The 65,892-nt window shown below is 42.4% G+C and overlaps 2 protein-coding genes across 2 annotated transcripts in view; both read right to left on the reverse strand.

The window, feature by feature from the left end:
• Nucleotides 1-12,716, reverse strand: part of LOC135522468 (R-spondin-2-like) — an 81,577-nt gene extending 68,861 nt beyond the window's left edge. Inside the window, exon 1 of the mRNA XM_064948761.1 lies at nucleotides 12,514-12,716. Coding sequence (XP_064804833.1) covers nucleotides 12,514-12,613 — 100 coding nt within the window. The 5' untranslated portion in view covers nucleotides 12,614-12,716. The remainder of the gene's footprint in view (nucleotides 1-12,513) is intronic.
• Nucleotides 12,717-16,149: 3,433 nt separating this feature from the next.
• Nucleotides 16,150-59,314, reverse strand: LOC135522470 (eukaryotic translation initiation factor 3 subunit E). Its single transcript, XM_064948762.1, has 13 exons — nucleotides 59,194-59,314; nucleotides 54,733-54,850; nucleotides 54,325-54,442; nucleotides 45,821-45,863; nucleotides 44,347-44,451; nucleotides 38,038-38,163; nucleotides 37,545-37,669; nucleotides 30,264-30,390; nucleotides 29,435-29,536; nucleotides 23,467-23,576; nucleotides 18,114-18,216; nucleotides 17,445-17,579; nucleotides 16,150-16,351 (listed from the first exon to the last, which is right to left on the reverse strand). The coding sequence occupies exons 1-13, from the start codon at nucleotides 59,281-59,283 to the stop codon at nucleotides 16,316-16,318; spliced, it is 1,338 nt and encodes a 445-aa protein (XP_064804834.1). The 5' UTR covers nucleotides 59,284-59,314; the 3' UTR covers nucleotides 16,150-16,315.
• Between the last annotated feature and the right edge of the window lie 6,578 nt (nucleotides 59,315-65,892).

Below are 65,892 nucleotides of genomic sequence, written 5' to 3' on the forward strand. Positions count from 1 at the left end.
CGAATACTTTCGCAAGGCACTGTATGGACACAGATATAATAAATAAATGTTGTATATGAATACATTTTTATAAATTACCAAAATTACTCAAAGATTGCCATACATTTTCTGTTAATTACTCAAGTTTCCTTTATCTTACCAGTAGGTTTGCAACCCTAACCTGGAACCAAAAAGGGTTCTGCAAAGGGTTCTCCTTTGGGGACAGCCAAAGAACCCTTTTAGGTTCCAGATACAGAAAAAAGGTGCTATCTTCTCTACATACTTTCTCTACATCCTTAAAAGCTGATGGGTTTTAGGAATAATCCTTCCCCTGGCTCTTACATTTAAATTGTGTTAGTTGTTTTCAACCAGACACTGCTTACTAAAACCATACACATGCTGTACAGTGTGTGCGCATGTACAAGCGACTGTGCTGTAATGATGATATCCAGCCCTAAATTGTCCATTACACTTTGCTACTGTCCCTTACCCCATCATGGCCATGCCATCTTGAAACCCATTAGTATGTAAACTACATGTGACCCCTGCCTACTTACACCTATTAGTTAGGGCTCCTGTCTGTGAAAGTTGTTTACAGTGTGCTCATGAGACCTGGCTGCCGTTCCAAAAAAATCTGATTGAGTTAAGGAGAAGTCAGCCAAGATGTAATACAAATAGCTGTAAGAAAAAGACAGGAATTTGAAAAATGTGAAATCAGTTTTTTTATTTTTTTTCCTCCTTTCACATTTTCTTCACCAATCTTCCCTACCGCAGTTTTGCTCCACTGTCTGGTCCCTAAACCAAGTTAGCAAAAAAAAAAAAAAACTGAATGGAGTCGAGAATGCATAAAAGTACCACAACAAAGCATACTCAGAAACCAAACAAGCTGGAAATGTGAGGTAGCCACACGCAACATTAAAATCTTAACGCGGCTTGTAAATTTCCCTAGATTACACTTAACATGGTTTATTTCTCTTTCTATCTCTCCCCATCTCTGTCTGTTCTGTGTGTCCTGGCTGTGTGGCATAAAGCCAGAGCAAAGCACACAAATGAACATGGACTTTGAGTCAACACAGACAACAACAATGACCACAACCACACACTGACCAAAACCCAACCATGCAGTAAGCTATATTACAGACAGTCTTATGTCTAGGCCCATGTGGAATGACTCGGGATGCATTCCATCTCTGACAAGGTCTGAGGGAGAGGAGAACGGTTGTTCGGATGCCTTCCACCCAGCAGAATGCATCAGACACCCCAAGTACACAGGATTAGGAACCATGGTTTTAACTAGCTCTGCCTTCACTGTATTTGGGTCTTGCCAGGATAATCATCCAGAGAAAGTAACTTAGTGCATCTAAATGGGACATATCATATTCAGCACTTGGTGAGAATATATCACTGTTCACTCTCTATCTACAACTTTAACTACATACTGTATATACTGCCAGTGTCACCCATGTGGTTTGTGCATGGCATGGCTAAAGTGCTCTGTTCACTTCTGTTAGAGCAGAATGATGGTGCTGTGTTGACAGTCCTTTTCAGTATGGGACTGTCAACTGTCAACATTGTTAATAGAAGCAACATAGTGAGCCTAATTAGATGATTGATGAGGCATCTCATTGGTTCGTCTCGACAATCTCTCTCTCTAAACTCTGCATCAGGGCCCTGTAATGACTACCAGCACTTGGCCCCAGCCCGAGACCTAATCCTAGATCCAACCTAGTGCACAGATCCTTAATAAATACAAATACAGCCCCGGTTCCAGCCCCAGCTGAGTAGTCCCATCCCCAAACAGCACAAGTCCAATATCCCAGCCTAAGCTTCAACCCAAGTCATGCCCCTGTCCATGTCCTATAGCTCTAGCTTCAGATCCAAGCCCTGCCCTACCCCCAGCCTCAGTCAAGCCACAGGTCCAGCCCTATCCCCAGCCAAGCCACAGGTCTGTCCCCAGCCCAGCCTCAGTCAAGACGCAGGTCCAGCCCCAGCCCAGCCTCAGTCAAGACGCAGGTCCAGCCCCAGCCCTACCCCCAGCCCAGCCTCAGTCAAGACGCAGGTCCAGCCCCAGCCCAGCCTCAGTCAAGACGCAGGTCCAGCCCCAGCCCTACCCCCAGCCCAGCCTCAGTCAAGACGCAGGTCCAGCCCCAGCCCAGCCTCAGTCAAGACGCAGGTCCAGCCCCAGCCTTACCCCCAGCCCAGCCTCAGTCAAGCCGCAGGTCCAGCCCCAGCCCAGCCTCAGTCAAGCCGCAGGTCCAGCCCCAGCCCAGCCTCAGTCAAGACGCAGGTCCAGCCCCAGCCCAGCCTCAGTCAAGACGCAGGTCCAGCCCCAGCCCAGCCTCAGTCAAGACGCAGGTCCAGCCCCAGCCTTACCCCCAGCCCAGCCTCAGTCAAGACGCAGGTCCAGCCCCAGCCCAGCCTCAGTCAAGACGCAGGTCCAGCCCCAGCCCTACCCCCAGCCCAGCCTCAATCAAGACGCAGGTCCAGCCCCAGCCCTACCCCCAGCCCAGCCTCAGTCAAGCCGCAGGTCCAGCCCCAGCCCAGCCTCAGTCAAGCCGCAGGTCCAGCCCCAGCCTTACCCCCAGCTGCATTCATCAATCCAGCAGCCTCACGCAGTGGGTGGGTTTGGGAGCACCACCACCACCATCACCTCCAGTACAGTACATCCATGTCCGGCGGATTCCTAAATTACAGGCAAGTTCCAAGCAGTGAGACGGTTTATTGCATCTGACCGGCTCACTTCCTCCCCATACCAAAGGCATTGCATGCTGGGCCTTATTTTGATGTGGTGTGTAAGCATAATTAGGAGGTCCAATAAAAGCAGAGAGGAGGGAAAAAGGAGGCATGTCCATCTGTCGTGTCTTAATAAAGGGTGGGTAGGGGGTAGAGAGAGCCCTGCTCTGCTCTCCGGATCACACAGCTCCACCATGCCTCCCTGTCTGTTGTTGTAGCAGCCATTAGAGCAGGCGTGGATGTAAATACTCTGCAGAGCCAAAGACCAACCCCACACGCTTGTCTGCCTGCCTCTGTATTTGTCAGGGGGAGGGGGGCTCCTGATCTCAAGTTACCAGGGCCTTGCAGAGATCGATCCAAAGTAGGTACTAGTCTGCAGGCACACGGAGACAAACACACACAGACATGGCAAACAAGAGTCAGATATGTGGCTCACTGCAGTAGTACAACACTGGACCATCCCTATTCCCTCCCTGCCTTTGTGTCTCTGGCTATGTCCCTAGGAGTGGTGATGTTAATCACCTGCAGCCCAACGGCTGCTAAACTGCTGGCCAATCAAGTTCCAGCTTTCAACCTCTTAACATATGCCCTCATTTTTTATAGTGATCACCATACTTCAAACATTAAATCAAAATGTTAGTCACATGTGCCGAATACAACAGTGAAATGCTTACTTACGAGCCCCTGACCAACAATGCAGTTTAAAAAAAATAAGCGATTAGAAACGTAACAAGTAATTAAAGCGCAGCAGTAAAATAACAACAGTAAGTCTATATACAGGGGGTACTGGCACAGAGTCAATGTGTGGGGGCACCGGTTTGTTGAGGTAATATTTACATGTAGGTAGAGTTGTTAAAGTGACTGTGCAAAGATGATAACAACACAGAGAGTAGCAGCGGCGTAAAAGAGGAGGGCAAAGCAAATAGTCTGGGTATCCATTTTATTAGATGTTCAGGAGTGTGGGATCTAAGCTGTTTAGAATCCTCTTGGACTTAGACTTGGCGATTCGGTACCGCTTGCCGTGCGGTAGCAGAGTGAATAGTCTATGACTGGGGTGGCTGGAGTCTATGACAATTATAAAATACTTATAGTATTACTTAAGAATCACACCAATTATGACCACATTATCAATACACTGTTCTGAGTAAATGCTGAGTGTTGTTCTTCACATGAGTATAGTGAGAGGTTAGTTGACGAGGGCCTCCCTCTGTCTCTGGTCCTCTCACCTACCTCCAAAGCCCTCGCATGACTCACGTTTGTGTTTAAATGCTTATTTTTTGCTGTTTTATTCGCACCACTTAGAAACGATCCCCACATGATGACTTTTATGGCCCAATAAACTCAAGCGTATCGAACCAAACTGGCTGGCCATATTTAGTAGCTTTATAGGAAAACATATTAAGGTGTAATTGCTGTAGGCAGGCGTGCTATTGTGAGAATAACATAGGTGAGGGTTGCAAAATTTCCCTCGCACTCGAAAGGGACACTGGACCTTTTGTCTCCAGCTCTGGAGTTTCCAATCACCATTGGGAAATATGGACGGTATTATAAGATTCATATTACAAGTTCATTTTACTTCACATTTCCGAAAATGAACTTTCACAGTGTGGTAAAATGTAGCCTGAAAGAAAAACATCTGTTTGGTATTTAGTGTTGCCAACATATGGGATCCTCTGATGACAATGATTGAGGGTGGAAGAGAAGATCTTGTGTATTTCCCAGAGAGAAGAAAAAAAGGGACCAAATCTACACACAATGACTGTTTCTCTGCAGTGACCTGATAAATGGAAACGTGTAGAAGTGTATAAAACCAGCCTTTTCCTCTGTGTGAAATGGATCTTCCTCGGTCTTCGCTCAGACACGAAACAGTGCACAAAAAAAGTAGAGAGAAAGTGGAAAAACCTAAGCCCTCTCGTTCGCAAACTTACTACACCGCCATCGAAATCAGAAAGCTACGTGTCGGTGCCCATTTAAATGAATTAGGGCTACTTGAGTTTATAGGGTGAAGGGGGCTAGGCAGAGGGTGAATAGACAATGTTTTTTTTTGTGGTGAGAGAAAATGAAGACAAAACAGAAACAGATAACCCACAGCTTGTCACGTGGGTCCTGAGGAATCTCTCTGAGCCTGACTACAAGTTCATGACACCTGTGTTGTTTTTTTCCTCTGGGGGATTTCCACCAGTGTAGCATGGCATCGGTGCACTGAGGACTGAGGACCCTTTCACCAACTTCATTTGATACGGCTGTGAATGAGACCTAGTAGGTCTGCTACACTACAGACAGGATGGACATGCTTGGGTTAGTGGGTCCCACAAGACTGACCTCGCCGCAAAAGTTACTGAATTTATTTGTCAAAGCTGAAAACTTGAATTACCTGCCATGATTTTCCACAAAATTGGCACTGTCCAAACACAAAAACACACCTGCATAAACACTTGCATGCATGCACACACACACCCACATTAACTGCTTGGCTGATGGGTCCTGGGAAGAGAAAGGGAACACGGTTCCTCTTAGACGCTGCAGCCCGGGGCTCAGGTCAAGACTTGGCGAGCAGTAATCCCTCTCAGGTGATGCTGCTCACATTCAGCCACATCCAGCTGATCTGCTTAAATATGTTCTCTCCCATCCCTCCACCCCCTCTCATCTTTAAAACCCCCTCGGCAAGGAGCAGCATTTAGGAAGATGGGGGTTACCGCTATTCCACACCACGAACCCCGGATTGCTTTTCAGCGTTTCTGTAAAGTGATCGTTCCATGTGCCACTTTGCGCGGAGACACGCCGGTGCACAACGTAGAGGGCTCCTTCATAACCAGCCAGGAGAAACGCACTGCTGCTGTGGAATAAAAAGTCACACAGTGCTCCTGGCTTAGGAGAGAGCGTGCACACAAACAGGATACAGGGCGCCCATCCCGTGGATTAGAGTGGCATTATGTGAAAAGGCCTTGTTAAAAGACATGCCGTCTGCGGGCCCCCTTTTCACTTTTTCCAAAGACAGAGTGGCAAAGCTGCTTTAAGAGTGGCCTTATGGAGTCGGTTTAAAATGGCTTCATGTCCACCAAACATTAAGAGGGACAATATGCTATTTAATAGACAGTCATACTATTAATATATAATAAGACATTTAGCAGATGCTTTCATCCAAAGGGACTTACAGTCATGCTATTTGTATCCATTTCTCTCACAGAAAATACAGAGAATTAGCAAGTGCGGTCTGAGTGCTTTCAGGGCGGCAGGTAGTCTAGCGGTTAAGAGTGTTGGGCCAGTACCCGGCTAGGTGAAAAATCAGCTGATGTGCCCTTGACCAAGGCACTTAGCCCTAATTGCTCCTTTATGTAGCTTTGAATGAGTGTCTGCTAAATTACTCAAATGTAAATGTAAGGCATATCCTAAGTAGGGTTGCACATTTTGGGGAATTTTCAGAGGTGGAAACTTTCCGTGGGAATTAACGGGAATATGGGAATTAACAGAAATATATGCAAATTAATGTAGAGGTTTTTTGCATTGGATATATTTACCATATCATATGGAGACAGAAACATAAACCTTTTACCTTATCATAAGTAGACATAATTGCAAATGATTAAATCTTTCCAATAGAAATGTAAAAAACAATTTAGTTACAAATTGAACTTTAATTAAATGAGTTGACTCTTCACACGGGATGATTTCACTGAACAACAAAAGAAAGGGTATATCGAATGATCCCCAATGATCCATTGCATCTCCCAAAACCATTTCCAACATGTCATCAGACTCTGAGGCCTTATCCTCACTGTCACTTTCCAAGCTTGTTGAGGATGTCTCGTTGTCAGGCTCAAAAGCCTAAAATTTTCCCGGGTGGCCACCAATTTTTCAACTGTTATATTGGTCAGCCTGTTGCGTGTGTGTTCCCAAACAAGGACCAGTTGCGCTCTGAGGTGGCTGACGTTGGTGGGATTTGGAGGATGATGGAGGTAACATGGGAAAGAGCCTCAGATCCATAAAGTCAATTCCACCAGGTGGCTGATGAGAATTTCAGGAACATTTTCCATGGGAAGTTAATCCCTGGAATTTGGGGAATTTTGCTTAAATTCCATCAAAAAAAGTTAGCATATAATAGTGAACCTTTAATGTGGGATACACAAGAAAATTATAGGTCTTGTGGCATATTTTGGTTAAACTATCCGCAATTTAATGGAATTGCAACCCTCTGCTGATTCTCAAGATCTTGCACACCAATGAGATGCTATTGAGCCCACACAACTACACTGTCTGAGCAACGGACTACCTGCTTTCTGGTAAGTTTTGACTACAATAATGGGTGGGGTGAATATATTTTATGACATACATAATTTTTTTGTTAAATAGTAAATAGTAGCCTACAGCAAAGCGTGTTTTAAATCATTTATAATTTAACAATTTCGGCTAGTTAGCTATCATATGGGTTTTAGCTTGCTTGAGCCTGCTAACTGAGGAGTGTTAATTCACCTGTTTCCATACATGTTTCATTTTAAAACATTTATCTTACAAAGGAGTTGTTTAATCTAACTTCTTAACTATGCATATGTACATGGAATTGTATTATTATTTTATTTTTTCTCATTTAATCTTTACAGGAAAATGCCACGGGCACTATCTGATGTGTGGAGATGGCTGCAGTGAACTAACGTAGAAGGAAAAGCTGTGTACATTTGCAAATACTATGCCAAATCATGTGACGAATGCAACATCATCTGGCCAAGTGCTTAAACTTCCCTCAGCGCTCACAACAAGCAACCTCTGACGAAAGTCCCTCTACTTCTATTCGAGATGAAAATTATGTATCAGACACCTTCTTGATAGCAACAGCTCATGGTCCTCCTGTAATCAGATGAGTAAAAAAAAACAATGGAGGAACGTAGTCAAAGAAATGCTGATGACTGTCTTGCTCAAGCTGTGTATGCAACTGGTTCACATCTGATGCTCACAGGCAATGTGTATTGGAAGAGTTTTCTGAATGTTCTTTGCCCAGCATACACCCCTCCAACCAGACATGCTTTATCTACTCATTTACTGGATACAGAGTTCAAGTGAAGGTCAAGCAAATCATAGAGAAAGCAGACTGTAAGCAGACTGTATTGCAATCATCTCGGATGGGTGGTCGAATGTTCGTGGACAAGGAATAATTAACTACATCATTTCCAACCCTCAACCAGTATTCTACAAGAGCACAGACACAAGTGCTCTTGTGTCTGAGACATACCAGTCTCTACATTGCAGATGAGCTGCAGGCAGTCATCAATGACCTTGGACACACATAAGCTATTTCCACTGATGACAGACAATGCTGCGAACATGAAGGCTGCTTGGTCTAAAGTGGAGGAGTCCGACCTTCACATCACACTCATTGGCGGTGCTGCTCATGCATTGAATCTGCTCCTCATGGACAGCATGGCACTGAAAACAATGGATACACTACAAGAGAGCCAAGGAAATGGTTAGGTATGTGAATGGTCATCAAGTTACAGCAGCAATCTACCTCACCAAGCAAAGTGAGAAGAATAAGAGCACCACATTGAAGCTGCCCAGCATCACCCGTTGGGGTGGTGTTGTCATCATGTTTGACAGTCTCCTGGAAATGGCCATATCACAGTCAAGAGGATCTCATATCAAGAGGATCCTACTGGATTATATATTTTGGGAGAGAGTGGTAAGTAGCCTGAATCTCCTGAAACCTATAGCAGTAGCTATTGCACGGATTTGAGGGAGACAATGCCATCCTGTCTGATGTTCAGACGCCGCTTGCAGATGTAAGAGAAGAAATCCATACTGCCCTGCCCAATTCACTGTTGCTCCAAGCAGAGGAAACTGCAGTTATGAAATACATCAAAAAGCGTGAAGACTTCTGCCTGAAGCCCATACACACTACAGCGTACACGTTGGACCCCAAGTATGTTGGCAAGAGCATCCTGTCTTGTGCAGAGATCAACAAGGCCTATAATGTGATATAATTGCCGTGTCTTGCCATCTTGGCCTGGATGAGGGCAAGGTTCTTGGCAGTCTGGCGAAGTACACCTCCAAGCAAGGGCTTTGGGATGGAGATGCAATATGGCAGTAGTGCCAGCATATCTCATCAGACACCTGGTGGAAGGGACTTTGTGGCTCTGAGGCTCTTTCCCCTGTTGCCTCGATCATCCTCCAAATCCCACCAATATCAGCCACCTCAGAGCGCAACTGGTCCTTGTTTGGGAAAAGACACACACCAATGCACGCAACAGGCTGACCAATACAACAGTTGAAAAATTGGTGGCAATCCGGAAAAATGTTAGGCTTTTTAAGCCTAACAATGAGCCATCCTCAACAAGGTTGAAAAGTGACAGTGTAGATGAGGCCTCAGAGTCTGATGTTCAAGAGGTGGACATTGAGGAGGTCCAGGGAGAAGACATGGAAGCCTGAGAGGAAGACAACCAAAGCTTTAGTTTCTAGACTATCATTTTACAGATGCATGTTGAAAATGTTTTTGGGAGATGCGATGGATCATTGGGGATCATTCAATATTCCCTTTCTTTTGTTGTTCAGTGAAATCATCCCATGTGAAGAGTCAACTCATTTAATTCAAGTTCAATTTGTAACTAAATTGTTTTTTTTACATTTCTATTGGAAAAATTTAATCATTTGCAATTATGTCAATTTATGATAAGTAGAAAAGTTCATGTTTCTGTCTCCATATGATATGGTAAATATATCCAAATGCAAAAAACATCTACATTAATTTGCATATATTTCCGTTAATTCCCATATTCCCGTTAATTCCCACGGAAAGTTTCCAACTCTGAATATTCCCCAAAATGTGCAACCCTAGTGCTGTACAGTATTTCACTACTATAGCCATTTCCTAGTAGTGGGTTTACAAACTCCCCTGACCCATGGTGCATCTCTTCCTCCAGGCAACATTGGTACTTGAGTCTGTTTTATGTAGTCAGCAGGTGGCATCATTAGCCAGAGAATAAAAATGAAAACCAATATCCTTGAGTGTAGCAATGATATCATAGGAGGCTTCATTGGCATGCGTTCCCCTTTTTTAGTGGGCGGGGTGGGGGAGTAAGGAGGTGTAAATCATTGGTTTAATATGAAGAGAAAAAACAATAACTACAGTGGAACAGGGGATTGAGTCATGTAGTAGAGTATAGGAGCTGCTTGCAAGACATGATCAAACCATTTACACCACAGATTCCCTTAATTTAGCTTTAGCCTGACTCTTACAGTTTGCCTTTGAACACAGACTATTGCTGACGAGAACTGCCCTACTTTTCACTCTTGCATTCCCATACACTTCCCTAGCTAATCCAATCATATACTCTATGTCAACGGCAAAGGCTCTTCTACTTATTTCAGCCAACTTATTTGAATTTATTTCAGCCTGAAAGGTAAAGACATTTGTTCCTCTACACACAGGATATTTTTCTTTACCCATAAAATATATATATGCCTGGGGAGCTTAACGTGACCAATTCCATATTCAGTTTTTAAAATGTGTCTGGGACAGAACATTCCAGACTGATTTGGAAACCTCACTATGTTACTGCTGCTTGCCAGACATACTGTATGTAGAGCTGTCATAGTGAACCTCGAGGGCAAGGCACAAATATTCAGCCCTCTCGGAGCACATTGAACAGTGATCTCTCTCTCACATGCTTCTCTCAATAACCATAATAAATAAAGGAAGGAAGTGAAAACCTAAAGCTTTGCTGCCTGCCAGTGTGTGCTAAATGTCGCTTTTGGCCTCAGTTGGGCCATTCCATTCCAAAACAACAGGAACCAATCCTCCACCTCCCCCGCCAAAGAACTATCTGTACAAAACCCATACATTGCTGAGGGCTGGAGCATCCAGTTTGAGATGTTCAGAGAGTTTACGGTAATGTGTGTACAGCTCAGCCTAATCCCACCCTCAGGGTCAAATGTATAAATTAACCTTTTGCTCTCACCTCCAGCCACCACCCCCTCCCCCCTCTCTTACACACACACAAAGGGTTATACCTCTCTAGCCTGCTAGCCAAAAGCATTTCAACCACTTCTATCAATAACAAACACAGAAACACAAACACACACACCTATGCCATTATCAATTTGTCTCTCTCCCTATAAGCATCTCAAACTTAACCAGTTCCACTCCGTGCCAAAAAGTTTGATCCCATTAAGAACATTATATTATGGAGCATCTGAGATCACCAATCCTAGGAGAAAAATAGAGGAGCAGAGAAAAGTGTGTGCCAGTACCCCACAGTGATTGCTTGATTATTTGCAGATGGGCAGTGGAAGGCTTGCAGCCAGGAGTGGAGGTTCCCCCTGGCATGCCTTGCATATGATTAAATGTGTGATTGCCTTACAATTTACAACCCCCCAAAAAACATGCATTGAGAAGAGGATCATCCTACTGTACTCCACACCACACCGTATAGACCTAACATGTTCAGTTTAGGGAATTTGTGCTATAACCAGAGGTCAGTAAGAAACAGCACACACACTTCAGATTAAGCAGTGTTCCCACTCTCCCCTGCCACCACTGGAGTAAGGACCTTGTTTATGCCACAGATCCAGGAGGGGGGGGCTGCTAACAGCAGGCACACTGATGTCACGGTCTGCTCATTCATTCCACCTTGCTGTTTTTACCAATGGGCTAAATCCCCAGAGGCGATTGTTATGCGTGTACCAACTGTTCAAAGATAACTCTGCGGTTATGAGATCAATTAAATCCAGCTTAGGAGGTTGGAGAGGACGAATTCATGACAGGGGAAGGGGGTTCCGCATCTATTCATTAAAACTCCCACAATACGCCCCCCTAAGCCGCTGCGCTCGACAATAGATAGACAGAGCCGGACTGCCATCTTTTCACCGTCTAGTCGCTGTAGCCGACTAAGCAGTACCACATTTAATTAAAGACACAGACCTCTCTTTGTTGGCACGGACAGTCGGACAGGTAAAAGCACAGAGAGCCTGAAGCAATGTGGGGTAGCCTAGGCTATTTGACCAAACGACTCACCAACCGCAACTATGTAAGAAACGCGAAGCAGATAACAATATCACAAATCTTATCAGGCATACTTGGGTTGGCAGCAAACAATGACCGTTATGTGTCCAAAACGCACATTTTGCGCATTTGCCAAAATGTCCCCAAAACATAACTTCAAGAATTACCTGTAATCTAGTAATACAACTAACTATGTCTTTGAGTGGTGAAGTCTTGCCAATTTGTTACAATTTAGTAAAATATTTTCCACGTTGAACAGTTGCCTTGTAAAATATACCCACAGTCTGGGCAGACTCGGCTACTGGTTTACACCGCTGTGGCACTATTCGTTTTGGCGGGATGGATATATTCGGTGGCTCGAATCAATTTTTTCACTGCGCTTTTAATCTTATAGTGGCAGTTGGTTGATAATATCAGAGTGCATAAAATTCATCCAGGAACTCACGAACGCACTTACCAGAAATGCATCACCTCAATCAAATACCCTAGCCCTAGTCTACAGGATGTTGGACGGTCACTGTATCCTGATCAATACACTGCGCTCAGGACGATGATAGTGTCAACGTGTAGGCGACGTGTTATGTCTGAATAAATTGGCAAGGTAATTATCTAATCAATAAGCAGAACCGGATATACAATGGCAACAAATGTTGATTCAACTCTTGGTCTCAAAATGTTTCATATTAGCTGTTCGACCATGTCTATTTTTATTTTTATAATGTTGCTGGCTCAGAAACTATCCAAAACTTCTCGCTCTCAACTGTCACATTGGCAAGGATGATATATGCATATATAGACGATTTTTCACTTACCTCTTTTGTTCCTCCTCCAGCGATTTGACTGCGTTTGACAGTTGCTGTACTCCATACAGTGCAACACGATTAAAGCCAATGAGAAAAGTGGAAACTGCATCTGGACGGCTGGTGTTCCGACTCGAATAAGAAGTGCCAGTGGTGTTTGGGATGAATTATCTGGTTCGTGTCCTCCAGTTTCTTGAATGATTCCAATTTGTCACACATTAAACGAGCAGCGACAACATAATATCTCACCACTGAATAATATCATTTTATGAAGTTTATGAAGTTCATCCTTCATTCACAAGTGTCCCTTTGAGTGCTGTAAAAATAAAGATATGGGTTATTGTGATAACAAATGTGACAATATCAACATCTATCCAAACACGGGAAGAATACTTGATCTATGGAGTTTAGGAGGCTAAGCCTATTGTATTTAAATACACTGCAATAATGAAACATTTTTTTCTGCCCCACGTGTTAATTTATTCTCCATTCTCGACAAAAGAGCTTGGTATGAAATTAATGCATAACGCTTCTCAAACAAGCAATAACCTTCCAATATAATGAGCGCAAGAAGCTGCGTTTAACAATGAACACAACATGAAACATACCTGCATATGTGACAGTCTAAATCCACTTCAGAAAGCCACAGTGGATTTGGAGCATACAGCATCACCTCTTGTATGAAAAGTTATTCTGAAGAGAACAGAGGTCCGAGTGATTTCCCTTCTCCCTGAGATGCACGCGAGTTTTATTCCGATAATACCTGCTTCCCCGGTGAAAGCGTGTCCTTCTTCACTTCAACAAACTTGTCTACACCATTCAGACGTCTCGTTTTACATTGGGGTTTAAAGCAAAGGATATAAAGCCAGTAGATTCTCCTCTAGATTGTCTGCATCTGCGCTTCGAGCGGAGGTGAAGTGGTAGGTTACGACTGGTCCTGATGCTTGGGTTGCTTTCTCATATAGCTGCTCCTGTCACGTGGAGATCTCTAGATCTGTGGGGCTGCACAGAATTAGAAGCCCCTTGACCAGAGTGAAGTATTTTTTCTTATTATTTTAGATAATGAAGATGACACATGCTATTTAGCTGCCTCGGTCCTCTCACACAACACCGAGGCTCCCTCCGGGTCCTAGTGCAGGAAACAAATAAACGCAGCCGTTTTGATTCTCGTGTGAAATGAGGCACAACACGTGACGTTTGAGTGGGGTATTGTTGTAAACTATCATCACCCCCAGTTTGGAAGTTGAATGACCTATAGGCACTCTCTCTCAAATTCCAAATGAAACGTTACGTTTTTTTCTATGTGGTTTGGAAACGGAGTTTGTTTGGTCGTTCAATTATGAACAATTGACCAATGAAAAGTGGTCTTGCTCAAAATGGGCCTATCATCGACATGTGTGCACCCTTTCTATCACATTTAACACCAACAGGAAACGTCTTCTCAACGATATATCTTGTCGGGAGTAGTACCTGCATGGTTAAACTGTTATTTCCACCATATGACAAATATGTCTATTCATGTCTCAAAAAGCTAGTGAATTGCAGTGCAAGTTATCAGAAGGTGAATTCACCAATTTGTATGTCGCTCTGGATAAGAGCGTCTGCTAAATGACTTAAATGTAATGTAATGTAATGTAAATGTTATTCTCATTTTAGGATTTCAAAGAAAACATATAGCTGTATGGCTTTGACTCGGATGTATTTAAACGTCTAATTTGAATGGATAAATTGGGAAGACAATGATCATCAATGTTTTACCTTCATCGTCGTTGCCGTCATTGTCATTTGCTCCCAAGAAACAAGAATGCATAAACTTCAAAAGCGGCAAAGGCCTTACTCTGGGAGAATGTCATGTGATTGGACAACTATTTGCTCCACTAATGAATGTGATATAAAGTTGGTCACTTTAACGGTTTAACAATCTACCTGATCAATTGACACAAAACTAAAAACAATTAACCATTAGCATCACCTCAAAATACCTGAGGATAGGATAGGCCTACTACCTGTCCTGAAAAAAAAGACTAAAGATCTCAGGTTAGGCCTTACTTCAGATTTCCTGATACCCACAAGGTCCAGTGTTCACCTCCTGTTCTGGTAGAAATTGAAAGTAAATGCTGTACCCCCTTTGGACCACTAGGTGTGGCACTTAATCTTTTATTTATTCTAGGAAATTAGTTTGTCAGGTGCTTATCAGGACAACTGTCTGCCACCAGATGGGAAGCAATATCCTACTCAAAATAAAGTGTTTTAGGAAATGACTGAGGCCCAGGGGTTACAGATTGGTGTAAAGCATTTGCTATGCTCCATACGTAGTCCTTGTATAGAAAGCACACGTTTAAACCTTGGATGTTTTCTTCTGAAAAGCCAGAGGTCAATTCAGTCTGACCAGTCAACAAGAAAATTAACAGTAATGACTGTTATCACTACCAAAGGCTTTGTAGTGAAAACCATTAACGATTTGTATTTACCAATACCCTGCTCGAGTTATATAACATTCAAACAGCACGATTAAAAATGATTTATTGTAGACAATGGAGGGAGGAGCTGTGTCATATAGGAATATTAACCCAGACAAAACCAGACCTTCCATGACATTTACCATTTTTTTACACATTGTCACGCTGGTTTTATACAAGACACAGGAGAAAGGGGGAGAGTGTTCTAACCTCAAGCAATAACACAATGCACGTTTTCCATTTCAGAGGATCCGCTTGCAAACCTTTTGTGGGATGAAAACCTCAAACAATATGTAAAAACAAAATCGTGGAAGTTTCCCAGCCAAAACCAATAGTGAACTTCTGCCTGTTTATTACTTATTCTCGTGCAGTGACAGACATTGTGGTCAAAGGGTTGTTTGCGGCAAGTCTGGTATTGGTCTGGACATCCGACTAAAACAACACAGGAGAGTGCACTGGTAAGGTGAACAATAATTAAGGGCTAGGATAACTTATTTTCATGATGCGTCATGGCGAAGGACCGGTAAACCAATCACTTTATCCTCCCCGCTGGCCTGGTCCAAGGTGACGTCAGTGTTTGAATCGTCTGGCTCCGAGCCCTGAGTGCCATGGAAGCAGGAAGCACCTCTTCCTTTCTCTCCAGAGATGCAGCAGCCTATGGAAGTTTCATTCTACCAAAGGACCACCAGTCACCTACCTGAAACCATCTCCCCGTCAAAAACAAGGTAAAGTTGAGGTGAAGGGAAAGAAAGTTACATGAGAACACAGAAGCTGAAGGAAGAGTTGGTGAGAGCAGGAGGTGAGGAGCGCTAGAGGCACATTAAACTGATTCGTCTGGCTAATGGAGGTTTACGAGTCCCTCATGTCCTCGGAGGGAAAGATGACTGGCAGAGAATATGACCACTATTAACTGTACATCACCTCGGTCTGCCCCCTCCTCCCACTTCCCCTGCTGTGTGACTGCCATGGTGAACTGGGCCACTAAAACACCATAAAACCCAATAGACTAAACAGTCATTCATCATTACAGCGCATACATGAGCCGTATCACCCAAAACCGTATTAACTGTCCCACTCAGTGACTTAATGCGCACATTAAAACTTCCAAGTATTACCAATGCAAAGTCAGACCACTTAGGCCTCAACCGCCATCTGTAATGTCCAGAAATAAAGCAATCATTGGTGGAAATGGTTTTTGCACGTCTGTTTTATTGAATCACTGATGACTTGAACCAAGAAGAAAAAAATCCTCTGCTCCTTGAGGGACAAGCAGAAAAAGAAAAAAAACAGGATGTTGTTGCTGGATGGGAATGCTGTGTAGAAACAGGAATAAAAACATTCTCGGTGGTGTCTTGCTAAAAGCCAGTCTCTTGACCTGCCCAGTTGGGTGTCTAGGGGGGAAAAAAAAGTTAGAGAAAAGGGAGGAGAGGTTAGACTACCAGTTGACAGACATACATTATTTTATTTGAGATTTAATGAATTCTGTGTCCACATTACAAATAAATTATGTGACGAATTAGAAACATAGAAATCCCCATGAGTGTATGTAGTTGTACACTTGAAGTGGACTTAAAATGGAATGCGTGCCGAACCCCCAAACAGACGGCAGGCAGTAAATGTATTAGAAGTGATTTGTAGCCCTGAGGATGTAATGACACTTGTTTGCAGTCTCTTGTCTAATTACAGAAATCCCTTAATGAGGGCCTCTGCTTTTACTGAATAGAATTATAGCAGCTCTCTTACTGCAGATATTCAAACAATAGGGAGGTGGTAACTAAACACATCAAAAGATACCTACTCAGAACTGGACATTTAAAAGGGGGGACATTTAAAGCACACTAGTTGACCCCGTCGTGATTATAAATATAATCTGAGAGGGTCGGGGAGGCGGTGGACTGACTCATTTAAAAAAGGTTAAGAATCTGTTTGACTGTGGTTTTACAGACATGTCCTTCTCTCCCCAACTTCAAGGAGCACTGCTGGTGTGGGGAGAGGGTTGGGCTCAGGGATGTGCGCGATCAATGAAGATTGCCTTCGTGGAATAGTCTTACATACCATTCATACACAGTCAAGATCAAAACAGACCGAAATTTGGACCCCAAGCCAAACATCTGTGGGGACCTGTACTAAGTGGAGGGAACTCCGTAGTCTGAGTAATGTTCAGTGAGACTAGTGAAGGAATCAACCTTATTTGCACAGAGGTATCTGAGTCACAGCCCTGTTTTACAGCGGTGTTGACATCTACCTTGTCATTAGGCCTATGAAGATCAAAGGGATGATGAAAGTGCCCGCTAGCTCCGTTAAAAACTGCTCTTACTGGCTGATTCCGTGTCAAGTGGAACGTTTTGTTGAAGCTGGTTTGTAGACATTCTTCTAGCCCCGTTCTCTGAACTGATCATTTCAAGAGGGCTTTGAACTCTGTCACCCACGTAAGAGACACAGTCAGCTGGAAAAGGGAATAGGTAGTGGTGACAACTCGCTTACCTCGTTCCTGCTGGCATGGGCCATCTTCTTCTCGATGTTCATGGCCAGCATCTGGCTCCTGAAGGACAGGCTCTTCGTCTTCTCAATCACCTGCTGGTACGGCGACACAGCGTTGTTTCCCATCACCACGTGACCCTGGATAAGAACAAGACAGAGCGAGGGGCGCACAGTTAGGCCTAAACACACAGCGGGGAGAGCCAATCACATCTGGTCTCATAGACACCGTACCACCAACCGCCAGCCTCTCGGAACACATTTATGTAAATCTCAGTACACATCAAGGTAATTCTGTCATTCCAGACTGAGTGGCTAGGGTATGATTTGATGATTACAGAGAACTCTGCGCCATGACAGGTATGCCAAAACATGCAAAACCCAATGTGGAGGAAAACAAGGACATAAAAAGGTTAAGGTATTGTGGTTGCTTACTTCATACTGTGTTGATTTCCCTCCTATTATGATAATGGCAGACAAATCCCATGCCTTGGTATTCTCGTCTAAAATCATTCTACAGTTATGCACTTATACTGCATCTTGAGGTACACCGCAGAATAAGCTCCCCGATTAGGAAGTAGTTTCAAAAAAAATAAATAAAATAAACGTAACTAATCAATTGCGTGGGAGCCGAGGTGATTGATTGACGAGGAAGAGGCAGGGTGTCAGTCTTACCAGTTTGGAGTCTATCTTGGCATCCAGCCTGGCATTGCGGATAAGGTTGACAATCCATCTCTCCGCCTCCTCGGGGGTCATGTTCAGCTTGTCTGCCAGCATGCTAAGGAAGAGCAGAGGAGAAACCGGGTTTTAGAAGCCGAGTGGAACAATACACGTGTTCGCCGATTAAATAGGTAGTACAGACGTTTAGTTGCTAATTGTTTAAAGAAAAGTTCATATACACACATACGACGTCACATTAATCAATTGGGGCGTGGAAAGGTGTACCCCTCTGTCCAATGAGGCCATTTCTGGACAATATTTGTCCCTTTAGGGGAACCTTTTTGTGCCCAGGGGCAAAAGTTCAGTACAGCCTATAATGTACTGAAGCAGGCCGTAGAAAAGACCACTCATCCACTCTCTTTCCATGAGAGACTGATCAGGTAAATCCAGGTGAGCGCTATGATCTATAATTGAAGTCACTTGTTAAATCCACTTCAAATCAGTGTAGATTAAGGGGAGGCGGCATGTTTGGAGTCAACATGGGCCAGAATCCCTGTGGAACACTTGCCACCTTGTAGAGTCCATGCCCCGGTGAATTGAGGCTGTTCTGGGGGTAAAAAGGGGGTGCAACTGTATATTAGGAAGGTGTTCCTAATGTTTTGTACACTCTGTGTATATGACAATCCTTTTCAGTGGATGTCTGATGCCATACCTCCACATTTGCTACACTACTAAATATGATGAATGGGCTGCATTAGGACCGTAACAAAGCTAACAGGACAACGCTAATACAATACTAAGTCATACACATTCTTAGGCGAAAAGGCATATAAAGTAAAATACAATGACATGTCAAAGCAACGGGATCAGGGGAACATAGCAAATGGTCTTACGTGAACTAGAAAAGGGGATGTAATGACTCCCTAGGCTAACTCAATTAGGAGTCCGTTGGAATCCCGGGTTTCTCTCCCCCAGTCACTTTACTCTTTGATGTTCTCTCCTGGACACACACACTTACATTCTCCCCACCTGGCCCAGAGCCTGCCATGACAGAGCGGGACCTGCTACTGTCCCCCAAATGAAAGCCAGGTTGCTGCCGGGGTGTTCTTTGATAAGAGCGGTGGGACATGGATGTGTCACCGAGAGAGAGGGGTAGGGGGGGCGCCTGGCGCTCTTTGAACCAAAGCCTCTTCCAGTGCAGCTGGCCTCCCTTGCGGCTTTGAAAATAACTCAACCCCCTTGATACTACCACCACCACCACCACCTAGACCCACTCTTTCCCGCCCTCCACGTTTCCTGCTGGTCCCCCATTTCATATTAGGGTCCTATAAATATACCCCTTTCTTCCACCACCACAAGTAGTACAGCTAGTTCATTCTCATCCCACAACCCAGTCACCTAACACACAAATGGAACACACTCCGCTTTGAATGAACCTCATCAATACGCTCGTTTAACAACAGATACTAGTGTGCGAGAGACCGTGAGTACTGTATGAAAAGTGCACCCCACTAAATATAATTTCATGCTCCATTCATCAAGTTTCTTCTCCCCAACGGAGGAGATCGGAGAGACAGACCTGTGAGTAAGCCAGATCCTCGCTGCCCCAAACCACCTCTCACGCTATGGGTTCAGACCCAGTCCACAATAGTCGCCAATACCAGCAGGCCCGTTTCAACTGTCACTTCCCAAATGCTGACTTCTTTAAGACTTTCTCCCTCGTAAATTCCCATTTGGAAATAACCTCATTTGGGATAATGTTTGCCTTACCTCAAGGCCCGACAGCAAAAACACATTCGCCACTGACCCAGCTTGGCATCTTTTTTGAAAAACGTAGCAAAACCACATACAGAGGGGGATGAAATTACATCAATGTCTGAAAGGGGCATAAAAAAACCACAACAAATAATAAACAGCATTACCTCAGCATAAAGAGGCACTGCCTCGGGGCATTCCAAGTAACAAGAGTGTGATGATCCATCACCACTTTCACCACAGCAGTGTTGAAGGAGGTGGGATACCAGAAGAGAAAAACACCAGTTAAGCATTGATTAACGTTGAATCCCCACGGGCTGGAGGGGCACGACCAACCTGTCACTCACACCCAAATAACTAAATCTGCCCCGCCCCCCCGAATGCCGGACAGCCGATTAAGGCAAAATGCTGTGGAAAATGAAATTGCACTTACGGCTCATTATGAAGGACCTAGCAAGCAGGAACCTTGTCAGTTGTCCACTCACATGAGTTTAGGTTGTGATGGCTAACATGTGTCTGCCATTCAGGAGTGACAAACACTAAGGAGAGACAGGCCGCACCAGTCGAGGCAAAAAGACTGGTGTAGGTCAATAACAAATGTTCATGAAGTGTAAACTCGGCATTGATTGATAATTACAGCAATTTTCACAGCAAAAGCAAATTCATTTAACAGACAATCTGTGTTTAACAAAGTCTAACAGTAGTAGGCGTTATCCAACTTTTAATTCCCTTGAAGACTGTACAAAACAGTCAGTCAAGAAACAGGGTAGGTGGACAAACTGCATCTACACCCTAGTCCTGACACTCGCCACAATTTAATTAAATGATCTGCTTCAAAATGTAACCCCAGAGATTTGCAATTGCCGCAGAGGGGTACGAATAGTGTTTGTTTGGCAATTCCATCAAGTGGAGGGCACATGTCAGTCAAACCAGACTCAGATCCGAGATCAAGACAAACATGATCCTGTTTCCTCACAGGGAGTTCACCTCGGCCCTAACTCCCTGCAGAATGTGATCTCCCCAGCATACCACAGTAACACGCAGTGCCCCGGGTCTTAACTTTTATCTTAACCTGGAGCTCCAGAAGATGGGGAAGGGGATATGAATGGAAGAAGGGGGGGGGGGGGGCAGACCTACAAACTCAACTATAGGCATATCCCTTGGCCCTTAAGCCAACAAGACAGCCTACTTGACTGGTTTTGTTTTACACAGCCATAGCCCTGTTCCTTGGGGGTGGGGGGGGGGGGGTCTCGCTTTCATTTCAACCTCTTACTGACTCTGGCTTCTCAGCGTTCAATTTCAGGCTGGGGCTGGGGAGACGGAAATACTCCTGTGAGTCTCTCAACCACCCTCACACTCGGGGAGAGGTGAGGCATGGGGGGGGGGGGGATAACTGTGTTAGAGAGGGAAAACTCCCATAGAAGTGCCCCCCTTCTTAAAGTGGCTGGGCTCAGACGAATGCATTGTTAAACACTACCATATGATAGCATTAAGTAAATCCGAGCCATTTGGAACGACCCCCGCTTTCAGCTAGTTGGGGTAAAATACATTTTTCGGGAAAACGGAAAATGACCGTGTGGTCTTTCTAATGACTCAATTGTGAAGTGGAAAGATCTTCCATTTTACATCCAAGTACACAACAATACTACTCCAACTATCAGAGAACTTAAGTGTTAGGAAAACAGGTGATGGGTGATGGGAAAAGACATCCACTACCTTTCCATGTGCCACATTTTAATGTCAGCTGACAGACTGTCTTATGTACGTACTGACAAAGTCACTGGACAGTGTACCAATTGGGGTCAATGAAATACGACTGGCTATCAACATTCAAAGGAAGTCAAATATGGTAATATTACGTTTGTGACTTCAAAAATTGAAAACCAAATTGTAAAAACATACCCAAGTCTAGACAAAAGGATATGTGGATGCAATTACAGAGCATAAGATCAAATCGTGGGGTCACATTTTCACTGCCTCCTTTTTTACATGAGCCTTTCTGCATAAACTAACTAAATTACCCGCACTTCTGGTCTACTTTTGTCCCATGCCATGGGCAGAAAAAGCAAGCTAAATATCTGTGAAACCTTCATAGCCAACAGCTGTAAAAATGTCTCATTAAAAACAGGCATCAGATTCACTTGAGTCCATGCTTGGATGCAGAGAGCTTCTGGGTAGCCGACTAATGACATGGAATTTGAGCGTTTGTCAAAAATAAACTACGTGTTCTGTCCATCGTCATCGCAATGATTTTAAATGAACACGGAAATCCCTGACACTGCCGATCGCCGCTGTGTTTGCACCTCAACTCAGCTTGTTACCCCAGCTAACAAAGACCTACAAACACAGGAGAAAAAAATTGGAAAAGTCACAATTCAACTTCCTACTGTTACCACTAACCTTTGTGGTCTTTAACAAGTAAATATATCCAATTGCAGCAAGTCTGCCAAAAAAAAAAAAAAAAAAGAGCCGGGACTCCTAATCAATTCCAGACAATCTGGAGATTGACAGAGCCCTATCATGTTCCATGGTTCAACCTTGACTACAGACCCCCACAGCTCCATATAACAGGCAGTGCAATAATTTCTGTCAAAACTTACAATTCATTCACCCTTTCCATTCAATGTCCATTACAGCAAATTCCAAATATTCCATTCAAAGTTTGAGTCTAACCATTTTTGCCTTAGTACAGTTACTATATCTTTCTAAACGCATTTCCATAAGCACAAATGTCCAGTGTAGACTAAAAGCATTGAAGTAAAAAAATAAAAAAGTATATCAGATTAGAGTGCACCTAATCTGCATTCGTTATTTTCTAGAATTGATGCACAAGAGGTAGCCAAATCCTTAATTGTGGACCATTATCTTTTCCCCCTAATGCTCACCATAATTAGCATTGACTAAATGTATTGTTTTGAGGACTATCCAAGGCAAATTTATTATACTGGATGTGACAAGGCTTAGGAAGCGAGTGAAAACTTCAGAACCCTCTGAACACCAGCCGCCCTGACCCAGCAAGACTCAGAAGTGGAGCTACGCGGTTCCTCACCATCAGCAGCTGGCAAAATCTGAAGCCATCAAGAACCTGACCTCTCCCTGAGAGAAACTTGTCCCTGGTTTGGTCTCTCACTCAGGTGGTCTTTAAAGTTAAGTGAGCAGAACAACCAGGAAGCAGTTAACGCTCCATTGCCTAATCCATAAAATGTATATGTGGAGATGAGTATTTGACTAGGGAAGGGGGCAATAAACACTTGTGGGGGGCATTCCTGTAATCAGGTCGCAATTGTAAATGAGAACTTGTTCTCAACTTCCCTACCTGGTTAAATAAAGGTGAAATAAAATAAATAAAATCACTCCACATATCCACCCTCTTCCTGCAGTTGGTCTGCTTAGCAAGCTCATTGGCTGGTGATGACCTTCCTGTGCAAGTCTTTAGCTAGTCTAAGCTGACCACTGCAGTGCATGGTGCACATCTTAGCATTTGGACAGTGATGGCGAATAACGGTCAAGCAAAGACTGATCTCTTGCAATGTTCACCATACTTAAGTCCTGCAGCACCTTTCCTTTCTGTCAGTTCCCCAACGGGTGCTTTACGTCACTCCCTTGGTCTCACCTGATGCTGATGCACTGGTGGATCCTGCAGAAAGTCTCAAAGATGAATAGACGGGCATTCTCAATGAAGTCCTCCAGGCAAGCCACCAGGAAGAAGTCATTCACAAGCACCTGGAAGAGATGGAGGGAAATAAAAGTTAACAGTAACACAAATATTAGTGAGTATTTGTCTGTGTATGCATTTCTATGAAATACCACTGCAGGGTTTCAGGAAAGTAAAGCAGTTAAAATGAGGACAGAGTTAAATGACAGGTAAGCTAATTTGTAAACTCATTACTGCAATCAAGACTGGGTTCTGACTGAGTGGCCCTGGAGAGCCATAAAAGTGCAGGAGCAACAGGTTTCCCCCGTGCAGTCCATATTTGGGATTGAAGCCTCGATTTAAATTGTGGGAAAACCCAAGTCCCCGTCAAATTAAAAAATGGAGCAGAAGAAAGCTTTTTTTCCCTCCATACATGCAGGGGGGGGGGGGGGGGTCTTGCTCTAGCCACATTTAAGTAACCAAGCGATTTACTTTGGCAAAAGTCTTAAGGAGAAACCCCCATCTGTTTAAAAAAAAAAAAATCCTAGGCCACTCGGGGTGCTCCAAAAATCAACCACAAATCTTTTAAATCAGCTGCCTCCACATGAAAACGGGAAACAAGAATTATTTTTTATTTTTTTTACCTTTATTTAACCAGGCAAGTCAGTTAAGAACAAATTCTTATTTTCAATGACAGCCTAGGAACAGTGGGTTAACTGCCTGTTCAGGAGCAGAACGACAGATTTGTACCTTGTCAGCTCAGGGGTTTGAACTTGCAGCCTTCCGGTTACTAGTCCAACGCTCTAACCACTCGACTACCCTGCCGAATGAGCCAGCCACGTGACTTATCACCGTTCATCTGTTCCCAGGGGTGCAGGGTCAATTGTGCAGTGCGGGAGAAACCAAATTATACACCAAACTCTCAGGGGTTCTACAGCCACCATAGGGGCAAGAACACCCTCTGCTCAACATTAGAACACATGGGCTAGGGGCACTTCCAGGTCTAGCTACACTGACAGACGGGCTACAGAAAAATTGCAAAGTTTACACCGCCATAAAATAGCAGTCAGACAGAGCTACTTTAAGTGTTCATGAACCCATTGTGCATTCAAACATTGAATCAAAAGGCATGCATTCCTTTGTGGTCATTACTGCATTCCTACTGTCTTTGAGTACTAGTTCACATCACAGACCTCAGTCTTCATAAGTTCTCAAAACTCTGTTTGCTTAAAGCTTAGAGCTGTTTTCACCCTCCATTTCTGCTTGAAGAAAACGCAATTACACAGCACTATCAGGCAACACCACATTTCAGCTATAACAATGCTTATCTAAGCATGATAAACTTTGAACAGCTAAGTGTCCTAATCACTGTCATCTGGGATTTCGGCCCAAGATCCTCAAACAAGTTTTGAAAGGGCTAGAAGTGGCCTTTTATGCCCAATCTGATGAGCTCAACGTGGAGGTAGGTTCCCCCGCCGCTTTCTTCAACATGCAAAAGTCGCCAACATCTGACAGCGATTCCAGTCGGGGAGGGGGGGGCTGCTAGGAGAAAAAACACCAGGCACTTACTTACATGACAGGGGGCGGATTCAAATAAGACTAGTCTCTCCACTTCACAAATCAATTGCCACTCACTGTTGAAGGTTGCAGTGAAGACAGGGAAGTTGGGAAACAGTACCGGTATCTGACTATTACAGCAATCAGTATCACCCAGAGTAATGTAGCCCTTTTGTTTTCCTCAATGACACCAAACTGATGCATTACACATGCAGACAGACACACGCACGAAAAAGAACATCCAGTCAAATTTGTGGAGTGATGGTTGCAAAATCCCCCTGCCTTTATTGCTTTCAAATGAGGCCAGTTCGTGGAGGTGGACTGCCAAGCCGTACTGCTTTTTGATAAACTGCTAGCTTAGCCAGGAAGCCAGACACACCAATGTGTAAGAGGAAACACTGTCCCGCTGGCAACAGCGTAATCTTGCAACCACCTTGACAGCCACAAGAAGTCACTAGAGCGCGACGGGACACGAAAATCCCGGCCGGCCAAACCCTAGCCTAACCCGGACAAAACTGGGCCAATTGTGTCCCGGCTTATGGGTCTCCCAGTCAAGGACAGCTGTGACAGCATGGGATCGAACCCGGGTCTGTATTGACTCCTCAAGAGCCGCAGTGCCTTAGACCACTGCACTACTCGGGAGGCCGTGCAAGGCCTGTTCTCACTAGAGATGCTCAATGTCTTCATACTTGATCTGGGGAAACACTGGGGAAGTGCTTGGGCACTATCTGACTCAGTAAAGCCTCAAATTGTGTGCAACAGTGAAATGGGCTACTTCATGTGTGAATTCATTTACACACTAACTCAAACTTCTAGAAAATTATTTGCAATTGACAAGTTCAACCATAGCCTATAGATAATTAGCGGGCAGCATGCCTTGGTTTGAAGGCAGCGGGGGTTAACTGTCCTGCTGCATAACAAATCAGTACATTGACAAAAAAACTCGCGATGGGGCGACTTTTACAGATATTTTGAACTCATGTGTGAAAAAGATGAAGGCTTGTGTGTGTGCTGGGCCTGCTCTGAGAAGACTGACAGGACACTACTCCCAAGGCAATGCTGCTGAAGCACCTTAAGGAGAACTGGTCTCCAACCTGCGGAGTAACAGGGAGCAGCATCTGCTCCAACCACATGAAGTCTCTAAACAAGACCCCAAGCAGGGAAGTCGAGACCAACCTAGAGGGCTCTTTAAAAGTGTGCGAGTGTTCAACGAGCTTGGTGATTGAGGGCATGTGTAAAGTCTTCGCTGAAATGGGATACAGTTCCAATATTGTTGGTTCTTTGTCATCTAGCGATTGCTGCCGCCCCCACCCACCGAGGCATTTGCACAGGAAAGATCAAATTTTGAGGCAGTGCTTTGGATACTCTGTCAGAGCACAAATTTGTCAGAGAAAAACTATCAAATAAAAAAATATATCTATTCAAGTTAGTTTAGGTATGGGTTCCTCATTCGTTAAGAATCAGACTGGGGGAGCTAGAGGCTCTTTATATTAGCTTAAAAATAGAGAAGATGAAATGGGACCTTCAGTAAAGCCTAGACAATTTACTTATGTGAAAGAGCCATTCTCCAGAACATGTCCAGCCCCTCTTCAGCAAATGAGCAATCTCCTGGGAATATTAAATCAAAGCACCACATAATTTACCCTAAATGATTGACAAATTCACACAATTATGAACTTCTGACCTATGTAGGAGTGGATGAAACAAACCACAAGTTGTAAATATGTTCACAGGGACATTATCAACACTCACACCTAGGAAATCTTAATACCAATGGTGTATTACTAGTTCATAGTGTTATTCCACAGCATTTCAATCTGAGTGGTTTAGTCTTCGAACCTACACTCGAATATTCTGAACTGAGTGATACGTTGGACAGAACTACTCCCAGAAAATCCTTAAATGGGCAGCTAGCATCTGATTAAAATAAAACAAACCCTAACATTTTGACATTACCTTGGATGCTTTTTCCTTGTTTGGCCACAGTTGTCTAACTCCTCATGCTATGAACAATTATGCCTAAATGTAATATCTTCAAGTGTTAGCATGAACACTTATTTGAGTTTTGCTACAAAAGGAGACACTTCATTCTCATGCATACAGCTTATTGTCTACAAACCGCAACCTTTCTAAAATTGCTTTCGCAACAGAAGCCTTCTGTAGATGCAAGGATCCATCCTTCTGCTGGTGCGCCACAACGTACTTCAAATAAAACGTGAAACATTTTGAGCCGAAGGGCTTTAAAAAAAAAAAATCAGCCATGGTGGGAACAGATTAAGTAGATAATTTTTCTTGCCATCCACATGTACTAGAGAAGTAATTCCTCTTGCCGAAGGGTCTTCCCTTGTACCTCACATTATTTTGTAGTACTAATCTACTCTTAATGAGGGGCTTCAATTCAAATCAAGTCTCTGGCTAGTCCGCACAAACGAAACAGCCTTCCTGTAAAATGTCTGTCTTGTTTCATAAACTGGAATAAAAGGATTCCAGAAATGTTCCATACACACAAGGCTTCTCAAATTATGAGCACAAATGTGTTTACGTCACTGTCAGTGAACATCTTTTGCCAAGATAATCCATCCAACTGACAGGTATGGCATATCAAGAAGATGATTAAACAGCATGATCATTACATAGGTGCACTTTGTCCCGGGGACAATAAAACGCCACTAAGATGTGCAGTTTTGTCACAACACCACAGATGTCTCAAGTTGAGGGAGTGTGCACTTGGCATAGTGATTGCAGCAATGTCCCCCAAAGCTGTAATGTTAATTTCTGTACTATAAGCCCCCTCCAACGACATCTTATAGAATTTGGCAGTACGTCCAACCAGCCTCACAACCGCAGACCACGTGAAACCACACAAGCCCAGGACCTCCACTTGTAGTTTCTTCACCTGTGGGAATGTCTGAGAACAGACACCCAGACAGCTGATGAAACTGAGGATTGTTTCTGTCTGTAATAAAAGCCCCTGTGGGGATAAACTAATTCTGATTGTCTTGGCCTGGCTCCCAATTGGGTGGCCTACGCCCTCCCATGTGAAAGCCATAGAGAAAAGGGCTTAAATGAATGCATTTCAATTCCCTTATAAGAACTTAACTCAGTAAAATCATTGAAATTGTTGAGTTTATATTTTTGTTCAGTGTGTCTGTATGCATGTTTGGTTTTGTTAAACTAACACGCTGACCACACCACTCGCATCAGGAGCCGCGCAAAATAAAGTTAAACATACGCTATTCAATCAAAGTTGGTTGCCAACCGCCATATAATGTCCAAAGAAGAAGCATTGAGGAGAGATTACTAGAAACAAACTCTGTTTACCATTTTTAATCAACATGTGCGTAGCGGCACATGAACGAGCGGTCTGGTCAGCACGTAACTCTTAGAAATTAACTGGATTTGTTAGCTAGCTATACCTAGCGGCAAATAACTAGCTAGCATAGCTAGCATAAAAGCTAGCATAAATAGCTAGCATAAAAGAACGCTAACAATCACTATGGAAACTGTGTGAACATAAACCAGAGATAGGTCATTAGTTCAGATAGTTCATCTGTGCATACCAAAGTTCAACACCTACTACAGTCTGCACAAGTGAAGAGTTCTGCTGGAAGCAGCCACGGCAACAACCACCGGTAACCCTCCCACCATTCAATTTGACCCATCACAAATTGGTGGTTGGCGTTGCCCAGAGTCATTCTTGTACATTTTGAAAATTGTCCTCTTCACAGTCCACCGCGAGCCAACACCTCTGACGAATAGCTGGCTCGTTATTATTACCATATTTTTGGCACTGAGGACCAGGCCTAGATGGACAAAGGCGTTGCTGGAAGTAAAGTGCAGCCTTTATTTTTAGCTGATGCACTACAGTCACTTCAATGGTAGTACACATCAAGCCATTACACACCAAAACGGAAATAAATTATCCCAATGGCTGTCTATGACACACATCTCTTGAGTGTCTGAACGCCTCTGCATAGACCTTTGCTTATAAAGCTTTTACTGTTACCTACCAGGCTGATGGACAATTACACGCCATCATAAAAATCTGTCCAGACCAATGAGTCATAGGTTTTCCCAGAGGACTTCTGTATCACCCAAGTGACCTAATACAATTCTACCATCGGACAATATGTATAAGCCCATGTTTAAAAATACATTTTAAAAAATCCAACGCTGTGAGAAAGCATGAGAGGTTGGCTAATCTAAACTAACGGCTGTGCTAGCTACATGGGAGCGTTGGAAGGACTGGTTGGCCAATCCAAATCTCTAAATCAAGGAATATATAGAGAGCGGGACACAGAACAACCATTCTGAAAAGGATAAATTACTCAAAATCTATTGCACATTGATGAGTGGGTGCGTGCCGGGGGGGGGGGCAGCTGGGACTTACCGACTCACACTCCCTCAGTTTCTTCTGAGCGCTGTCAAAGTCAAAGTTCACATACAGGCACTCCACAAACTCTGTGATGGGATCTTTGTAGGTGTAGGACTCCTGGAAATGGAAAAGAAGATTTCTAACAATTTGCACATGCCGGTGTGTGCTCTCTTTATTGTTCAGCAGTGTACATAGCACAGGTTCGACAGGCAAGGCAGCATGCCTCCAACCCATTACTAAAAACAAAAGTCAAATGTGGAGAACCATGGCTAACCAAACAGTAGAATTTACAAGGCAGTGAATAAAAGCAGATTCAAAAAGTCCCCTAAACAATTCCAAACCAATGCTCGGGGGGAGAGACCCAAGAAGACCAAAAAGACGGAACAAGCATAGAGCACATGTTTTAGTGATTACACAGAGCCTACCGAGACGGCGCTTATTTAGCTTTCAGAGCCATTGATCTCTGAAGAAGCTACCGATGTTGGGTTTGGGAAGAAATCGGTACTCTACAATCAGACCGTCTGCTGCCATTTATCAAATGTAATGGGTTCAAGATCTCTAGCCAGGACCAGATCTCTGATAGAGTATACTCTAAGAGAAGCATGTTTATCAGCCAAGGCCTTACACTACTCATAGATGTGTGGATTCTGGCCTTTAATGGGGTTGGGTTAAATGCGGACGACTTTTCAGTTGTACAACCTTTCCCTAATAGTTGGTGACATCGTGTGTCAAAATGGCCAATCCTACACTGACTGAGGTTGGCTAACATGTTACTGTGATGGGAAATTTGTAAGAAATGTGTTTTGAGAAATTGGGGTAAGGAATGTGTTCAGATTGTTTATACCTGCTGTATGACCTTGACCAGATCTTTCAGGACCTGCCGCCGCTTGCGAACGTCTTTGTTTGTGATGACAGCAGTGGTCAGGTAACGCAGGATGTGTGGGCACATGGTCTGAATGGCGTTGAGGTACCTGAAATGACAAAACAAAAGGTTGTGACAAGAACAAATAATCAGGGGTCTTAAGGACTGGAGAAACCACATGGCAAAAAAAAAAAAGTGAATTGATATTTATGGAGGTGAAGGCTATACGAAGTTGATCAACTGTTGGTGTATGCATAGGTTGAAGGGCATAAAGGTCTATTTTTGGTACACAATTAACTAAGCAATTAGGCCCATGGCATTTAGGACTTCTGACCTTATCAACCAAACAGACATGTGCATTGTAATAGCGCATTCTCTGCATGACATGGGTTTAAGCACTCCTTTTCATTACCCCCTGTATAAGCAGAGGGGAGGAAAGGAAACCCTGGCCTCCGCAGTAGACACAGATCACCGAGCAGGGGATCTGCCCAGTAGCTGAAACCCTATCCTTCAGGGCCTTGTTTTCCAGCCACAGGTCAACTTGCTAAGGGCTGAGCACGAGAGGGGGCCTTGTTAGAAGCCAATTAGAACCCTAGACAACATTCTTACTCTGCAGACAGTGTTATACAAGTCCTTTCCCAACACACTTCCGTACTAAAAACTTGCACACATGCAACCCCATTCCTTTTCAAAAGGAGTGTTCAACATGAGTTAATTGTACAACTTCTCTTCATCCTCATCTGAATAGCTATCATTGACCCCCCCCCCCATTCAATCCAGATCAAATTATATTTCTAAAGAGGAAGTGGGATTTCCCTGCCACTTCCGGCTCCTTCAGCTCTGATAGATTAGGATGGAGGAATGTGTTTTTCAGAGGGAGGGACCACCACAGACAACAGTTTAATTAGTTGAAACAATTACAGGGACAAGTGGGCATGTGGCACTTGTGATGCTGGGGTCTAAAATCAGCAGTGAGCAGGCGGGCTAGGCGGTGAGCGATCCTCCACCTGGTTGAAGAAGCCCCCTTTCCTCTCCTTTTGTAGTTGTCGGACTTCGTGGCAGACCACAACACCCCATGCTCTGTTCCCGAAGAACATATGCCTCCTCTCTCTCAAGGGGGTCTCCAATAGGGCAATTCCAGACCTGTCCAACTTTTTAGAGTGCCAGACGCGCAGGGCAAATTGGGAGATTCAACTTGTGTGCCGAATTGGACCCCCGCAAGCTAGTGCGTGCAGTTGGAGTCTGATCGCAATTATAGAACTGTACCAACTCAAGTCTATAAAAAGGTTGGAATACTTTGACAGCATTCCATTTACACATATGCTAAAAGTCACCAACAAGATCTAATTAGCAGTTTCAAATTTTCAAAATTGATAAAATCTCAAATCTAGTGCTGAGGGATTTTAGAAGCATTTCCTATATAGCTAATACAGGACACTCATTCATTCTTCATCGCGCAGTCTTCTAAACTTGGACTCCATTTAATGCCGAGATAGTTATTTTTGATAATACTTTTGTAATGCTTTTTGTGGGGCAAAAAAAGTATTTAGTCAGCCACCAATTGTGCAAGTTCTCCCACTTAAAACGATGAGGCCTGTAATTTATCGTCATAGGTTCACTTCAACTATGACAGATAAAATGAGAAAAAAAATATCCAGAAAATCACATTGTAGGATTTTTTTATGAATTTATTTGCAAATTATGGTGGAAAATAAGTATTTGGTCAATAACAAATGTTTCTCAATACTTTGTTATATACCCTTTGTTGGCAATGACAGAGGTCAAACGTTTTCTGTAAGTCTTCACAATGTTCTCACACACTGTTGCTGGTATTTTGGCCCATTCCTCCATGCGGATCTCCTCTAGAGCAGTGATGTTTTGAGGCTGTTGCTGGGCAACACGGACTTTCAACTCCCTCCAAAGATTTACTATGGGGTTGAGATCTGGAGACTGGCTAGGTCACTCCAGGACCTTGAAATGCTTCTTACGAAGCCACTCCTTCGTTGCCCGGGCGGTGTGTTTGGGATCATTGTCATGCTGAAAGAAGACCCAGCCACATTTCATCTTCAATGCCCTTGCTGATGGAAGGAGGTTTTCACCCAAAATCTCACTATACATGACCCCATTCATTCTTTCCTTTAACACAGATCAGTCGTCCTGGTCACTTTGCAGAAAAACAGCCCCAAAGCATGATGTTTCCACCCCCATGCTTCACAGTAGGTATGGTGTTCTTTGGATGCTATCAGCATTCTTTATCCTTCAAAACACGACGAGTTGAGTTTTTACCAAAAAGTAATATTTTGGTTTCACCTGACCATATGACATTCTCCCAATCTTCTTCTGGATCATCCAAATGCTCTCTAGCAAATTTCAGACGGGCCTGGACATGTACTGGCTTAAGCAGGGGGACACGTCTGGCACTGCAGGAATTGACTCCCTGGCGGCGTAGTGTGTTACTGATGGTAGGCTTTGTTACTTTGGTCCCAGCTCTCTGCAGGTCATTCACTGGGTCCCCCCGTGTGGTTCTGGGATTTTTGCTCACCGTTCTTGTGATCATTTTGACCCCACGGGGTGAGATCTTGCGTGGAGCCCCAGATTGAGGGAGATTATCAGTGGTCTTGTATGTTTTTCATTTCCTAATAATTGCTCCCACTGTTGATTTCTTCAAACCAAGCTGCTTACCTATTGCAGATTCAGTCTTCCCAGCCTGGTGCAGGTCTACAATTTTGTTTCTGGTGTCCTTTGACAGCTCTTTGGTCTTGGCCATAGTGGAGTTTGGAGTGTGACTGTTTGAGGTTGTGGACAGGTGTCTTTTATACTGATAACAAGTTCAAACAGATGCCATTAATACAGGTAACGAGTGGAGGACAGAGGAGCCTCTTAAAGAAGAAGTTACAGATCTGTGAGAACCAGAAATCTTGCTTGTTTGTAGGTGACTAAATACTTATTTTACACCATAATTTGCAAATAAATTCATTAAAATCCTACAATATTCTAATTTTGTCTGTCATAGTTGAAGTGTACATATGATGAAAATTACAGGCCTCTCTCATCCTTTTAAGTGGGAGAACTTGCGCAATTGGTGGCTGACTAAATACTTTTTTGCCCCACTGTAGATACTAATTACAGTGCATCAGGTTGTGTGATCCTCGTAATGTTACGTGGAAAATAGAACTAACGAGACGCAGAATTAAAAGTATCACTCGCAAATGCGTCCAGTTATAGTTTCGTATTTGCATTTAATTTATTTCACTGGCAAATGCGAGTTAACTGCTGGCACTTTAGAGCAATGTCCATCTTATGTTCGCTAACGTTAGCTTGAAACAATTAGGGTTTACCTTTCCACAACACACTGAGTTGAAAAGGGATGTTTACACCTACAGCTGACAGCCGAAAAATTTTGCATCACAACAGGAGGGGCAGACACGGGGTAGCTACGTTGACTATTAATCTACATGTCTGTTGACAAACTCGGCACATGTCTGTGTTGTAGCTCGATTACCGGGATGTTTTTTAAAATTATATATTTTCTAGATATGCATTTCACGTACCAACTATGTACGCAGAAATTAGTAGAAATGAGTAGGGCCTGATTTTAATATATATATTTCATTTAATTTTAAAATGATCAAGCCCTACTCATTTCTGCGTACTTTTAACTTGGATCTTGTACATGGACAGAATTGCGTAGTTGGTACATGAAATGCATGCATGTTGGCAGGTCTTCAAAGCTGCACAAGTCATGCAGTCATATCTGGGACTGAGGGAAGAAAATAGATGTAGCATTCACCATACCCCAATTAATCATTTTGGAGTTTAAGGCAACAACAACGCTGTACTGGTTGCAGAGGACGCTTCAAAAGAATTGAACCAAGAATCAAAATCAAAACGATTTCAACCCAGTGCGTGTGAGTGACCGTGAATAATGAGGAGAGAGATGGGATAGGAGGGTGGAGATGAGGGGTAGAGGGCGAGATTTCATTATAGATCACCTCATGACAATATTCTCACCGTGAGTGCCCTTGAACTCAGAAGAGGTTTTCAATAACACAAACTAGGAAGGCCTGATGCAACTTTTGCTGACTGTGGGTAACAGAGGTCAAACATTAAACTAAGGCCTAGCCACCAACTTTGGCCAAAGGAAGTAATGGTCAAGGGGTGAGGGAATGAGGCCAAGATTCACTGTGGAATTAAGTGGTTTCTTGACTGAAATTGCAACGCAAACACTCCCTCAAGTTTGTCCAAACAGATGTTTGTGTGAGCTTTTCATGACTAATTATTGGGCAGCCTTTCATTCAAGTGTCACCAAGATGGCAAAGCAGTCAGACGTCTGTGTCTGATATATATATAAAGTTGTAAGTAAAATGTAAAATATATATATATATACATACAAAGTTGCAAGTAAAATGTAATATATATATATATATATACACACAAAGTTGCAAGTAAAATGTAATATATATATATATACACAAAGTTGCAAGTAAAATGTAAAATATATATATATATACAAAGTTGCAAGTAAAATGTAAAATATATATATATATACAAAGTTGCAAGTAAAATGTAAAATATATATATATATATACACAAAGTTGCAAGTAATATATATATATACACACAAAGTTGCAAGTAATATATATATATAATATATATATATATATATACACAAAGTTGCAAGTAATATATATATATATATATATACACAAAGTTGCAAGTAATATAAATATATACAAAGTTGCAAGTAATATATATACAAAGTTGCAAGTAATATAAATATATATACAAAGTTGCAAGTAATATATATACAAAGTTGCAAGTAATATAAATATATATACAACGTTGCAAGTAATATATACACAAAGTTGCAAGTAATATATATACACAAAGTTGCAAGTAATATATATACAAAGTTGCAAGTAATATATATACAAAGTTGCTAGTAATATATATACAAAGTTGCTAGTAATATATATACAAAGTTGCTAGTAATATATATATACAAAGTTGCTAGTAATATATATATACAAAGTTGCTATATATACAAAGTTGCTATATATACAAAGTTGCTATATATACAAAGTTGCTATATATACAAAGTTGCTATATATACAAAGTTGCTATATATACAAAGTTGCTATATATACAAAGTTGCTATATATACACAAATATATATATACATACACACACACACATATATATACACACACACACAGCTCAAAAAAATAAAGTGAATACTAAAATATCATCCTAGATCTGAATGAAATATTCTTACTAAATACTTTTTTCTTTACATAGTTGAATGTGCTGACAACAAAATCACACAATATGATCAATGGAAATCAAATTTATCAACCCATGGAGGTCTGGATTTGGAGTCACACTCAAAATTAAAGTGGAAAACCACACTACAGGCATTCTGTATACTTCTGGCCCTTCTTTGGACACTGTTTACAACCCTCCAGGCAAGTTTCAATGCCATACAACTCTCCTTCCGTGGCCTCAAATTGCTCTTAAATACCAATAAAACTAAATGCATGCTCTTCAACCGATCGCTGCCTGCACCTGCCCGTATGTCCAACATCACTACTCTGGACGGCTCTGACTTCGAACACGTGGACAACTACAAATACCTAGGTGTCTGGTTAGACTGTAAACTCTCCTTCCAGACCCACATCAAACATCTCCAATCCAAAGTTAAATCTAGAATTGGCTTCCTATTTCGCAACAAAGCATCCTTCACTCATGCTGCCAAACATACCCTTGTAAAACTGACCATCCTACCAATTCTCGACTTCGGCGATGTCACATACAAAATACCCTCCATACCATACTCAACAAATTGGATGCAGTTAATCAGTGCCATCCGTTTTGTCACCAAAGCCCCATATTACTACCCACCATTGTGACCTGTACGCTCTCGTTGGCTGACCCTCGCTTCATACTCGTCGCCAAACCCACTGGCTCCATGTCATCTACAAGACCCTGCTAGGTAAAGTCCCCTCTTATCTCAGCTCGCTGGTCACCATAGCATCACCCACCTGTAGCACGCGCTCCAGCAGGTATATCTCTCTGGTCACCCCCAAAACCAATTCTTTCTTTGGCCGCCTCTCCTTCCAGTTCTCTGCTGCCAATGACTGGAACGAACTACAAAAATCTCTGAAACTGGAAACACTTCTACCCTTCACTAGGTTTGAGCACCAGCTGTCAGAACAGCTCACAGATTACTGCACCTGTACATAGCCCATCTATAATTTAGCCCAAACTACTACCTCTTTCCCTACTGTATTTATTTATTTTGCTCCTTTGCACCCCATTATTTTTATTTCTACTTTGCACATTCTCCTACTGCAAATCTACCAAATCTACCATGCCTTTACCTCCCTCATCTCACCTCATTTGCACACATCGTATATAGACTTGTTTCTACTGTATTATTGACTGTATGTTTGTTTTACTCCATGCGTAACTATGCTGTTGTATGTGTCAAACTGCTTTGCTTTATCTTGGCCAGGTCGCAATTGTAAATTAGAACTTATTCTCAACTTGCCAACCTGGTTAAATAAAAATTATTAAAAACTGAGTAAAACTCCGAACCAGACTTTCATATCTGCTATGTTGTGGTGGCATGTCATACATTCAGTTAACTACAATCATCGGTTCAATTACACAAACCGGCAATCAGAATGGGGGGATGCATTATAATAGTTTGTGTGTAAATTTCACGCAGTTCTGAATTTTTCTGATCTGCAATACACATGGACTAACTTGCAGCCTCGAGAGTAAAGAGACCACACAAAAACAAACAGACTGAAACCACTTAAAAAAATACCCCAAGTAGGTTTTTAAAGCAGCCCCCTTCCCAATGTTAAGAGTAAATGGCTTCCTTTTCAAAATCAAGTTAGTCTAATAAAAACGTGTACTTTCTCCACAGTTAGAAGGACCTGACCCAGGCGGCTGCCAGCTGAACCACTTTTTGTCTCTCCTAGGCCAGGAGCAAACCCTGGGGCCCAAGGTTCAGCCCTCTACTGTGCCTCTTCTTTAGGGATAATTTCCTCCCCACCAAGGATGCCAGCAGGCCACATTTCAACAATCACCTCTTGGGTCACTCAAGGGTTTAGTGTGGATCAGTGAAGACACTGCACCTCAGACTGTAGAGATGGCAGCTTCTACAGAGCAATATGTTAAAGGGTTAGTCATCAGGTCTAAATGAGCCAACAGTGTTTTACAGAACTCCAGTGTGTCAGAGATGAAAATACTTACTGTGGCTGATACAGGAAGAGCTCAATGATGTTGTCTCTGCCTTTAGGGTGGTTAAAGAAGACGAATAGGGACCAGTGGATCAGCCAGGTCCTCTGCTGAAGAGACTGGAGAGGGGAGCTCACCGACTGGACAGGAGAGAGTTGTCATTATTAACTAGTTCTGATTGAGGTGACAATACAGTATACTTGAAGACAATTAAAAAGTTCAGAGTACTTTAAGAACGTGAGGTCTCAGTTCCCTTTTAAACGTTTTCCTTCCAAGCCAGAGGCCGCACCCCTGCATCCTTCCCAGCTATCCATCCAATAAATAACATTTTAAAAACTAGATCCACATTACTGCTCCATTTCCAGATCCTCTGGAGTCAGGACTGAAAGGGGGTGGGGCATCAAGCCGCAGCAGTGCTTTGCTGAAACACGAAGCGGTCAATAAGGGAGTCGAGTCTACGTAAGGGAATCAGAGTGCAGTGTCAAATTCTGAGAAGTGGGGCATTTACATTGTTATCGATAGTCTCCCTCAGGCGGGTGAGGTCTTCCATCGCAGCCTCCCAGTTCTGCATCAGGATCTCAGAGGCCAGCTTCCCCCATAGGGAGTTCAGGGCATTCCTGTCTGTGGCCGGGACCTGGGAAAAGACATGTCATACTTGTTAGAACATAAACAAAGCATCACCTCACACAGCAGCAGAACTCAACCCACCTGCAAAATGACCAGGCACTGGCAGATCTAATCCTGATAAATGCCTCAGTGTACAAACCGTGTGCTCGCACACACGCACGCTCAGGGACAGTCAGTGAAGTAGTGGCCGTTGCCACCGCCGCTTGGCTTTGGCAAGCAAAACTGTTCGGTGGAGTTACTTTTCTTATTTATACTGGATAAACGGATTAAATTATGTCATCCTGAGGGAATGGGACTTGACAGAAAGAGAAATGAATGTTTAGCTTTTTATAAAACCTCATTTGCTGCACTTTGTGATACGGCAACCGCTGCATTGCAGATGTTCCGCAATCCTTTCAGATTACCACCCTAACTAGGAGCACATTTGAAGCATATGTGAGCTTCTCCGTACAATGTGCTAAAACATTGTTACTGTTATTTAATTAATGCTGCAACTCTTGAAAAATGTGCAGGGTGGCACACGGCCTTGGGAAGACAACACACACATCACTAAAGATGTACATAGGGCATTTCAGCTTTGGCCCTACTCTGTAGTCAAGAAAGGAATATGTTATATAAATTTAGCTCTGCCTAGTTCAAGCTACCACCTTGGTCCCTGTGGTTGTGACATTTCTGGGGCAGGGTCAGCAGGTCAAAGGTCAGCTTGTCAGTAACATCTCCATACCACAATTACATGGTTCAGATTCTATCTAAAAGGAAATGGTTGAAGAAACCTTGAGTTCACAAATCTGGGTTCAGATATTACACCCTAAAAATAACTCAATTGGATATTTAAATTAGCAGTTGCAATTGGAGAGAACATTGAAGATATACACGCAAAATGAGAGTAGATGGAATGGAGGGCACATCTAGCATCTTTGAGGGAGAACGCCATCGCCGTTCCTCAGACTTCCGGTCATTCCCCTCTTGCCTTCAGCCCCTCTCTGAATGGACATTAATGAAGTGTGTATGGTGCTACTACTTCTGTGTATGGTGCTACTACAACACGGCTACAATGAGAAGCATGCAGAAGAGGCAGAGTTACCAAAATGTCTATCACTTGGAGTTCACCAACAACAGAGGTCTTGCTCCAGCCACAGAAACCTTGATGCACTGTGACCAGCAACCGCATGGGTTTCTCAACACCATCTGGAAAGGTGTTCATAATTTACGCCGAGCCAGGGTAATCCGTCTAGATAAATGACAGCGTTTGGATGCTTAATTTGATGGAAAAGGGCATCGAAGACAAATCTGTTAATGCCCTTAGGAAATGTCCCCAATTGGCTATCAAGCTTTAAAAAAATAACAATAAAAAGATGCTTTAATAATAAAATGCTTTTCCAAAGTCTATACCTGGTACATTGCCGGGACACTTAATTTCGGTTAGCTGTACAAACTGCATGTCTTGAGGAATGTTTCAATAACTTAGAGCTTTTCAAGCATGTTAAAATATAATTGCAATAACCTCCTACTATTAACACAAAAGGAAAACCTCACGTTGAATCATGCCGTCTTAATACAACTCTTCCATTATCACAGGCTAAATGCATTGATATATGAAATGATGCTAACAAGAAACAGTTGAAAGGATAGCCATCCTCAGTCACAAGTTCCTGTTTATTTGTTTTTACCTTTAACTAGGCAAGTCAGTTAAGAACAAATTCTTATTTAGAATGACGGCCTACACCGGCAAAACCTGGACCAATTGTGCTTATTCAAAGCTAGGCCTCCACCCTATGGCTCATGGGAACCGCCGGCCCACAGTAGCTTATGATAAACACCAAACGCAGTCAGTGACAAGAGTCAACAAGGAAGTGAGGGCGGGTGCCTGCTGTAAGGCCACAGTAACCTAGACGCAACCCACCACACCCCCTTCTTTCAGACAGCAGAGTGGACTGAGACACACAAATGATCCATGGATGGAGAAGGAAACCAGCTGGGATCTCTTCGTGATTGAGAAAAACATAATCAAGATAAAGGATTAATACATATTTATATTACATACAACAGATAATTTCACCTAAGAGTTGTTTTACAAGGTCAGACATAGCAGTACAGCGCCCCTGGAGCAAATTATGGCGCCTTGCTCAAGGGCAAACAGATTTTCACCTCATCGGGTCGGGTATTCGAACGAGCTACCTTCCAGTTAGCAGCCCATCGCTCTAACCGCTAGGTTACCTGCTGGGCTACATGAAGACTATTAGGCTACACAGTAACTTTTAAATGAACTGCGACATAAAAAGGGTGATCGGTGGAAAAGAATACTGGTAAGGAAAAAACAAGTGGGAAAGTCAGCAGCAAGGTAGTCTTCCAGGGTAAAACACAAAGAGGAGCAGAAGGCCATTCATCCACTCACAACAGTAGAGTCCTTTGATCATAAAACAAAACTTTGGACTGCTTTAAATTACATATATATTTTTTAAAAAGAGACCTCATAAGAAAGATTAAGCATTATATTTTAAGAGAAAAGCCAACCACGGTGCCAATTTAAAGGTTGTTGTTTCATTGGTCTAAAAAAAATGTATATATATATATATATTTTTTTTAAAGTTTGTTATTTCTGCCTTGGAAGTCCCTGCCTGCTAGGTTTGGCCGATCTCCATGTCATTATGGCAGCTTTCTACACACTGCCTGACATTCACTGGTGGCCACGCAACAATAGTTTCAATACCAGGGTTTTTCCAGCAGTTACCTAGAGTTTCCATTTGTTGGCGAAAAGAGGCACATTTTCACTTACTGACCAGCAACAATAAATTTACTGTGCTGAAGAGCCGTCGGGACACTCAATCTTTATTCGCAACATCCAATACCTACATTCACTGATGCTATGAATAAGTTGCTCTTTTCGCGCTACGCCACACTGTAACAGAACCCGAGGCCTGGATTTTGCAAGCCTGGCTTCCTCTGTTTAATTGACTGGCTTTCCCACGTTTGATGACTTACGGAGCCTCACCTCTACCTTGCAGGGGCAGTCTGAGAAAATGGGAGGTCCACAACAATAGGGGGGGGGGGGCAGCAGGTATGAAGTATAAAGAGACATGTAGGCATGTTGTAAAAAAAATATTTTTATATAAATGAGCCTTTGGATTGTCAAGAGGAGGCAGCGGCTATCTGGTAACAGTAACTGCCCTGGCTGATATTTAAAATGAGGGGCTAATGATGAGTAAATTCAAAACTGGAAAATAATCTACATAACTTATTTAGACTGAGCTAAAAACCATAAAGAACTGTGGAGAGGGAGCGCATCAATTGCATGCTTTTGATGTGTGGGGGGGCTCATGTTTAATCAAATCCAATTTATTTGTCACATACACATGGTTAGCAGATGTTAATGCGAGTGTAGCGAAATGCTTGTGCTTCTTGTTCCGACAATGCAGTAATAACCAACAAGTAATCTAACTAACAATTCCAAAACTAACATCTTATACACAGTGTAAGGGGATAAAGAATATGTACATAAAGATATGAATGAGTGATGGTCAAGAGCCACCATCATCTGGTCTTCAATGTCTCTTGCTAGCATACTTAAATGTGAGTGCATCATATAGAATCAATCAACAACAACAAAAAAAGAGCCCAACTGCTTTGGCTTAAGAGGCTGTTCACAGAAAGTAGAGCTCGTTGCTCAGAGTCTCTGCTAAGCCTGTTTATCAGGAGAGGACACCAGCATCACCAATGTGCATGACCAGTCACAGACATCTTCACGACAGAGGGAGAGGGTATCAAATGTCAATTACAATGGGAAATCTAAGTTGGTTGTAATATTTGTCATTCTGATGAACATGTAAAGTGTTGATTTTATTCTTTGCATTTTTTCGAGACTGGTTTTGGCACAAGTCTTTGCTATACCCCAGATCTCAAATGACAGACGCAACCCCCAAAAAATAAAACAATTGAATAAGACTTGGAAAACACTGGTTGTGCTCGTTTGGTTGAAGGAATTATAGGACACTGATAGTAGAGACGAAATGGTAAACCCTGGCTTTGGAGTAACAATGGTGAAATCTACCACCAAAAACGTAGGCGAGTTTGATCATCAAATTTGCAAACAGCTTCACAAAAAACAACATTAGCTTCTGAAAGGGGAAACACAAGGTAATAGTAGTGATGGTGCATGGTCAGTGTGACCATAAAAACATACCTCAGACTAAAAGCACCAACACTGGGTCTGGTGGTTCCTACAGTAGAAATTAACCTCATTGGCCAACAGATTATTTTTGTTTGGAAATTAGGTTTGACGCCAAGGCTTTCTGAAGAACATTAGACGACTTAACTCATTAAAGTCAACGATAGCGCAAAAGGTCAGCCGAGCATTCAGACAATGAGTAGCCCTTAGATGCCACTGGTCCTGGAGAGAGACTAACAAAGGCAGCACTGAAGATCTGGTGGCACCTTCCACTGAGGTCACAGGATGTCCATTCCCAGGACTTATCTAGTGTTACACCACTCTATTGTGACACAAAACACTCCTCTGGCCTCCCCTCTCAGTCAGGTTACCACCTCTCTTGGCCTAAGAGGTTTCCAACTCTTTACAGCAGTGCACACAGTCCTACTGCACCTTTCCCCATTCTCTGTGTAGTTCATCTTTCACTGATTTCTGAGGGCAGCGGGAGAGAAGCCACCAACACCAGCGCAATGATCCCTTTGTTTAGAGGAAATAAGATTTACGCATGTGTAACGAGAATACTGCCAGTACTTTCAGTGAACTGTAATTACTATCCACCCCAACCCTATTTGGTATTATCTGATTTCCAAAGCATTTTACTGCTGGTGAAAATGATTTAATCCCTCCTCCATGCACCACAGACTCTCGTATGTTAGCCAAAACAACAAAAAGGAAATGCTGTGTAATAGCCACACAGGTTGAGAAACGCAATGGAATTAGCTGCAAAACTTTAAAAACCAGCAATGTTATCAGTTAACCGAAAATACATTTGACCGGTCAAGCTCGGTCTATAGGTTCATTTTCATAATTTAGTGGAATTAAATTGGCACCGCATATAAAGTATAGTTAGAGAGGAATATTACCTAGCAGCACAGACAGCTGGTTGCCGCTTGAAGACCTTTGCATTTAGAATTGTACATCAGAGTGAAAACAGAGTTGAGTCACTTAAACAGCATCGTATTTTCTGTTGGTCACGTCATTTTACTGTTTGGAACAAATTAACCGGGGTTAGTTAGTAGGCAAAAAAAAGTACATCCCTAATTCAAAAAAGATAGGCCTAAATGAGTGGACTTTGTAAATGTATAGCCTAACTGGTAGGCCAGTTCTTTGTTTAGTAAACCTGTTCTCTCAGTCAGTTGATTATTTTTGAGTGTGCCTATTGTATGTACGCATGTACACACTTTTTCAAAGCCCACCAGAACACATTGCGTAACTCATAAGCCTGACAAGGAGTTATCTGGCTATCAGAGTTATCAAATCAATAGGTCGTCCACTGCAGCCCGCCCAGCGAGAGGACTAAAGAAAGATTATGAAGTCTGCTGCTGAACACTTGGCACAGTAAAAAAATTAAAAATCCTACCCTTGTCCTTGAACATCAACTCATCCTAATACTGAAGACGTGTGAAGAATTGAATGAGGGAATGACGGCAGCTTTTCACATGCAATTAACTGAGGGTGTTCTCTTCCACCTGCTAACCCTTTGAAAAATTAAAGAACCTGGCCAAACAACCAAGCAGTGAAGTAGGAAATTCAATTTTTCATAACACGAGTCGAGCCAAAAAAGTATACATCAACGGAAACATTGTGTAATTCCAAAAATGCAATGTTAAGTGGATGTATACTGCTCATAATTTATGGCGTTTGACACTGTCCACTGCTGGGGAAAAAAATAAATCACATGAACAAGTGATTAATGCACAAAATGGGAGTCGTTCCTGAGAAACTAATAGTTCTTAATGAAGCTTCAATCATCGTCTGTTTGCCCTTAAAGAGCTTGCTAATATATAGCACTGCCCAATAGTGTCCATTTGTCAGTGGTCCAGTTATTATTCCAAAAACTACAGATGAAGTTTCAAGAGTACAAATCTGTAATATCAAATAAATAAATGTCTCTAGATCTATTAACTTGCTGTGAACATCTAGTATCCAAGGTCGCCAGTTTGATATTTCATAAGAGTACACTGAAATAAGGGGTACTAGACTTACCAGGACACGGAAGAAGTAGAGGTACTCTGCAGCCCCAGAGTAGTTTCCACACTCGTACTGGAACTTGGCATATCTGTACAGAGTGTCCAGGTACTCCTGACGGAACTGGAAGAGAAGAGGGCTGATCAATGGTTTCGTCCGATAACTATTCAGAGCATAGACACATGACACCAGCAATTGTTTATGATGACCATATTGTCAGCTTTCTCACAGGCCTCATGTAAGATTATAGTCCAAGACGAGAGCCATGGTGTTATATCCAGTCAATGCCAGACCACCCCACTGGGAACAGAGTGGCTGAATTCTGTTTGATTAGCATCACTAATTATTGGGGTCAGCATGTAGCCGAGCAGTTCATATCTGTATTTATTATGGATCCCCATTAGCTGCTGCCTAGACCATTTACACAAGTGGGAGTGTTGCTGGTTCGATCCCTGCTCAGACAGTAAAATATGGTGCAGAGTGCACGGTCAACCAGAGGTTTGCTGGTAACATCCTTGATACCGTTATCTGCTGTCGTGCACTTGAGCAATTTCACTGTGTAATTGTGTGTACAAGGAGCTCCATGTCAACATCCCATACGGACTGTCACAACATTACCATACGTAGGCCTATTTACTTCTGCCACCTGTGGCTATTTGGAAAAGTCTTCAACAACCGACCTGAGCCCTATACTACGGATAAGGTATGAGGAGTCAACTTTGGTCAAGTCTGAGTTCAACTTGAGTTAAGTGGCTAACCTTTAAGCCAAGGAAAATTTCTATGAGTACAAATACTTCAGAACGAACCTACTCTGGGGCAGGCTAACTCAGAGCCAACTCCATGTATCCTGAATCTAGTGTGAGCCACTAATTGAGGACCAATGAAATCAGATACCCTCGCAAAGAGTCATCCCCATCTTTATGCCGTAACAATGATAAATGTCCATTGGGTGGGTGGGGGCCGGGTACATGTTCATGGGGGGGGGTAGAATATCTCTGAACGGTACACTCCTGCTAACTCAAGACATATCACAGCGTGCTGCCGTCAGTTTGGGAACCGAGGCCAGTCTGATGCAGTGTGGCTTTGACAGGCAGTGGTTGCGAGCCACTGCGAAGCGGAGGGAGACCGCCCTTTCCCACAGCCGAGTGGCCTTCGCGCTGCAGAGGTGCATTGAGGACAGAGTGCAGGTCAGCGGGATGCCAGGGTGGGAGGATTCGGGGGGGCAAATCTAGACAACCAGCATTTCTGCGGGTAGACCAATGTGTCTCGAGCTGTTCTGTATATTCTTAACAATTCACCACAGACTGTAAAATGTCCACAGATTTTTCTGCAAGCTGTAAAGCCCCTAAAAAAAAAGTTAAAGTTTTGGGAAGTCATTACATGTTTCCCTGCTTGGGCCTTCCCGCCCCCCTTCCCTAAATAGCAGGTTCACACAGGAGTCATGAGAAACGCAGTTTTGAAGTGAAATGTCAGCAAAGCGGTCCAAACTTACACTGTGTTTCTCCGCCAGATAGTTAAAAAGGGCCTGTCCATCCCTGAAAGAAAAATAATTTCACAGTTAGTGGCCTTGTTTCATTAGAGTTGGCTGATGCAGGTTGGGTGTTCTGAACCCCATTCGGGCATACTTCTTCAATTTCTGGAATGTAGCAGGTCTAGAGTTCAGGGCAAATCAAGGGCTTTTCATTTTCAAGCTGAGCTGCACCTTTTAACCTTCAAGAGTCTGACGGGGAAGCAAAAGTACTTTTATTTTGTGTGAATATTCACAGGCTGTTTAAAACATTCATCTTCAACACTGACACCATTAAACTCATGGTCCAACAACCATTAGGGGGGGATGGATCAATCTGACTTTATAAAACTGGAAATGCAGTCTTAACTCAATCTATGGTTTTACATGCCATAAACTGGAGTTGCTTTTCCTGTCTACATAGGGGAGGCATTAAAAACACACACTACATGACCATAAGTATGTAGAAAAATGCTCAACATAACATCTCATTCTAAAATCACAGGCATATATAAGAGTTGGTCTCCCATTTGCTGCTACAACAGCCTCCACTGTTCTGGGAAGGCTTTCCACTTAATGTTCAGCCACAAGAGCATTAGTGAGGTCGGGCACTGATGTTGGGCAATTAGGCCGGTCACACACACTTGATGTTCCAATTCATCCCAAAGGTGTTTGATGGGGTTGAAGTCAGTGCACTGAGCAGTCCAGTTAAGTTCTCCCACACTGAACTAGACAACCCATTTCTGTATGGACCAGGCTTTTTCCACAGGCACATTGTCACGCTGAAACAAGAAAGGGCCTTCCCCAAACTTGGAAGCACATAATTTTCTAGAATGTCAGTATGCTGTAGTGTTAAGGACTCCCTTCATTGAAACTAAGGGGCCTAGCCCAAACCATGTAAAACAGCCACCGACCATTATACCATATTACTCCCCCAACAAACTTGACAGTTGGCACGAGGCAGTCGGGCAGGCAGCTGTTCTCCTGGCATCCGCCAAACCCAGATTTGTCCATCGAACTGCTTAATGGTGAAGTGCGATTCATCACTCCAGAGAACGCATTTCCACTACTCTGGAGTCCAATGCTGGTGAGCTTCAAACCACTCCATTCAACGCTTGGTATTGCTCGTGGTGATCTTAGGCTTGTGCGGCTGCTCGGCCATGGAAAGCCCTCATGAACAGTTCTTGTGCAGACTTCGAGGCAGTTTGGAACTCCGTAATGAGTGTTGCAACCAAGGACCGACAATTTTTACGCACTACATGCTTCAGCACTTGGCGGTCCTGTGAGCCCTACCACTTCGTGGCTGAGCAGTTGTTGCACCTAGACATTTCCACTTCACAATAACAGCACTTAGTTGACCAGGGCAGCTGTAACAGGGCAGAAATGTAACTTCCTTGTTGGAAAGGTGTCATCCTATGATGGTGCCACGTTGAAAGTCACGGAGCTCTTCAGTAAGGCCTACTGCAAATGTTTGTCTATGGAGATTACATGGCAGTGCATTCAATTTTATACACATGTCAACAAAGGGTAGGGTGAACTAGCCAAACCCAGTAATTTGAAGGGGTGCTCAGATATATGTATACACCCCCCATGGAAAGTACTCAGACCCCTTGACACTGTCATTACAGCCTTATTCTTAAATACCCCATAATAACAAAGCGAAAACAGGTTGACTTTTTTGCAAAAGTATATTTTTTTAAATAGTTTATTTACATAGGATTCAGACCCTTTGCTAGGAGACTCGTAATTGAGCTCAGGTGCACCCTGTTTCCATTGAACATCCTTGAGATGTTCCTACAAATTGGAGTCTACCTGTGGTATATTCAATTGATTGGCATGATTTGGAAAGGCACACCTGTCTATATAATGTCCCACAGTTGACAGTGCACGTCAGAGCAAAAACCAAGCCATGAGGTCTAAGGAAAATGTCCAGAGCTCCGAGACAGGATTGTGTCGAGGCACAAATCCGGGGAAGGGTACCAAAAAATGTCTAACACTGAAGATTCACAAGAACAGTGTCCTCCATTAGGGATGTACCGATACATTTTTTGAGTCGATACCAATATCCAGTATTTTCCGTGCCCAAAAACACCAATATTTAACACTTTTTGTATCCTTATAAGCATTGTAGTACAGTTAAATAGTTAACACACACACACAGTCTAAGACACTGCATTTCAGTGCAAGTGGTGTCACTACAGTCCTTGGTTCAAATCCAGCAAGTATCACATCCGGACATGATTGGGAGTCCCATAGGGCGGCGCACAATTTGCCCAGCATGGGTTTGGCCATCGTTGTAAATAAGAATGTTCTTAACTGACTTGCGTAGTTAAATGTTACACACAAAGTTATTTTGTTGGCATTTACATGTCCCCATTACCGGTAAAACATAATCAAAACCCATTTCGGGGCGGCAGGGTAGCCTAGTGGTTAGAGCGTTGGACTAGTAACCGGAAGGTTGCGGGTTCAAACCCCTGAGCTGACAAGGTACAAATCTGTCGTTCTGCCCCTGAACAGGCAGTTAACCCACTGTTCCTAGGCCGTCATTGAAAATAAGAATTTGTTCTTAACTGACTTGCCTGGTTAAATAAAGGTTAAAAAATACATGTCTTTCACTGAGTGTGCTGTTTCGTTGTTCATTTGTTCAGTCGTTTCATTCTCAGCCAGGATTTCATCATACATATGAAACAGTGAAGTTTCAGCTCTGTCTGTCTGTGGCCCCTCTTCCTTGGTGCGCATGGTCACCGTGTCAGTTTCTATCTTGTCCAGCGGTGTATGTAACAATTCACGTAAACCCTTTGTCTGCATCAAAGTAGTGGTCCTTATACATAGCATTGAGCATGGTGGCAACAGTAAAGAGGCTCAGAGACAATGACACCGAATCGCTTGTTCACAGCCTCAAGTACTTTTCCAAGTTTATTGCAGACATACTGTGGGGTTATGTTGAGCAGGCATTTCAATGCCATGGCAGAGTATCACTTCGGCTGCAGACGCAGTTGATTAGCTTATTTTGAGTCAGTTGTACAAATGGCGCTTGGGAGTGTGTTCATGTTTCAAACAAGTTCTCAAATGCCATTGAAAATGGCAGCAGCAGGATGAGAACCAGCACATTCGAGCATGCAATACGGCTTTCCTCAGTATGAAATCTCGTCGACCCACTGTGCTGTCAGACTCCGCATGCTCATGGTGCTGAAGTCGCTGGTCCAGATGTCAGTCGTGAAGCAAGTAGCTCATGGATGAGTTTCAATAATACTGTGTAACTCCAACTTGGTAATGTGCACCGGTGCTCGACCAGTTGGCGAACGCCATAATCCACAACAGAAAGGTTGAAGGTCAAGGGCAAAGAATTCCATTATCTTGGCATTAACGGATTTCACCTTTGAATTGTCACTGACATTTTCTTGATCTTTCAAATGACTGCTTGACCCAAACTTTTTTAGTTATTGGAAGTGCGCTTAGTATTTTTCTGCTTTTGTTCGGTGTAGCACTGTATTTTTTGTGGCGTCATTACATCTACCCGTAGGTACATATATTTATATGGGTAGGCATGTCAGCTTTGATATCAGTTTTGCACATCGGCGTTAAACTAGACATCGGGCCGATGTTGGCATTTTTAGCTAATATCTTCTGATTCCGATATGCTCACCGATGCATCACTAGCCTCCATCATTCTTAAATTATAGAAGTTTGGAAGCACCAAGACTATTCCTAGAGCTGGCTGCCCAATCGAAGTAGAAGAGCCTTAGTCAGGGAACTGACCAAGAACCCGATGGTCATTCTGACAGAAGTCAAATCAAATTTTATTTGTCACATACACATGGTTAGCAGATGTTAATGCGAGAGTAGCGAAATGCTTGTGCTTCTAGTTCCGACAATGCAGTAATAACCAACAAGTAATCTAACTAACAATTCCTAAACTACTGTCTTATACACAGTGTAAGGGGATAAAGAATATGTACATAAGGATATATGAATGAGTGATGGTACAGAACAGCATAGGCAAGATATAGTAGATGGTATCGAGTACAGTATATACATATGAGATGAGTATGTAAACAAAGTGGCATAGTTAAAGTGGCTAGTGATACATGTATTACATAAGGATGCAGTCAATGATAGAGTACAGTATATACGTATGCATATGAGATGAATAATGTAGGGTAAGTAACATTATATAAGGTAGCATTGTTTAAAGTGGCTAGTGATATATTTACATCATTTCCCATCAATTCCCATTATTAAAGTGGCTGGAGTTGAGTCAGTGTCAGTGTGTTGGCAGCAGCCACTCAATGTTAGTGGTGGCTGTTTAACAGTCTGATGGCCTTGAGATAGAAGCTGTTTTTCAGTCTCTCGGTCCCAGCTTTGATGCACCTGTACTGACCTCGCCTTCTGGATGATAGCGGGGTGAACAGGCAGTGGCTCGGGTGGTTGATGTCCCTGATGATCTTTATGGTCTTCCTGTGACATCGGGTGGTGTAGGTGTCCTGGAGGGCAGGTAGTTTGCCCCTGGTGATGCGTTGTGCAGACCTCACTACCCTCTGGAGAGCCTTACGGTTGTGGGCGGAGCAGTTGCCGTACCAGGCGGTGATACAGCCCGCCAGGATGCTCTCGATTGTGCATCTGTAGAAGTTTGTGAGTGCTTTTGGTGACAAGCCGAATTTCTTCAGCCTCCTGAGGTTGAAGAGGCGCTGCTGCGCCTTCTTCACGATGCTGTCTGTGGGAGTGGACCAATTCAGTTTGTCTGTGATGTGTATGCCGAGGAACTTAAAACTTGCTACTCTCTCCACTACTGTTCCATCGATGTGGATAGGGGGGTGTTCCCTCTACTGTTTCCTGAAGTCCACAATCATCTCCTTAGTTTTGTTGACGTTGAGTGTGAGGGTTATTTTCCTGACACCACACTCCGAGGGCCCTCACCTCATCCCTGTAGGCCGTCTCATCGTTGTTGGTAATCAAGTCCAGCGTTCCTCTGTGCAGATCGGAGAATCTTCCAGGAGTACAACCATCTATGCAGAACTCTACCAATCAGGCCGTCATGGTAGAGTGGCCAGATGGAAGCCACTCCGCAGTAAAAGGCACATGAAAGCCCACTTTGAGTTTGTCAAAAGGCACCTAAAGGACTTTCAGACCATGAGGAACAAGACTCTCTGGTGTGATGAAACCAAGATTGAAATCTTTGGCCTGAATGTCAAGCATCACATCTGGAGGAAACCTGGCACCATCCCTACGGAGAAGCATGGTGGTGGCAGCATCATGCGGTGGGGATGTTTTTCACTGACAAGGAATGTGAGACTAGTCAGGATCGAGGGAAAGATGAACAGAGAAATATAGGAGATCCTTGATGAAAACCTGCTCCAGAGCACTTTGTCAGCCAGTGATGGTCAAGCAAATAATTGCTGATATCACAGTAATTGACCGTTAATTAACAAACATTTAACATCTTCTGGCTTCCACACAGCTTACAAGCCACTGATGCAGACCGTTGGAACATCTACAAATTAACAAGTCTTATAAATCCATGTAATTTACCTTACACCTTCACAATAAAGCCATTATGTTATACGGGTCTAAACAAGATGAATAAAATGTATTTCAAAAGAACAGAATAGCATACTCCGATTTGTCCTTATGTGAGGTACTGATCTGGCTGTGCTATATGGCTGTAGGCTACAGTAGATCATTTATCAGGCAAGATTCGCTTAGAAGTCTATGGCATTATTTTATAGTATGAGGAATACAATAGAAAGGATATTTTCTCCAAATGATGAGGGAGTGCACACATGAGGCTGTTCTGTTATGAGTGGTTAACAAAGAAACAGCTAATCCTATATGCTTAGAGTTATTTGTGTAACTTTAGTTATGATAAAGGCTGGGCTATATACATGTTTGGCTTGTTAATACATTCTCTGGCTGCATGATGCAACTAATTATGATTTGGAAAAACTTACATAAAAAGGTATGAGCACTGCCTCTTTTTTTTCCTGTAGGAACTACACACTTCATCAGTCTCTCATAATTTGACAAGCACTTAATGCCTCGAATTTCCCGACAGCAACCCGTGTAGTCGTATTGCCCACCCCCCACCAAAACAAATGTCATGCCTTTTGCAGCCATTGTGGCCTCGGGGTGAATATAATAATTATAATCCCGTTCTCCCCGCTTGCTCCGAAGAACCTCTCATGGACCTCTGTCACTGATTGGGTCTTTCTCACAGGCTACAAGTGAAAACAGACACATTGGGGACGTAACTGAACGCGTCCTTATCAAATTCCGAGGTGCATATTGAAGATATTGGAAGAACTGTCCACATTTACTTTGTCAGCCAACGAGATGAGTAGGCCTAATGCCAATCTAGCCGATGCCAAACTACTACCCCAATAGTACAAAAATTGACCTATTCTACGCGAGAAATAAATATTCCGAACATAATCTGGGACAGTTGTGGGATGCGATAGAGCCAAAATAAATACAACCACGCGCATCCAAAAATAACGTATTCAAATGCACGGAGGCTGACAACAGATCAGAATGTTTAACTTAAAATGCTATATTATATTATATTTATAATATTTTTTCACATTATAGCAAAGCAATGCACACACTGCAGTAGGCGATGAGCGCTAACGGTCCATTAACACCATTACCAAAAATGACCTCAAATGCAATTATGGATGTAATGCTTTTATTATAAAAAAAGTGCATTTATGGTCAAAATGATCTTCCCCAATCATCCAACTCACATGCCGGATATGTATGCTAGTTAGGCTCTACACCAGTTTTAAAGCGGATTGATGTGCTTAATTTTAAGAAGTTATTTGGCCACCTTAGTTGTGTACAAACCTCCTTAAAAACATGGTGTGCGCGCGACTGATTTGAAAAAGTCCAACAAAAAACTATGCATTGTTTCTTGCCTTAACCTGGGCATCATTCAAAAGTGATAATGTATAATTCACAAGAAAAAGGCTAATATTTTCACCAATCATACTATTTTGATTTAATCTTGTCTATACATGACTTTCCTAGTTAAAAAGTTTATTTTTAATGGTTTGGAATTTGTTTTGATTTAGAATGGACCATTATCATGCACCCGACTTAAAACAGAGGCAAAAAAAACATGTAATCTATGCACTTAAATAGTGAATGCTTTTCCTGTGGTTAATTTTCATCCCAGCCAGGTAGGCAATACACATGTTGTAAAGCGAAGCAATGTGCTTAATATTAGGAAAGTTGAGAAATAAATAGTAGACTTGGCGTATAGAAAGCTGGTGGGATCCTTTTTTATAGAAGCCATCACTGTTTTTTCACAATTGCATAGCCTATAGAAATATTGAGCAACATGAGCCCTCATGAAGTGTTCGATAAGATGTCAGAGTGATGAGGCAAGACTGCCGTGTACCAGGCGATTATCAAGTTTGGTAGGCTCCTAATGACCATCAGCAGCATCAGAGCTTGGAGAAGCGTAATTACTGTGACTAAGCGGTCACATGGAATTTGACTGCCTTCATGACTGCCGGTGTGGTGGTAATATGGTCACCGTAACAGCCCTAGTCTTCACCAAGACCTACCCCAGGTTCTCACATCCACAACTGCCTTGCAAGATACAGAAACAATGGCAAGAAACTCCACATATCCAAATGTAAAGATCTACATTGTGCCTTAAACCCTTTCAAAAGAGACACAGCATTATATTACTAGCACCAACTTTGGGACCAAAAAGAGCAAAGAAGCAATGGAAATTGACAAACTCAAGATCCATAGAATTGTTTAATTTCCTTATCCTATCATCAGAAACAAGGCAATAATCCAGAAAGTGAGTGATAGAATTTGGCTAGGCCTAAATGATATTTGCTTCCTGGAGATATTAAGTTGGGGGCAGGCTTCCTATTAAGCATGTTGGCAAACAGTGCACCTAAGACGATTCGGGATAGAAAATAGCTGTAGCACAAAATGTTTGAAGTTACATTCACAAGGCTTCAAACTCCCATTACAATGGTCAGTATAAGATGCCTGCTTTGATAAACAAACAGGTCTCAAAACCAAACCTTTAATAAACAATTCAAGATTGGCAAGTGGATGAAAAGTGTCCTTTGATGACCTGAACTCACGCCTGCCAAGAAGCCAAGTAAAGAATGAGGACTTGAATTTAACCAAACTACTTTAATTACGGCAAAGTCAGCGCCATCCTTAACATTCACTGCAGCATCGTGTATCGGTCTCATCTGCTGAGTTAATGTAACCCTAAAGCAACTCCAGGGAAATTGATCCAAAAAGTAGGCATATCAATTTTTTGGATTACCATATCAATTTAACACCACTTGAACTTCATTCATTAAGCCTGCAAAGTCAGATAGCAAGACCACTACTCTGGGAAATCATGAATTGCAAAAAAATAAAAAAGGCATTGTCCATGATTGACCATCTATAAAATGCAAACGACAACTCCAAAACCATCCATTGGTTAAATGGTGGGACAGGAGGATCAAACTCACCTGGTTGACTGCATCTGTTTTGTGGTCTCTGGGTCCTCAAACATCTTCACAATGGGCTCCGTCTCACCCTGCAGCTGCTTCAGCTGAGCCACCACAGTGATCCTCTTCTCCTTTAGGGCTTCACATAGACAGAGAGAAACCATTAGAGGCTTTGGCCAAGGCAATACCCGGGAGAATACCATTACATGCAACATTAAAGATTTGTGTCTGTTATACTAGTTTTTGGAACAGTGTTGTAGTAAGCATGACTAAAATGTGAGGGGGATTGTGTGCAATCAGTTTCACCGCCATCTTGTGATTTATTGATGAAACAGTGTAAACACTGAACAATACATAATCATTATCACTGTACAGCTTTCTTTAACAAAAGTGTTAGGAGGTAGACTACGCAGTGTGCAATCTACTTACTGGCGGGGATCTCTTTCTCAGGGAAGAGGTTTTTGTGAACATCCATGGCAAAGTCCACCATGTTGGTCTCGCTAAGGAGATCCAATTTTCCATGAAGCAGTTCCTTCTCATTGTAGATCTGAAAGTGGAAATAGTTAAAGGGGTAAATGGGGTTATTTTGTCATGTACCGTTTCAAATTCTTAACTTTACCTACCCAGTTTAAGAGAACTGCTGACAACGACAAGTTCAGGAGTTCAGCTACTAAGCTGACTAACAAAGTTAGAAAATGTGTTTAGCTGTAATGGATGCCTGGTTGTTAAAAGGCTGCCACCCTCATTCCACCCTGCAGTTTATCACAGTGCCATCCGTTTTGTTACTAAAGCACTTTATACCACCCACCACTGCGACCTGTATGCTCTAGTCGGCTGGCCCTCGCTACATATTCGTCGCCAGACCCACTGGCACCAGGTCATCTACAAGTCCATGCTAGGTAAAGCTCCGCCTTCTCAGTTCACTGGTCACGATGGCAACACCCACCCGTAGCACGCGCTCCAGCAGGTGTATCTCACTGATCATCCCTAAAGCCAACTCCTCATTTGGCCGCCTTTCGTTCCAGTTCTCTGCTGCCTGTGACTGGAACGAATTGCAAAAATCGCTGAAGTTGGAGACTTTTATCTCCCTCACCAACTTCAAACATCTGCTATTTGAGCAGCTAACCGATCACTGCAGCTGTGCATAGTCCATCGGTAAATAGCCCACCCAATTTTACCTAACTCATCGCCATACTGTTTTTATTTATTTACTTTAATGCTCTTTTGCACACCAATATCGCTACCTGTACATGACCATCTGATCATTTATCACTCCAGGGTTAATTACAATTTTGCAGATTATTCGCCTACCTCCTCATGCCTTTAGCACACAATGTATATTGACTCTTTTTTCTACTGTTATTGACTTGTTAATTGTTTACTCCATGTGTAACTGTTGTCTGTTCACACTGCTATGCTTCATCTTGGCCAGGTCGCAGTTGCAAATGAGAACTTGTTCTCAACTAGCCTACCTGGTTAAATAAAGGTTAAATAATAGAAAATAAAAACAATTTTTGAAGCAATTCCTGCCCTAGAGGGTAAATGCTTGTTTTGGTTAAAAGCTACCTGTACATATTCACAAATTGGAGCTGGGAAAGAATACTGTGGTGATTTCCACACAGAGTGGAGAAACATTAACAAATAGATTACTGTTAGTGTAGCATGCTAACCTTAGCTAGACATCTTGCAAATCGTATCTAGCTAGCTAACATTATCGGTTGCTCATTTAAAAAAATTATAATTTGTGTTTTTTAACTACACCGTATTCAAAAGATTAACCAGCTGTCTAGGCTGAAATCTTTACCACAGATGGAAACTAGCATCTTTGACTTCACCATCAATTGTGATTCTCTTGGCCTCTTCAATAAGAGACATGCATTTTTTTTTTACATTACACTGCACACGGTGCAACCTTTGGTAGGTAGGTTGCAGTACAGTAAATCAAAATCAGCTCATGGTTCTCAAAGGGGAAGTGAACTGATAGGCAACAATGACTGATGCACATCGCAAATACCTTGAGGAGAATCGGACACGAAACACCAATACAGATTTAACAGGCCAACAAAATAGATACAAGTTCCTTGAATTTATTTTGCGGGCGCCTGTTCATTATAGGATAGACACTTGTGGTTTAGCTGCACCAATCAAAGCAGCAAAGCATGTCGTGAAGCAATAGTTTAGTGGTCAAAACCATTCATCCTGGGGCGACCAGGGTTGTAAAATGCAATCATATCACGCATTTATGAAATGGTCATATATGTTTGAGGAATACAGAGCAGCAAAAATATAAATGGATCCCTTATTGCTCCATGGCTAAGGCAGCCAAGTGCATGCTACTTCAAAAAGCATTTTTCTCAGTTGCAACTTGCAGGTGTTGCAGATTAATAAAAACAATGCCATGCTGGAGGGTGGTAACATTCAAATAAAACCCAAGATCATTTAATTAACATGGACTGAAAAATATTAGCACATCATATTATAGGAAACACAGAAAAAAAATCCTATGTCCCCACTTCAAGCCCAAATACATCATACTTTGACTAAAAACAATAACTTACATTTTAAGAGCTGTCCACACCAAGGCCGAAAATTATATTATTTTTTGTTATAATAATTCAAATGAACAGGAGAGTTCACACTACAACTACAAAAAAGAGTTGAGAACGATAATGATAGCTATCGTTTGGATCCACTTTCAGAGTGATTTTTCCCTGTCCCTCCAACGACAAAACAATGACAACCAATCAAAAATGGCTTCTATTTTTTATTATATTTCACCTTTATGTAACCAGGTAAGCTAGCTGAGAACAAGTTCTCATTTACAACTGCGACCTGGCCAAGATAAAGCATAAAATTGAAGCGTTCTTGGTTCTTGCTGCACGAGGCTGCCCGGAGAGGAGATGAAGCATGAGAATTTCTTTCTGATTATGTAAGGCTGTGCAGCATACTCCACTGTCATCAAATCCTAGCACCAAAATACCTTTTGCCCTTGGAACGCTCAGCCCCCCCCATTGTTTTCCTATTGAAAGGATGCCGGTATATTTCGCAAAATATCTCGCAATACGTATAATTCAATTTTTTCTACCTTCTTTCCCTTTGTGCTGTTGTCTGTGCCCAATAATGTTTGTATCATGTATTGTGCTGCTACCATGTTGTGTTGTCATGTGTTGCTGCCTTGCTATGTTGTCTTAGGTCTCTATGTAGTGCTGTCACTTTTGCCGTGATGTGTTTTGTCCTATTTATAATACCACCCCCATCCCAGCAGGAGGCCTTTTGCAGGCAGTCATTGTAAATAAGAATTTGTTTGCCTAGTTAAGACTTGCCTAGTTAAATAAAGGTCAAATAAAGAAGGCAGATATAAGCTCACTTGACACAATCGAGGTGTGGATGTTTAAAGGAGCGCCAAGTCTAGGTCCAATAGGCTTCGAAACAGCTTCTACCCCCAAGCCATAAGACTCCTGTATATCTAGTCAAATGGCTACCCAGACCATTTGCAGTGCCCCCCCCCCCCACTTTACACCACTTCTACGCTCTGTTATTACCGATGCATAGTCACTTTAATAACTCTACCGACATGAACATACTACCTCAAATAACCGGTGCCCCCCTGTATATAGTCTTGCTATTGTTATTTCACTGATGCTCTTTAATTACATGAACATACTACCTCAAATAACCGGTGCCCCCCTGTATATAGTCTTGCTATTGTTATTTCACTGATGCTCTTTAATTACGTCTTACTTTTGCCTCTTATTCTTAACTCTATTTTTTAAAACTGCATTGTTGGTTAAAGGCTCCTAAGTCAGCATTTCACTGTAAGGTCTAATACATTCGGAGCATGTGACTAATAACTTTTGATGTTTACCTTCTACACGAGTTATTTTTCAGTTTAGTCCTAAAAACAGATTGTGGTAATATAAAAAGGGATCCATTTAGGCGTAACGGAAATCTAAACGTCACTCCAGTTAAAACAGACTTCGCGAACGTTCATTTGCTAGGAACTCGTGAAAGTGTTCCAGCTTAGCCAACGTTCTTCGCACATTTTTCAGCATTGGGTGAATTTTGACTCATTCTATTGTCCAACCTATCGCTGGTGTGGATGCTCGCCAAGGTTTATAGCTATGTATAATTTATAGTTCTTCGTGTGAATAGCCCTTTATTGACTTCAATCGTTGTGCAACGTCATGGGTAAGCTCTGGGCATCGTGAATTTCTGTTATTGCCTTGTGGTGACGTTACTTTAAGGCATATCTAGTGTTTATAGTTAACTAGTCATCAACATTTCTAGGTAACGTTAACAGCTAACTAACAATAAGAGTTAACGCGTTAGCTAGTTGAAAAGGACACAAGTTAAATACATTCTCGAGACGAGGATCTCGCTAGCATCTAGGAGTCACGTAATTAAGATCTTCTCATATATATATATATATATATATATATCTCAATGTTGAAAAGTAAAAGCTCAATACATGGAGCAAATGTTTGTTTACTAGACTAGCCAGATAACTTGTGTAATTTAAGATGCAGCAGCCGACAGTAAACCCGGTTAACGTTTAGCAAATAACTACTGTTAGCCTAAGTTTTAAAAAAGTTAGCTAGTTTATGTAGCGCGCTGCAATTAACGCTATGCCATACGTTAATATAAAGCAAACTGACACCCAACAAAGCGTTTACTAGATCACATATATAGCTAGCTAACAGAAGAAGCATATGCTAGTTAGCAAGCTAGCTCGTGCTATGTCTGTGCTGCTGGACCTGAAACAGCGCGAGGCCCCAATTCATGGGCGACTCTTCCACGCACGTGGCATTTACATTATTTACATGGGTTATTTACACACTTCTACCGAAAATCTAGATTGTATGTGCAACCTAACATAACACACGCATTTACCTCTTTGACAGAAAGGAATTCCAGCAAAGGAAAGACGAGATGTCTGTCCAAAAAATGGGCAATTTTGGTGGTGAGGTCGTACTCCGCCATTTTCACTACGAGAGGGGAGGAAGTAGACGCGAGAACGTATTACGTAAATGACCAATCAGCGTCACTTTCCGCTTCAGTACCTTCACGGATTGGCCATATTGATAACAATTCTACTATTTTAATGAGCATAACGACGATTATGACCATGTCTAATTATACTGTACATTATCTGACCTGGCAGTTCCAACAAAGCGAATTGGAGGCATATTGTAGCATTCAAGATTAATTGTAGCGTTCAAAATTCACATTCAAGATGTTGTTGTTTTTTTCTTACAGTTTTGTAGACAAGATAAAACAAATGAGTGGATTAAGTAGCCTTCAACTAATAAAACAAACACTGTCTCACAATTTTCAAGTCCTAATTTGGTCTATTTATTTTGAATTGTTCCTGATAGTGGCATGTGCATGAAAGCATTTTCTCCTAATTAGACCTTGCAATTAGCGTATTATTAAGTTATCCCTTTGGCAACCAATTTGTTAATATTGTTTAACTTTTGTTGTGAGTGTACAACTCCTTCTCTTGTGACTCGCAGGGCTGTCTCATGAAGATGTTGTATAATGTGGTGTGCACTACGTGCACGCTCATATGGAAATGTATATTCAGCTTTTCTCCTGCATAGGCCCACTCAAAATAAAGCATGACTATGTAGTAAACCATTCAAGACTACCATAATTTCACCGTAGTGTTGCTACAATGAAACATTTCATTTATGAAGAGAGAGTTCTTTGCCAAGTGAAAACATTGGGCCTCCCCAGAACCAACCAGTATTTCTCCAACGGAGAAGTATCGAATAGAGTTCACCAAGCTCAAAGACTGACTCTTCACAAGGAAATAAAGCACATGGGAAAACAGAGATTCAAATAAACATAGATATGATTAAATAATAATAATAATAAGGCTAATTAAACATTTTGTTTTTCTGTCTGTCTAAAGAGTTATTGGTTGTCTTGACGAGCCTTTAAAAGCAAACCAGATTTGATTTGAAAAGCAAACCCCTTTTTCCCTCACTTCAGCAGATGCCTCATAAAGATGCCCATGTGTTGGCCATATCTAGCAGTGAAGAGCCAATATCAGATACTAAAGGGCACATCTCTAATAGGTTCCACTACAACCTTGTTTGCTTGACAACCACATGGCACTCTCCTATAGCACCAACAATTGTCCCCTTGTTACTCGGAAGCTCTCTCGCTCTCTCTCTGCCCTCCGACTGCAGGTAGAAATGAGTCATAAACAAACACCACTCACCATGGCCGATGCAGTTTCACTGAGGCTTCAGACACAACCAGCACTGGCATAAATCCAGTACTCTTTAAAACTCGAAGAAGAAGATGAAGAAGAAGAAAAAAATTCAGCAAAACAATAGCACTGCTCCTTTGTGTCCTCTGCCCAAGAGTTTTGAGTAAGGCTTTTATTTGAGTGAAGGATCTTTCAGATATTTAAATTTAATTGTTTTTGCGCTAATTTCACTAATGTCCCTGTAATTTGATCTCTAGATGCTCTCTAGTTTGTTATTTTGTCCAGGGAGTGATTTAAATCTTTAATTTCCTTCAAGATTTTATGTTGAGCTCTCACAATCATCAATAACTGACACACTGATCATTTTGCATTATTTTGGCCAATGGTAAACTATATTTACCCAGCCAGTTCTGAGGTGGATAAAACATTTGCCAAGGAATAGATACATCTTTCAAAAAGACAAACATGCCTCCATTTGGCAGCCATGCGCCTCCATTTGGCTCACGTACTTGTAGGCCTAGCAGTGACTTCACTATGAAAATTGCTTTTTTTGTTTTATGATATAGCCTAACCTTTTTAGCATTTGGATCACCACTGACTGAACAGCGTTCCTTTTGTGAAAATGGCACCAAATTACTTTTGCTTACTGCTTTGACAAATTCTGTCTATTCACGTATTTGCCAGTTTTACTACTTGGGAGTCCGTCCATGAAAATGCCTGTGAAATTATTATTCATGGATTATTATGAAGAAATTACCAGCTATTACTAAGTGGTTTGGTTTTACTCAGAAGAAGTGGACTGTTTAGTCTTTTATATTTTTTACGTTAAGATTTTTTTAAATAATAAGATATAGATAAAGATATTTTGCCAAGTGAAAGTGTAAATATTATGACAACCAACCCTGATTCGATTGGTGCTTCTCTTCCAACTTTGACAGCAGATTTTATATTTGACCTATTTTGTTAACATACCCAACAAAACACACCATGGTTCAGAAATGTACAAATTAATCTGGAGAAGGCAAAACCTAACATTTGCAAACAACAGCCAATAAATATGTTTCAACCATAGGTTAAATACCACAAGCTAAATTATAATTGACAAAGAATCTTGTGTTTGAAAGAGTGATTCAAACACTAAATTGTTTTCTCTTATTTCAACAAGCCACTGTTTTTATTGAAGGTGCCCTTGGAAGTATGTTGAAAAAATCAAGGCAAGGGAATACTCGCTCCTCTTAAGATGGCATCAGTTTCCTGTTGAAGGGAAAACATTTTATTTCAGAAGCTTTTTACATTTCCCCGTAGTAGAACACTAAGGGGATACTGTGCTGGATTTGAATTATGTGGCATGCATATTTCATTTCATAAAAGTCATCATATAAACTACACAATTTACCCCAAATAAACATCTATCAGGTTTCAGAGTCACAATAAAAGCTGTGATCACCTTCCCTTGCTGGACCCTTTCAGCGGGTTACTTCCCTACTCTGAATGGCAGAATTAGGCCTATGTGTTTTACAGTGAATCATACCCAATTGTGGCTTGGTGGAAGTTTTAGGAAACTGTGAGAGCTAAGGTGATTAACACATCGAGGTTCCAACTAGAGGGAAACACTTACACAGCAAATAGGGGACCTGCCCGCGTTAGTCATCTGAGGTTACTGAACCGGAGCCTTTCTTGGACCTGAACACTGCTCTGAGGTCTATAGACTTCAGGGCAGACCACATTTTGAATGTTGTTCTTTTATAGGGCTACTGTACTTTACTAATGCACCGAGTGAGCTCATAGCTCAAAGCCCATGCTCGTGGGTGCACTGTTGACATACAAAAATATATGCCCTCACTGGCGGGCTGGCTGCGACAAAGGTTTAAAGTGCTATACTGCCCAAAACTAAGGTGGTCTTGCATATCACATTGGAATCTTCTTGAATGTTGTGTTTACTCACTGTGTATGGAAATGGGTGGTAACGTGACTGCGGAAGGCAAAACTATTTTCAATAGTAGCCCTAGTAGTACCGAATGTTGCTACTTTTTTTACTACTTCTTCTGTCTGGAAACTTTGATGCGGATTCCTCAGAGTGTACTTGTGAATGCAGAATGCACACCTACGCACTCTGCCCCTTTTTGACACCGAGAGGTGTTAGCATACATAAACGTGCACACATAATTATTTACCTCTAATTTATTATATTTTGTTCTCTTATTAGATGGGTTCCAGGCCTAGTCCAAGTTCTTGACAGACTAGAATAGAAACTGGAACCTTGGTGCCAGACTCTGGAGACCGCACCAGGAGGTTGGGGTCAACCCAAAGCAGACCTTTCCAGCTGGAGGGCCTGACACCACACACTCTGTCTGTGTATTGCAAGGCCCCACTGCATGCGCCTCAGTTCAGCTTGTAGCTGTGGGGAGTTATTGTTGAAGCACAAAGTTGAACCTCCCCCATTGTTCTGCATCACACTCAATCTCTGTGGGGGAAGCAGGGTGGTCTCCAAATTAGTGATGGCGGCTGGGCTATATTTCTGACTGTACCTCAGTCTAGTCGACCCCTGCTAAGGTGTTTCTCGGTCAACCAAACCATGTAGGAAAAGAAAAAACATAACTAATGAGGAGATCCCAACAAGACACAGAAATATCACACATCCATGCTAATGAAGAAAGTGATCCAGAGTGGAGCCTTGTAAAACACTACACGAATAACTGACGTAAATACACAGACCCACTTGCTCATTTCTGTTTCCTTCAATTAAAATGAAAAGGTTGTGAACGCCTTTGGAGACTGTGTGGGTTTGTGGCCACACATGATCCATCTGTCAGTATATCCCAGTCAAATAAAAGGATGCCGTCAGAAACAACAATATATTTCTGCATGCAGATAAATTATCCATCTCTTGATGTGTGTGTCTTTCAGAGGAAAAACACTTTTCAGCTTTTCCTAACTGGATCAACTTAAAGGGCCAATAGTGATAAGCTAGGGATTCCATGAAAAACCTCAGCTCTGTAGTTCTCTGAACGCCTCCTCAGTCAACGATTCCAAGAGAGGGATAAAGGCAGACAGTGCCAGAGACACCCACTGCCAGCCTCTCTTCTCTCTATTATCTGTCAAAAAATAAATCAAAACGATCTGAAGACAAATGCCTCTGTGCTAGATGTTGCAAAGCCAAGCATCTCCTCTCAATCTGAATGCCAGTATCTCATATGAATTTCAATTATTCTTTTAGATATGCATCACCTCGCGCGCGGTCTGTGTCAGGTTATAAATCAGCAGCCCACACTCCTAATCGAGAGCTCAATGCTGACATCAGCAGAGTCCAATTCGATGGCAGTGGATCGGGGTTATCCACCGAGCCAGGGGGCCAGAAAACAATACAAACTCACAGGCAAGGCACCCAGTTGCACCAAGCATGGCAGAACATCTGCACAGCACATGTCCACTTTTTACACCAAGAGTAACATGTAAATACTTTTCTAACCCCAAAGAATTCTCACATGGCCATGTGTCATTATGTCTTAGGAAACAGAGGAGAAGTTGTGTGCGTGTGTTGTAAGGATGTATGTTCATGTGATGCTGAAATCCTGTAGTTAGTAGAGAATATTTCACCCCCTCGGCCCCAACCCTACAGTACCTCACCAAACCGTGTTCCCATGCTCAGTCCTCATGATATGCATAGCTTGATTTACCATTTAGAATTATCTCTGAAAACATGACATTACAGGGAATGCAGTTATCTCCAAATGTGTGGTCATGGATATTCTTACTGGAAAAGAAATGTGAAATCCAATAACTCCATGATCATGCCATTTAGCAATGGCTTCCACCAAAGAAGGGATGGGATCCATTTATACTTCTTCATCTGGATTCAGAATTTCTGGAATGATTGCAGTTATATATATTTATGTAAGTTAGTTGAAGGCTCAGAAGAAAACCAGTCTCAAAACAATTGGAGTAAAGTAGTTATGAGAGTGAACAAGAGTCATAACTTCTCTAAATGGTAAACCTCAACTCGGACCCCCGGGAGGATGTGGAAGTGATCCATGTTTCAAGCTGTAACAATAGCTTTGGGCTAAAGGTCAGACCGCTACTGCTCAGGATACCGTTACCGAGAAGAATCCTCTTTAAGGATACTCCAATTTAGGCTCTACTCAGAGTAAACTTTTTTTTTCCTAATCTTAATCAGTTCCAGTATAAAGTTATATAAGGAAATCAACATCCAAACATGAGAGGCTCTCTACAGTAGATGACAGATTGGTCACTGTATGGGGTATCATATGTGCGTGAGAAGTCAACATTCAAAGTGAATCTGTATCCTTTCGTTAAGAATACAGTCACTGATAAAGAAGAAATAATGTTCCATATTGCAGCATAATATCAAGCACCTTTTTTTTATTGCTAACAAAGGTTGGCATTGAAAGATAATGAAACATTTCTCTCACTATTGTTTAATTAAAATGGACAAGTTAACTCCACTAGACTGCTCAACTACTAGGATAAAGTCAAGGAAATCTGAATTCACCTTCAAGCCTCATACTTAATCAGGGATTTAGTTGATTTTGTACCTCTAAAATCAACCCATATCTTGATGGGACATTTCATACCTGCCTAAATTGCAGTGGGTTACTTGTGGGTGAACACGCCTGGACACACACGGGGAATGAGTCTTTTGAGAGTCTTCTCTTGCCTGGTGATGTTAAACTTGTTTAAAATGAATTGAATGAGAAACAACGGTGACATTAAATTCAATCCAGCAACACATATTGTACTGCATGTGGTAATACACTACTCCACTATGAGCAAATCACACTACTACACTAGGTGTCAGGGGAGCCATACATCCTGAGCTTCTAACTGTGTGAGTAATGTCAATTACTTGTGCGGGGGCTGACATTGAGCTGAATATTGTTCTTGGCATTGAAACCTAAGGAGAGGGAGTGAGAGAGTGAGGTAGCTAAATTGTGATGGGCCACAGTTTTCCCGCTCTGGGCCTCTCACGCAGGCTAAGGGTGAGGTCAAAGGGTGCTACGGAGAGGAGATCATCAGCGGCAACGTGTGCTGAAGTCATGTGTAGAGAGTGATTCTCAGTGAGATGAAAGCAACTTGGTCAGACAGGGGTCGTAGTCAGCTTTCAAAGCAGACACAGCACATCTGGCTCCAGAGGGTTAAGCCCAAACATTGTTGCTAATTGCGTCTGTCTTCATTTCCCGCAACTGTATGACACCGGTGAAAAATAAAGAAAAGGCTGGAAACTAACAGGAACCTTCTCAAAACCGCAGAGCACCTAAACGCCGCATCAATTTTCAGGCTGTAACTGTTAATTTTAGTGATTGTCAACTCTGATTGCTTCTGTCAGAAATCAAAATATAATGCCTGTGCAGTGT

The sequence above is a fragment of the Oncorhynchus masou genome, chromosome 30, assembly GCF_036934945.1.
Source record: "Oncorhynchus masou masou isolate Uvic2021 chromosome 30, UVic_Omas_1.1, whole genome shotgun sequence".
Taxonomy (NCBI): Eukaryota; Metazoa; Chordata; class Actinopteri; order Salmoniformes; family Salmonidae; genus Oncorhynchus; species Oncorhynchus masou.

Coding starts and splice junctions, on each gene's coding strand:
- LOC135522470 (XM_064948762.1), bottom strand. CDS start 59,283: ATGGCGGAGTACGACCTCACCACCAAAATTGCCCATTTTTTGGACAGA. Junction 29,537..30,263: donor TGGTCAAGGTCATACAGCAG/GTATAAACAATC, acceptor TTCCATTTCCAG/GAGTCCTACACCTACAAAGA. Junction 17,580..18,113: donor CCAAGATAGACTCCAAACTG/GTAAGACTGACA, acceptor GTTCTTATCCAG/GGTCACGTGGTGATGGGAAA.